Genomic DNA, 72,089 nt, shown 5'->3' with positions numbered 1-72,089 from the left:
GACACAAAGAAATCCGAACTAATACGTGATTAAACTTAAGAATTCAATTATCGAAATTAAAATAATATTTCATGGGCATGACCCGCCCTCCTCTGCCTCTGATTGGCTCATCAGTCCTCATGCCTAAAGTTAACCAATCTAATCAGTGAAGGTACCAAGTACTAGCCAATTAGAAGCAGAGTAGGGCGGGTCATGGCTTCACCATCCTAGGGGAAAAAATGGGCAATTTAGCTTAGATCCTACTGAATGGTGCGCATCAAGCAAGGCAAGTTTATTTATATAGTACATTTCAGCAACAAGGCAATTCAAGGTGCTTCACACAGGATATTGAAATACAACAACAAGGGAAAAAGACACACATTTAAAACATTATAAAAGAAACATCTAAATGGTGGTTAAAAACAGCAAGTAAGAAAACAACACATAAAACCCCAAAATATAAAAACACACATATATTAAAGTAAGAGTTGCAGTGCAGAGTTTCTAAGGAGAATATAAAATTTAAAAAGTAAAAAGCCTTTTTGTCAAAGGCAGCAGTGAAGGGGGGATTTAGAAGTGAGTATACGCAACGCTGACTGAAAAATAAGTCGGTATACTCCGTAAACCGCCGTATACCCTGGACTACACCACTGATTCACACTGCCAAACCACAAACGAACATATATTATAATTAGGGCTGTGTGTATCGGCAAGAATCTGGCGATACGATACAAATCACAATACTAGGATCACGATACGATATATCACAGTATATCACAATATATCATGATACTGTCAAAAAGGCAATTTTTTGTTTGTTTCTTTTTTTAAATGATTATTTCCGTGAAGAATTGAATTACAGCAGAAATACACACAAATACTAAACACATTTTTATTGGATCAGAACTGAATGTGATGTTATATTACAAAATGTTCCTGTGTTCAAACTTAAATTATGTTTTACAGACATTACAGTTTAAGATCCTATTAGTTCAGAACTAACATCATAACATTATTTTTGTACAATCCCAACAAAGGAACTAACATTATTGAATAAAAGACTGTTAAATAATAATAAATAAAATATAAATAAAAAAGAAAAATGAACCTCCGCAATATCTGCATTTGAATAAATACCTAAAAATATCGATACAGTACTTTTTAATATCGATACAGTATTGTGAAATGAAATATCGTGATATATTGCAGAACCGATATTTTCTTACACCCCTGTAGAAGCGAATAACGTAATAACGACCCATAACGTAATAAATTTGCCATTTTGAAAATGTAATAGGCCAATAACATAATAAAAGTCCTGAACTGATAACATAATAACTTTTGGCCGATAACGTAATAACTTACTAAGAATTTTTTTTTACCAAGCCAATAACGTAATAACCAACCGATTGGCCAAAAGATATTACGTTATCGGTTTAGGAGTTTCATTACGCTATTGGCCAGTTGTTACGTTATTGTTTATGCATTTGGCGGACGCTTTTTTCCAAAGCGACTTACAGGGGGAAAACCAATCAAATCACTCAATCAATCAAATTTTATTTATATAACGCCAGATCATAACAAAAAAGTTATCTCATGACACTTTATATATAGAGTTGGTCAAAACCAGACTCTAAGCCAATTTACAGAAACCCAACAGAATCGTTCGTTATTGGCCTATTACATTTTAACCTTTTCATGCATGAATTATTAGAACCTTAATCAAGATTTTTTTTTTTTTTCCTGAGTGTTTTTATTCCTCTTTAGGCATGAAAAAACCCCAATGTGATTTTTTTTTTTTTTTTTAAATCAACCTGTTTTTCATGGCGTTACAAAAATGTCCACTCAGCTACACCATGAATTTTATTCTTGAAGCAAAGAAACATGTATTTAAAACCCAATATCATAAAGTGATATGAAAACAGTGAAATGAAACCATGTTTAATGCAGCTAATCTGATGTTCTCTCACATTTTAACATTTTCTAATACTAGTTATTACTCACTTCATGGAGATAATATGCAAAAAAATAAATATTAACAATTGATTTCCACTCAAGAACCAATCAAGAACAGCAAAGTTACAATAATGGTATGAATTGCAGTTTATGAGATGATGCATAAGTGTCCACTGTGTTGGTTGATATGGAACTAAAACAACAAAACCCATGAATATACAAGATTAACCCTTCCATGCATGAATTATGAGAAACTTAGTTGAGATTTTTTTTTTCCTGAGTGTTTTTATTCCTCTTTAGGCATGAAAAAAACCCAATGTGATTGAATTTTATTTATGAACCTATTTTTCATGGAGTTACAAAAATGTCCACTCAGCTGGACACCATGTGTTTAATTTTTGAAGCAAAAAAAAAAAACAAAAAACGTGTATTTAAAACCCATCATCAGAAAGTGGAAAACTATGAAATAAAAACATTTTTCATGCAGCTAATCTGATATTTTCTAACATTTTAACACACTCTAATACTAGTTATTACTCACTTCATGGAGAAAATATGCAAAAAAACTTTTTTTTTTTGATTGAGAAAACTTTTAAATTACAGTCTAATAACAATCAGCAATTTATTTACACTAAAACATGTTACTGCAGATCAGGTTTATCCAGAAGAGCAAAGTTACAGTAATGGTCTGAATTGCAGTGTATGGGATGGTGCTGTGTTGGATGATATGAAGCTAAAACAACAAAACCTATGAATATACAAGAGAACAGCTGTAGAGTAACTGTCCACTGTAGTGACCACTATGCATGAAAGGGTTAAAAATGGCAAATTTATAACGTTATGGGTCGTTATTACGTTATTGCACAGGTGTCAAACATGCGGCCCAGGGGCCAAATCCAGCCCGACAAAGGATCCAATCTGGCCCGTAGGATGGATTTGTGGAATGCAAAAATTACACTGAAGATATTAACGATCAAGGATGTTCAAAATCATTTTAATTCAGATTCCACATACAGACCAATTAGATCTCAAGTGGGTCAGAACCAGTAAAATACTATCATTTTAAACCTATAAATAATGAAAACAGCAATTTTATCTTTGTTTTAGTGTAAAAAAAAAAAGTAAAATTACATGAAAATGTTTAGATTAAAAAACTGTTATTTTACAAAAAATGTGAAAAAATCTGAAATGTCTCAAGATAAGTAAATGCAATTTTAACAATATTCTGCCTGTTGTTAAATGTTTCCTACATTTGTAATTGTAATTTAAGTTGTAACGCACGTGTGTAAATGATAAACTGATAATCTGAGGCAGAATATTGTTAAAATTGCAGTTGTTTTTCTGAAGATGTTTCCAGTTGTTCATGTTATTTAGATTTTTGTAGATTTTAACATTATCAGATTTTTTTTTTACTATTATTATTATTATTATTTCAAATTATACATTTACATAAACATGAACTTATACATAAGGAACCACACAGACACAATATATATGTCACAGTAGAGATTGAAATCCAGTAGGAGTCGTAATCCTACTAGTAGGAGTCGTAATCCTACTAGTAGGAGTCGTAATCCTACTAGTAGGATTCGTAATCCTACTAGTAGGATTCGTAATCCTACTAGTAGGATTCGTAATCCTACTAGGACAGATAGGAATTTTAGTTTCTCCTAGGACAAACTAAAATTCCTATCTGTCCTAGTACGATTACAAATCCTACTAGGACAGATTGAAATTTTAGTTTGTCCTAGGACAAACTGAAATCCTACAAGAAATTAGGATCTGAAGATTAACCCTAACCCTAACCCCCCCCCCCCCCCCCCCCCCCTCCAACCCCCCCTAACCCTAACCCCAACCCCTAACCCTAGGACAGATAGGATTTCAGTTTGTCCTAGGACAAACTAAAATTTCAATCTGTCCTAGTAGGATTTGTAATCGTACTAGGACAGATAGGAATTTTAGTTTGTCCTAGGAGAAACTAAAATTCCTATCTGTCCTAGTAGGATTACGAATCCTACTGGATTTCAATCTCTACTGTGATATATACAAACAAATTACACAACAAACTTACAAACCTATTAAACCCCCCCAAAAAAACAAACAGAAAAAAAACAAGATAAATAATATTATCAACTCCTCTTTACAATACTCATTATCAGAATTTAATTTTATTTTTTTCACTGTTATTATTCTACTGGTCCGGCCCACTTGAGATCATATCGGGGTGAATGTGGCCCCTGAACTAAAATGAGTTTGACACCCCTGCGTTATTGGCTTCTACAACCCCTAATTATAATGCATTGTATTGAAAAATTAGAGTGAAAAGTGAAAATTATTTTTATGTTTTCAGGTAGGTGGTGTATATTATCATTTCAAAAAAAAAAACAAAAAAAAAACAATCCTTTTCTAAAGTTCCAAGAACATCTGCCAACATTCCACTAAAGCATGTGAATCATCGTTGAGGGAATAGTGCAGGCAGAGGAAAAACGGACCAGAATGTCTGATAAAAAAAAGCGGATAATTGGTGGTTTCTTTTATTCGACTGAAAATATAAATGTGCAAATCAATAAACTACCAAAAAAAGCTCAGATGGTTCACTGGCTGGTTTTAGGCTCCACATCCCTGGCAGAAAAGAAGCTTAGTAATAAATCTGTCCCAACTTTCAACATCTAACACACCACCCACCCATCTCCAGACCCTCCTCCACAGCCGCGCAGCTTCTTTCGCACCCACACACCCAGGCTCATACCCCAGCAACCTTCACAACCTCCTTACAAGCTGTTAGCAGCCTCGCCTTGCTTTTCGCTTGGTTCGTGCACAGCGAGGGGCCCTGTGGCACCCATTTGTTGTTGTTGCATTAGCATCCTCTGCAGTACAGTCATACACAAAAAGGGCCTTTGTTTTATGAGTCATTTCAACAGAAGGAGGAACATACATGCAAGCACATTTTAGTTGATGTGAGCTGGGTACCTTCCCAGACACTACTCAGATGGTTTTAAAAAAAATAAAAATAAAATAGTCGTGACAAGAGTCGGTAGCTCTTAGCCAAAAATGGTGCGACATTTCAGTTAACATCGCAAACTTAAGTCTTTTATGGTTCAGCTCCACAGCGGGTGGGATTTAATTACTGTATGCTAACGCTATGGAGTGGAATAATTGCATGTATAGTGGAGCTATAGAATTGAATAAATTAGCATTTAGCATTTAAAAATATCCACAATCCACTGATCATTAAGGGTGGAACGAAATAGAGACTCCTAAAAAAAAAAAAAAAAAAGCTTCCAAACACTTGGTTACATAACCCATCTGTTCTCTGCTCCAGGATGTTTTCTATTAATTGTTTGTAAATGATGCTTTTAAGAAGAACATACTGTTTTACTTTAAATCAGGGTCTGACATAAGGCCAAAACTCATTAGGGGTAAATTTGACATGCATCATACTGAGTGTTTCTTTTAATGTTGCTGTGGGCACAACACAGATGGAAACAGTTGTGGAAAAGTTCTGAATTTATTTGTGTTTAAGGACATTTTCGTCAGTTTCGACTCAAAAATTCAACTACATTGCACTTGACACTGTTCCTTTAAACCAGGGGTGTCAAACTCATCTTCTATCAGGTTCCACATTCAGCCTGATTTGATCTCCAGTGGGCCAGACCAGTAAAATAATAACATAATAACCAGTGACGTGCAGTGGGGTTCATGGCTGGGGAGGCACTGACTCTTTCAGAGCCAGATCTACAAATATATGGTGGCCCGAGAAACTGGAATAGAGAGAGTGAGCAAACGGAATGGCCTGAGTATATGGGCTCTGCATCAAGTCTGCATAGGTAGTGTGGTGGAAAAATTTACTTTTTATATTTTATACTCTTTTAATATGTTATACTGTTAAGTGCATGCTGAGTCATTGTTATGTGTGATGTTTACCACTCTGTAGCAACCCCGACTTGGGGATGAAGTTCTTACCTTGAGTTGAAACCCAAACACCTAAATGTCTGAATGTGTAGATAGAGGATGGCGCCTGTATTTCAGATAGGATTCAAGCAAGGTTAGAGTGAAGAGGTCCTCATGACCTCTTCACGGAGCAGAGAAGGAGTAGTATGGGGTGGTACGATGTACGTAAGGAATGACATCATAGTTTGAGGGGGTTGGATTTGGTTCTATATAATCTTTAGTTTTCTCTTGTTTAATCAGACTTCATTTACAGAGTTTTGTCTGTGATTGATTTCTCAATAAATGCATTTATTATTTTAACTCTAACTTTCTCCCTTTTTCTTTGTGTGAGTTATCAGTTGAATGGCAAATTTCCACGACAGTAGACAGGCAGGAACTCAACAGGAAACCTTCAAAAAGAGCCATTTCAAACTAAAAATAAAAAAGTTGATGGTATTACCTTTATTTGTACATGAAATCCATCCATTCCCAGCTCAGAAATGTAATCCTCCATTTTTGATGAGGTGAATTAAAGTGTATAAAAAAGAATGAAGACGATTATAAGCGCATGAATCTGTGGACTCACAGGTGCCATCTATCATGAGGCAGGAGTACTGTTTGCCTCCCCTAGTGACTTTTTCACTGCGGTTTTATGATTAATCTGCGAGCCTAAACACATTACAGAAATACATTCCATACGTTAGATTATGCAGATTATGGAAGGATAGAGCATATAATCAGAGTGTTTGAAAGCATTTTAACTGCAATATACAGAGGGACAGCGACACAATATTTTCTTCGGGTACCAGCAGAGTTCATGAGGGGAGGAGACAGTTCTCCTGGAGGCACAGCACAGCGCTGCCTCCTCCCTGTATTTGAACGGAGCATGCGGAAATTCTGCTCTTCTAATTGACAAAAAAATAATAATAACAATATTGGATTCGAACGGAAAATGAGTTTATATTTTATATATATATATTTTTTTTTATATTTTATAGTCAAGTTTTTTTTCTTTTCAAGATTGACAAGGGAGGCTCTGCCTCCCCTGCCTCCTCTGACCGCATGTCACTGATAATAACCTATAAAAAATGACAACTCCAAATTTTTGTCTGTGTTTTAGTGCAAAAAAAAACACCATTAAATTGTGAAAATACTTACTTTTCTAAACTATCCAAACAAAAAAGATGTGAATAACCTGAAAAAACTGAAATTTCTTAAGAAAAATAAGTGCAATTTCAACAATATTCAGCCTCAACTTATCATTTCTACATATGTATTATGGATCAGATTTACAAAGACACTAAACACTGAGTAACATGGAGAAATTTGTTATAAATTGTGCTTAATTTTCTTTAGATATTTCAGGTTGTTTATACAGGATGACACAAAAAAACGGGAACTTGAGTGATGGAAGAAAAATATTTTATTCATAGTAATTGAAACCTTAACCCATAAAGGCCCAGTGTTACTTTTGTGACAGTTCCCAAATGATTTTCCCCTATTTTGAACCTTTTTTCAATGGATTTATCACCATTTATTATAATATTATGTTCTGTATTTTGCATTTTTAAGTATTAATCAGGTTTTTCCCATGTTTAATGTACTGATCATGTAGTAATCCATAAAACCTTAGATTAAAATTGAGGTTTATTATGTCAAAAACAGAGAAAACAAAAACAAAAGTTACTTTTTTTTTTTTTTTTTTTTTTTTTAGCAAAATCTATCATTAACTGAACATAAACCAAGTGTGTCCATCCACTGTCATTAATCCAACTTCATGGATTTCACTGGTGAATCAATGTTGTAGAAGAAGACAGTGTTTCCATGGTAACTATGGAGCCTCTGAATGTCCAAATGGGTCATATCTGATGACCATGAAAAGATGAAAAACTGCATTTTACACCAATTATTCACAGGTATTGATAAGATTAATGGATCAACAGATGCTAAACATTTTAGATCAGTAGATGATTTTGGTCACTGGTGGATGTTTGGGTCTTTATGGGTTAAAACATGCCATTTAAGAAACAATGATGGAATTTTCATTTTTAAAAAATGACTTCCTGTAGATGGCGTCCTCCTGTACGAATGCATTCTTGAAATCTGCTGTTGAGATTCCTCATTGACCGCTGCAACATCTCAGCTGGGATACTGTGAATTTCATCCTGAATTCTCTGTTTTAACTCATCTAGAGTTCTTGGTCAAGTCGTGTACACTTTACTCTTGAGATAGCCCCGCAAGAAAAAATCACAAACGGACAAATCTGGTGATCTAGGGAGCCAGGAGTACGAGCACTTCTTGGTCGTCCTGTTGGTTTCTTCTTTGGGGCAGATCCAGGCTCTTCAAAGTTATTAATCCAACATTTTATCGCGTGTTTTGATGGAACAGCACCATGACGTCCTAAGTTGTAAAAACGTCGGAACTCCCTCTGCGCAGCTGTCAAACTATCACCGTTTTTATAAAACATTTTTATGGCTAACGCACGTTGTTGCCCGTTCCACTGATCCATGGTTACTAAAATGGGGGTGTGTTTACTTGCTCAAGGTCACTGTCTCGCAGTGCTGCCACTTGCTCATGTCTGCCAATACGCACTTCAAAAATTCCCGTTTTTTTGGGTCACCCTGTATTTGCTCAGGTTATTCACATTTTATTGTTAGAGGATAGTTTGTAAATGTAAATATTTTCATAATTTATTGTTATTTTTATGCACCGAAACAGACAAAAATTTAAAGTTTATCGGCATAATGTAATATTTTGTTCACATCAAACCAAGAAGAAAATATGGAGTCATTATTTTTTGTAGGTTTTTATGCTGTTATTATTTGACTGTAGATCATAGTGGTCTGTATGTGGAACCGGAACTAAAATGAGTTCCACAGCCTTGACTGTGGAATTTTTGCACTTTGCAAATTCATCCCACGGGCCGCATTTGGCCCCCGGGCCGCATGTTTGAAACCCCTGCTTTAAACGGAGCTGCAAGGGGTAGGGGTTGAAATATTCCCCTATGAAATGGGACAAGCCTTCGAGACCTGTGATGTCATCAGCAGTCATCGATGCCGCTATTAACAAATATGACAACTTGCTTCCGAAAGTATTCACCAGTAACAGTAACCAGTGGGGGGGTTATGTTTTTATGCTTTTATATTTTTATGTAGTAGATAGAAAACACATTTTGTCTTTTAATTCTACTTTCTTTTTAATCTAACTTATTCTTTGCTACTTAAACTCTGCATTTAATTATTTATTTATTGATTGTTGATGTGGTTTGACTGTTTTTATGGAGCGGTGACCGCATTTTGTATTTTGAATTTCCCCTTGGGGATCTATCTATCTATCTATCTATCTATCTATCTATCTATCTATCTATCTATCTATCTATCTATCTATCTATCTATCTATCTATCTATCTATCTATCTATCTATCTATAAACCACAGAAATGTGATGTATAACACATTGAAACGGCTTTAAACATTTGATCAAAGGATTAACCCTTTATCAGGCAAGTGACTATTTTTGGTAATTTCCACAAACATTAAATATGGGGCCAATCCCATTTTTATGTGATAGGTAGAAAACACATTTTGTCTTTTAATTCTTCTTTCTTTTTAATCTAACTTATTATTTGCTACTTAAACTCTGCATTTAATTATTTATTTATTGATTGTTGATGTGGTTTGACTGTTTTTGTGGAGTGGTGACCGTATTTTGTATTTTGAATTTCCCCTTGGGGATTAATAAAGTAAATCTATCTATCTATCTATCTATCTATCTATCTATCTATCTATCTATCTATCTATCTATCTATCTATCTATCTATCTGTCTGTCTGTCTGTCTGTCTGTCTGTCTGTCTGTCTGTCTGTCTGTCTGTCTGTCTGTCTGTCTGTCTATCTATAAACCACAGAAATGTGATATATAACACATTGAAACGGCTTTAAACGTTCGATCAAGTGATTAACCCTTTATCAGGCAAGTGACTATTTTTGGTAATTTCCACAAACATTAAATATAGGGCCAATCTCGTTCCTCAGTGAGGTCAAGAAGCATGTTGGTTTTGTTGTTTTTATGCTTCTTTGTTTTTATGTGATAGGTAGAAAACACATTTTGTCTTTTAATTCTACTTTCTTTTCAATCGAACTTATTCTTTGCTACTTATACTCAGCATTTATTTATTGATTTATTTATTGATTGTTGACGTGGTATGACTGTTTTTGTGGAGTGGTGACCGCATTTTGTATTTTGAATTTCCCCTTGGGGATTAATAAAGTAAATCTATCTATCTATCTATCTATCTATCTATCTATCTATCTATCTATCTATCTATCTATCTATCTATCTATCTATCTATCTATCTATCTATCTATCTATCTATCTATCTATTAGGCCTGTAACGGTACACAAAATTTTCAGTTCGGTACATTTTCGGTTTTCAAAGCCACGGTTCGTTTTTTTTTTTTTTTCGGTTTGGTACAGGAAGAAGGAAAACCCCTCAAAATGTCTTTAATGCGTTTATGTTCTTTGCAGTAACATGTTTCAGTGTAAATCAACTGTTATTTGTAAGGGAAAAAAAATTATTTTTATTTTTTTTTTTGCATATTATCTCCATGAAAAGAGTAATAATTAGCATTAGAATATGTTAAAATGTGAGATTAAAATGTGAGATGTCAGATTTTATTTCATTGTTTTAATATCAATTTCTGATACTGGGTTTTAAACACGTTTCTTTTACTTCAAAAATTAAATGCATGGACATTTTTGTAACTCCATGAAAAAAAAAAAAAAAAAACAACTTGATCACATTGTTTTTTTCATGCCTATGGAGAAATAAAAACACTCAAGAGAAAAATCTTAATTAAGGTTCTCATAATTAATGCATGAAAGGGTTAATAACTGATGCAAATATACTTGTCTTAGCCCTTCCCCTCCATCTAACTGAAAATCGGGACAACAACACCCCTTTATACAGGGTGGGGAAGCAAAATTTACAATATTTTGAGGCAGGGATTGAAAGACAGTGTATGACCAATTAGTTTATTGAAAGTCATGAGAATCTATTTGCCACAAGAAAATTTACATCGAAAATGTTTTTATTCTATGTGTCCTCCTTCTTTCTCAATAACTGCCTTCACACGCTTCCGGAAACTTGCGCAAGTGTTCCTCAAATATTCGGGTGACAACTTCTCCCATTCTTCTTTAATAGTATCTTTAAGAAAGTCCACATTGCTGTGTGATGTTCTATTGGTAGCATGTTCTAAAACGCCCCAAATAGCAGAATCCAGAGGGTTTAGATCTGGGCTAGAAGTCGGCCATAAACATGATTCCCAAAAATTGCTAAAGTTGGATTTGTTGCTGTTGTCAACAAGTGTTTTGGTGTTCTTGTGTAAGATTTTAACTTCAAATCATATTTTACTGCATTTCTAACGGTCTTGTTGTCTACCTCAAGTTCAATTGCCATTTTTCTCATGGATTTGGTTGGATCCTTTAGGATTTTGGATTTGAGAGCTTTAATAAAAGCTTTGGTACGTTTTTTGTTGCTTCCTCCACTTCCACACTTTCTCGTAATAGTTTTGCTCATAGTCATTCTCTTCTTTCCATTATAAACAGTCTTTATGGACACTCCAACTATTTTTGAAATCTCCTTTGGTGTGACGAGTGCGTTCAACAAATCACACACTCTTTGACGTTTGCTTTCCTGATTACTCATATGGGCAAAAGTTTGTGAAAAGGTATGGATAATAGTGTTAGGTATGATTATGACATCAATATATGTTTGGTTTCAAAACAATTGACGTAGTGCCTGCTGAGAAAAAACAACTAAATGTTCATTGTAAATTTGGCTTCCCCACCCTGTATGTACGTGCAAAAAAACCGACAGGGGAGGGGCCAAGGGGTGAGTTGGGATTCAGCCTTACACTTTCAACTCATGGAATTGTACAAACAAGAAGCTGCAAATTAGCAGATGAAGCATGCTAAGAAAGTCTGAGCAAATTAACACCTTAAAACTCTCTGCACATCTCTTCAGTCTGCAAGCCTCGGTGTTATCCAACTCTCCTGGTAGTATCGACCCACACTAACAACCACTAATGAAAATTGTTTTGTTAAATGCTTTGGCAGTACTTTTTATGACTATTTCACTCAGCAGACAGTTCGGTCATCTGCCGGCCATTCCCATCTTCAGTCAGTTTGCCTCTCTTACTAAAAGTACTAAAACTAAAACTTAAAAAAAAAAAAAAAAGCTTGTTTTTGCTTTTTCTTGAAGCTACAGCTGTTAGAAGTGTTTTCTTTCAGTAGGTCCACCATCTGCCATTTTCAGCAGGTTCACACAGTATTTCCACAATGAGGCAGTTTCCCTTCTTTTTATGCTGAGGCACGTCTTTAGTGAACAAAATCAATTCTCCGCAATCTGCATTTAATACATATTCCACGCTCTCAAGTTATAACAGAATGATGGGGCTTTTTGTTTTACTCAACACATATTTAACTTATAGAATTAATAATTAGTCACATTTTGAAGTGAAAGTCAAGAATGAATTTCAGCTTTACTATAGTACAGATCTTTTTAATCTCAGTTTTATACATAGAAATAGTTTGCTTTCACAATGGATTTGGGTCAAACATTAAAAGCTCACGTGCTTTTTATAGTTGGCAAAAATTCCATCATTAATTTTCTGCATGTTGTAATTAACCCTTTATCGGGCAAGTAACTATTTTTGGTCATTTCTACTCACATTACAAGACAGAAACAGTTCCAGTGAGGACAGTGAGTCAGCAACCTCAGGTCCAATGTGGTCTACAGGGTCTGTAAGGTCCACCTCTGCATGAACAGTGAGTGGACCTGCTTTGTTAGGTACCATGAAGTAATGGTACTAATGTAAGGAATGAACCAATAAAATGAAAAATAAAATAAAATAAATCTCTCTGAATCACTGTATAGTGTTAGAAAAGTCAACATGCTTCTTCACCTCACTGACACACGGGATTGGCCCCATTTTTTAATGTTTATGGAAATGACCAAAAATAGTCACTGGCTCGATTATAGTGTGTCTACAATTTCTGCATTTTCTCCCTACTTTTGTTTTTAAAATGTACATTTAATAATAATAATAATAATAATAATAATAATAATAATAATAATAATAATAATAATAATAACAATAATAAATTTTATTTGTATAGCACCTTTCATACAGACATTGTAGCCCAAAGTGCTTCACATCGATTGAAAAAATACAATATTAAAATACATTAAGATTTGATTATACATCAAGAAATAAAATGAAATTTGAGAGAAATACAATAAAATAAAAATAAATATAAAAACAGCGTACATTAAAATATTTGATTATGCATAGAATTTTTGAAGTGCAAGAAACAAGATGAAATTTGAAATACAATAAAATAAAAAATAAAAACAGAAATACAATAAAATAAAATAAAAATAAAAAACGCACATTCCTGGTTCCTGAATTGTGACCCCATTTTTATCTCCTTTCAAAGGCTAATGAGAATAAAAATGTTTTTAATTTGGTTTTAAATATATTCAGTGAACATTTGCACAGTATAGAAGGCAAAATTATATCCAATATAGTCCAAACATATCCTTAACCCTTTCATGCATGAATTATGATTAACTAAATCAAGATTTTTTTTCCCTGAATTCCTCTTTAGACATGAAAAAAACAACAAAACAAAACAAAAAAAAATAATAATGTGATGGAAATTTTTTTAGGAATCTATTTTTCATGGAGTTACAAAAATATTCACTCAGCTGGACACCATGTGTTTAATTTTTGAAGCAAAGAAACATGTATTTAAAGACATACTGTGTGAAAACTATGAAATAAAATCATTTTTATCGCTGTGAATCTGATGTTTCCTCACATTTTAACATACTTTAATAGTAGTATTATTATTTAATAATAATTATCACTCACTCAGATAATATGCCAAAAAAAAAAAAAAAAAACTTTTAGTTTTAAAATAAATTTAAATTACAGTCTAATAACAATTAGCAATTGATTTACACTCATTTATGTTACTGCAGATCAGGTTTAGCAAGAACAGGAACAGTAATGGTATGAATTATAATGTATGGGGTGATGCATATGCATCCGCTGTGTCGGTTGATATGAGAATAAAACAACAGAATCCATGAATATACAGGGTGACACAAAAAAACGGGAACTTTTTCACAATCCAATAAAACCAAGAGTGATGGAAGAAAAATATTTTATTCATAGTAATTGAAACCTTAAAACATGCCATTTAAGAAACAATGACGGAATTTTCATTTTTTAAAAATGACTTCCTGTAGATGGCGTCCTCCTGTACGAATGCATTCTTGAAATCTGCTGTTGAGATTCCTCACTGACCGCTGCAACATCTCAGCTGAGATACTGTGAATTTCATCCTGAATTCTCTGTTTTAACTCATCCAGAGTTCTTGGTCGAGTCATGTACACTTTACTCTTGAGATAGCCCCGCAAGAAAAAAATCACAAACGGACAAATCTGGCGATAATCTGGAGGTAATGTTTTCATCAGGGTTTGTCTGTCTGTCTGTCTGTCTGTCTGTCTGTTAGCAAGATAACGCAAAAAGTTATGGACGGATTTATGTAGTGTGACGTACGGAGTTCTGTATGGACCTACTCTACCTCCCAGTACTTTTAATTCAAATGTGCAATAACTTGTTTGTTACCTCTCAGGACTCTTATTATTATTACTATTACTCTTTTTCTATAATACTCTATTTTACAAATGTGTATCTGAGCTGTATGTGCAACAACTGTTTTTTGTTTGTATGTTTTAGCTGTGTTTATGTTTTGGTATCTGCCTGTTCTTGTCATATCCTTACTTAGCTCCTTTTCTGACTCAGGGAACACAAGAATTCCAATGTGCCTATACTACTATGTATCTGTGCAATTGGCAAATAAAATCTATTGTATTGTATTCTATTCTATTGTCATGAAATGTTGATACTGGCCTGTTGAGCCGCATCATGTAATAAATTCCCATTATTGTGAAAGGCTAAGTACAAAGGCTGAACCCAAAAGCAAGACCACAAGTAAATAAGGTTTAGTGTTTTTATTAAACACTTTCACAGAGAACAAGGTATAACACAGAGATAATATAATTTCTGTGGAGCCTCTGGTTCCGGGGATAAACGTCTGGGCTGCGGGTGGATACGGCAGACGACCAGCTTGGCCGAGCCGGGAAAACCCCAACGGAATCCCCACTAGGGACAGACAGAGGGTGGTCAAAAAACAAGCCAGGTCATACACGGAAAGGCAGTTTAACAAGCAACGGTACATGGGGGACAGGCTGACTCACGGTAGTAATACAGGCGAGGGTCGAAGCACAGGTGATCGTTGGAGGCTGAGGTATTAAAAGGAGCAGGCAGAGACAGAGTCGGGTAAACGAACCAGGTCGGGAACAGGCAGGCAGGATAGGAACAGGCTGAATCGATGGTCGAGGGACGAAAACAGGTCAAACACGGCAGACAAACGAACAGGATCCAAGAAACGCTGGTTAGTGAACACAAACGAGTTGTAGAGCACAAACTGGCAAAGGAACAGGGGAAGACACAGGGTTTAAATACACAAGAGGGCGGGAAGACAATGAGACACAGGTGGAGATAATCAGGGAGGAGCAAGGTAATCAGGTGAAAGGTGAACACAAAAGGAAGTAAAGACAACAGACAAGACACATGAGGGAAACTTAACAAATAAAACAGGAAATGACAAACAAAACAGAAAAGACAGACAAAGTCCAGAAGCCGACATGACAATTATGTAATAAAAGTTCAAAATGTAATAAGAATGTCACGTCACCTTGTAATAAAGCCGCATTATGTAATAAACTGACGCGTTTTGTAATAAACTACCTCATTGCATTATGTAGCAAATTTTTCGCATTATGTAGTAAGTTATTACAATTTGAGAAATTTCTTACAAAATGCACTTGACACATTTTATTTTCATCTTTAAACTGTGTGGTTAAAGTTCTGATTCCATTACCTGTAGCTCCTGTGACTAATTTCTTCTAAATTGCTCTGAAATTATATTAATTTGGATTGTTATTACATAATGAACCATGTTATTACATTTTTTTTTTTAAATGTGTCAAGTGCATTTTGTAATAAATTTCTCAAATTGTAATAACTTACTACATAATATGAAAAAATCGACTATATAATGCGTTGACGTAGTTTATTACAAAATGCGTCAGTTTATTACATAATGTGGCTTTATTACAAGATGACGTGACATTCTTATTACATTTTGAACTTTTATTACATAATGAGAATTTATTACATAATGCGGCTCAACATGGCCCAAGGAACAAATGATTACATTTTGGTGGTGATCAGGGGGGTTGTTCGTTTGTCTGTCTGTTAACAAGATAACTCAAAAAGTTAAGGACAGATTTGGATGAAATTTTCAGGAAATGTTGATACTGGCACAAGGAACAAATGATTGAATTTTGGTGGTGATAGGGGCGGGGGGTAAGTTAGTTAGCTAAATAGTTATCACTGTTTATTACTAGGGATGTCCGATTTTGGCTTTTTTGCCAAAAACCGATATGCCGATATTGTCCAACGCTTAATTTCCAATTCCGATATCTACTGATATTGCTGCCGATATATGTGGGATTTTAACCCATAGAGACCCAAACAGCCACCAGTGACACAAACCATCTACAGATCTAAACTGTTTAATACCTGTTGATCCACAAATCCTAACAATCCATGGAAATAATTGGTGTAAAATACAGTTATTCATCTTTTCATGGTCATCAGATATGACCACATTTGGATGTTCAGAGGCTCCGTAGTTACCATGGAAACACCGTCATCTTCTACAACACTGATTCACCAGTAAAACCCATGGAGTTGGATCAATGACAGTGGATGGACACACTTGTTTTTACATTCCATCAGCAAAATCTTTGCTGAAAAATTGACTTTTTTTCATTTTCTCTATTTTGATATAATTAACTTTGAATTTACTCAGAGTTTTTATGAACATCTACATGATCTTTGAATTAGATATAGGAAAATACATGATTTACACCAAAAAAAAAAAAGAAGCAAAATACAGAGGGTTATATTATAAAATAAATCAGCTAAGAAAGGTTGAAATACAGGAAAAATTCCTTTTGGGACTGCCACAAAAGTAGCACTGGGTCTTTATGGGTTAAACTAATTTTAGGTAACATCACATATCTCCTGTCATGGAATTAACACATCATGCCTAATTTTATTGTGACGCCCCATTGGATGCATTCTCAAATGCAACAAGGCTTTCAAAATGTAAACACTGTCTGTGCAAAGAATACATACTTCAACTTAAGTTGTGGAAAAAATGCCATATTTATTTATTTTCTCTCCCTCCCTCCATGAGTCTATTACAGTGTGGCAACTCTACTGTACAATTTTGAAAACTGCACATTTCTTTCAGCTACAAACAATGCTTCATTTACGTGTCGGTAAATGCCGGTGAAATCAAGGCATTATTTTATCTGTTTTAATGATAGGCAAAAAAAACCAATACCGATATTCACCGATATTACATTTTTATGCCAATATCAGGCTGATAATATCGGTGGGCCGATATTATCAGACATCCCTATTTATTACTACAGTCTACTCTCGTTATACCGCCAACTTCCGTTCACAGCCAAATTGGCGGTATAGCGAAAATGGCGTTACAACGGGTTGCGTCCATAATGTGCATGTCTTTACTATATGATGTCTATGCTGCCTCCGTTAACCCGTTCTAATTGCGTTTCTAAATAAATCTTGATTCTGTTATGTTGTAAGGGATCATTTAAAGTGGGGAAACATTTTAAGCATTATTATACCGTGTCGGGAAATGACACCCCATCATCTTGAGGCTTTGGCTTAATCCCACGTCCTCTTCCCGACATCCTGACCTACTGAGTGTTCTGCGATAAATGAACGGTGGCCGTTCCGTAGACCTACTCGTAGCTTGTCGCGATCAGCGTCTGGCGCGTTTGTTTCAGTGCATTGTTAAAATTTATGTGTACTCGATGGCAATCACGCTGGCGGTATAACGGTCGGGAAATCAATGGTATAAGTGTTGTTTGTGCATGGAACTGGGCTGGCGGATGGCGATAGGCGGAAATGGCGGTATAACGGCGGGCGGTTTAACGAGAGTAGACTGTATTACAATTTATGAGTCCGTATCTTGATAGTGCACCTAAATTTCATTGTACATTCTGTATAATGACATTTAAGTTTCTTATCTTATCTTATCTTATCTTATCTTCGTAAATAAGGATTTCTGCTTTGCTCAGTGATGCTCTTTTTTACACGAGCTACTGTTTGCATATGTAACTCCTGACTCTGCAGTCACTGTCCAGTCTCTATATCTGCTGACAAACCTCACTTTTTTTTTTTTTTTTCTCAGTATGGTGATGCTATCAGAACCTGCACAGTGACACTGATGCTGAGTGTAAAGAGAAGAGGAATTTCATTACACGCCTGTCATTCCTGGGCATATACCCGTACACACAGAGTGCTGGCTCTGTCTTCAGACTGTTGACTGTCATTCACCTCAGAGGTCTGATATTACCGACTGAGCGAGCCTCTGTCGGCACATTCACACTAACTATGAGCCATACAGAGGCCAGCTCAATAATAAGCTGTTTGGACTTTGTTTATCAGAGATTTACAAAGACTTGGCCTCTCACCTTTATCTATTGCTGCTGTACCAGTGAGTTTGGAAATCTTGGTAAAAATGTCATGTGTCAAATACACTCAAAAAAATAATTAAGCCAAAAATGTTGACTTTATGTATTTTAATTACATGTAAATTTCCATGTAATTTTATTACATAAGTTTAAAGTAAAGAGTTGCATTTAATACAATGTTTTTTCTATCATATTGAGTCAATATGAATAAATTAAATACCTTCAGTCAGATTTGCTTTAGTTAACCTTCCTCTTGTGCTAGTTTATTGTTACCATCTCTTATGTTAACGGGTCAGTTTTGACCCATGTCTTAAATCAGCTGTAAAATACACTAAAAACAATTATCTATCATCCAATTTGTTTCCCATCTCTTGGTTACTTTGTTAGGCTTCCTTGTTCATGAAAATATTGGTTTTAATATTTTTGGTGGGAGCCTCTGGACCTTTTTTTGTCATTATACCCCTCCATGTGCACTCTGCAAGTCACCAACTCTATACTGGACATCTTCTTTGCTTGTTTTGTTTTTGTGCAGGTATACTGGATAACAAGGCAAAATGAGATATCCCAAAAGCTCACATGATTGGGAGAGGAGCTGGCTGTCAGTGTGTTGGCTGACTGCACTTATGATTTCAGTTTTGGCTCTAATTATTGCTTTAAAATCTTGTTTTTTATAACTGGGTCAAAACTGACCCCAACAACACAAAGGTCATAATTTTAACCACAGCATTTCATAATTTAGTGGAAAAAAATGTTTTGTATTATTTTTGTTGAAACAGAGGTTCCTGACAAAGTCAAAAAGCCTCGATGCAATAAATACATTTTGTGTGTTTCATTTATGCATTTGAAACCTAAAAAGGGTCGGTGCTGACCCTAACACAAGAGGAAGGTTAATGCAAACTTTTACATAAACTGTGTTTGACTGTGACGCTCAGCCTTTTTATGTGATCTAGTAAATAAAGTTTACTTTACTTGTTTAGATTCACTTTATACTAAGCATATTCACATTATGTTTGACTTTTTCGGATAAATAAACTTTAAATTTCATATATTTCAGTTACATTTTACTTTAAAATATTACTTCATGTTTATTAGAGCCAAGAATCATTTTTTTGAGTGTATGATTGATATAATGCTCAGTGCCAACATTTTAAAATCTTATTGTTTATTTCAAGTTGACCTGTTTAACCCTGACCATATTTTCAGGGGAAAAACGCCTAAAAAGACATACCCAAAGTAAATGAAGAATTACTTCACAATAATGAGTTTCATATTTTATTTATTTATTTTTTTTTAATTTTACCTTTATTTAACCAGGAAAACCTCATTGAGATTAGGAATCTCTTTTTCAAGAGTGTCCTGGCCAAGACAGGCAGCAGTACATTAAATAGTTACAGACACAGACTTCCACACATAAAACAATGTTGGATATGGATGTTCTTGGTGTCTATGGACATTTAGAGACCTCACAGAATCTATTTCAATTGTCTAAAATATTGTATCTATTACTGTGCCTGAGTAAACTGTAACAAACTAAACGAGAAATTGGAATTTTTTTTTTATCTTCGTCTGTTTTTTTTTTGGCTGGATTGACGATGATATGCATGAATTAATTGTTCATGTCGGAGATTTTTAATAGTGTATATTTCACCCCACAAAGATTAAAAATCATGTTTGAACATTAAAATGTGCACTAAAATACACTTTTGATTTACTTTTATTAACATTAAGGTCTAAACTTTGAGCAAAAGTTGAAAAAAACATTCATTGTCCTGATTTATGATATTTTTATAGTAGATGAATATTAATATAATTGTTTTGGCCCGCCGGCAGGCTGATAGGACTAAAGGGGCACCTTAACATGCAATAACATTGTTGTATAATGTAGTGAGATGTTTATTTAACTCATAAAGACCCAAACAGCCACCGGTGACACAAACCATCTACTGATCTAAAATGTTTAATATCTATTGATCTACTAATTCTATCAATACATGTAAATAATTGGTGTAAAATGTTGTTTGTCATCTTTTCATGGTCATCACATATGACCCATTTGGACGTTCAAAGGCTCCGTAGTTACCATGGAAACACCGTCATGTTCTACAACATTGATCCATGGCGACTCATGGAGTTGGATCGATGACAGTAAACGAACACACTCGTTTTTACATTAATTAGCAATATCTTTGCTGAAAAAGTAATTTTTTCTTAAATTTTCTCTGTTTTGATATAATTATTTTGAATTTACTGTGAGTTTTCATAAACATCGGCATGATCTGTGAATTAAATATAGGAAAATACATGATTTACGCCAAAAAAAAGAAAAATACAGAGATAAATATTATTTTTTTAAAAATTAAAAATTGGCGATGAATCAGTTAAGAGAGGTAGAAATAGAGAAAAAATCAATTGGGAATGGCTACAAAAGTAGCACTGGGTTAAAATCACTCTGTACCTTATTTTTTTACAATTCTTATTTCACACATTTTCCTCTCTTCACTTCATTTCAACCTGTGAATGACTTAGTAGAAAAAAATAATGTAGTAATATGAGAACAAAAGTTTTTGTTCAGAGGCTCCATAGTTACCATGGAAACCGTCATCTTCTACAACATTGATCCAACAATAAAACCCATGGAGTTGGATCAATGACAGTAAACGAACACACTTGTTTTTACATTATTAGCAATATCTTTGCTGGAAAAGTCAGTTTTTCTTCATTTTTCTCTGTTTTGATAGAATTAATTTTGAATTTACCGTGGCTTTTCATGAACATCTGCATGATCTGTGAAATAAATGTAGGAAAATACATGATTTACACCAAAAAAAGCAAAATACAGAGATTAATATTATTTTTTTAAAAATTTAAAAATTGGTGATAAATCAGTTAAGAGAGGTAGAAATAGAAAAAAATTCATTTGGGAATGGCCACAAAAGTAGCACTGGGTTAAAATCACTCTATACCTTTTTTTTTTTTTTTTACAATTCTTTTTTCACACATTCTCCTCTCTTCACTTAATTTCGACCTGTGAATGACTTAGTAGAAAAAAAAAGTAGTAATATGAGAACAAAAGTTTTGACGGATAAGAGATACAGACTAAATCTTTGCAGTGAATACTTAGATATTTGTTCTCCCATGCCCTCTTTTCTTTTTTTATAGCTTTAATTTTCTAAAGTCTAAATAGCGGCAGGCTTTTGATAATATAACTGTCATTCTGAAATGAGTTCATTATGCGCTGTTATCATGTTAGCTGAATTAAATGTAGAACTAGATCAGTGCCCCCCCCCCCCCGCCCCCCCCCCCGATCACCACCAAAATCTTATCATTTGTTCCTTGTGCCAGTATCAACATTTTCTGAAATTTTCATCCAAATCCGTCCATAATTTTTTGAGTTATCTTGCACACGGACAGACAGACAGACAAACCAACGCCGGCAAAAACATAACCTCCTTGGCGGAAGTAAAAACACATGATTTACACCAAAAAAATGCAAAATACAGAGGATAATATTAGAAAAATAAAAATAAAAATTGGTGATAAATCAGTTAAGAAAGGTAGAAATAGAGACAAATTCATTTGGGAACAGCCACAAAAGTAGCACTGGGTCTTTATGGGTTAAAATCACTCTATACCAGGGGTGTCAAACATGCGGCCTGGGGGCCAAAACCGGCCTGCCAAAGGGTCCAATCCGGCCCGCGGGATGAATTAGTGAAATACAGAAATTACACAGAAGATATTAACAATCAAGGATGTCAAAATACATTTAGTTTAATTCCATCTAAAATGGGTCAGACCAGTAAAATACCATCATAATAAAAGATAAATAACAAAAACCACAAATTTTCTCTTTGTTTTAGGTTAAAAAAAGTAAAATTGCACAAAAATGTTAGTATTTACAGACTAGCCTTTTACAAAAAATGTGAAAAACCTGAACAAATATGAACAACCTGAAATGTCTTAAGAGATTTAAGAGTAATTTTACCAATATTCTGTCTGTTATTAAATGTTTTGTGAATTCGGAGAGCCACTGTGATCTGTACGTTGTAATGAACATGTAAAAATGAGAAGCTGAGGACAAATAATGGCATAAATTGTTAAAATTGCACTTTTTTTCTTAAAAAAATTTCATTTCGGTCATGGTTCATGTTTTTCCATATTTTTTTTTAAAGGTATTTTGTAGTTGTAGAAATTTTGATAATATAATCTGACTTTTTTCACTCTAAAACATAGAAATTAGACATACAAATTTTGGAATTGATATTATTTATGTATTATTATGTTATTATTTTAATGATCCGGCCCATTTCAGGTCATATTAGGCTGTATGTGGCCCCTGAACCAACATGAGTTTGACACCCCTGCTCTATACCTTATTTTTACTATTCTTTTTTCACACATTTTTCTCTCTTCACTACATTTCAACCTGTGAATGACTTAGTAGAAAAAAAAAAAAAAAAGTAGTAATATGACAACAACAGTTTTGACGGATAAGAGATACAGACTAAATCTTTGCAGTGAATACTTAGATATTTGTTCTCCCATGCCCTCTTTTCTTTTTTTATAGCTTTAATTTTCTAAAGTCTAAATAGCGGCAGGCTTTGGATAATATAACTGTCATTCTGAAATGAGTTCATTATGCGCTGTTATCATGTTAGCTGAATTAAATGTAGAACTAGATCAGCGCCCCCCCCCCCCATCACCACCAAAATGTTATCATTTGTTCCTTGTCCCAGTATCAACATTTTCTGAAATTTTCATCCAAATCCGTCCATAATTTTTTGAGTAATCTTGCACACGGACAGACAGACAGACAAACCAACGCCGGCAAAAACTTAACCTCCTTGGCGGAAGTAAAAACACATGATTTACACCAAAAAAATGCAAAATACAGAGGATAATATTAGAAAAATAAAAATAAAAATTGGGGATAAATCAGTTAAGAAAGGTAGAAATAAGAGACAAATTCATTTGGGAACGGCCACAAAAGTAGCACTGGGTCTTTATGGGTTAAAATCACTCTATACCAGGGGTGTCAAACATGCGGCCTGGGGGCCAAAACCAGCCTGCCAAAGGGTCCAATCCGGCCCGCGGGATGAATTAGTGAAATACAGAAATTACACTGAAGATATTAACAATCAAGGATGTCAAAATATATTTAGTTTAATTCCATCTAAAGTGGGTCACACCGGTAAAATACTATTATAATAAAGTATAAATAACGAAAACCACAAATTTTCTCTTTGTTTTAGGTTAAAAAAAGTAAAATTGCACAAAAATGTTAGTATTTACAGACTAGCCTTTTACAAAAAATGTGAAAAACCTGAACAAATATGAACAACCTGAAATGTCTTAAGAGATTTAAGAGTAATTTTACCAATATTCTGTCTGTTATTAAATGTTTTGTGAATTTGGAGAGCCACTGTGATCTGTACGTTGTAATGAACATGTAAAAATGAGAAGCTGAGGACAAATAATGGCATAAATTGTTAAAATTGCACTTTTTTTCTTAAAAAATTTCATTTCGGTCATGGTTCATGTTTTTCCATTTTTTTTTTTAAAGATATTTTGTAGTTGTAGAAATTTTGATAATATAATCTGACTTTTTTCACTCTAAAACATAGAAATTAGACATACAAATTTTGGAATTGATATTATTTATGTATTATTATGTTATTATTTTAATGATCCGGCCCATTTCAGGTCATATTGGGCTGTATGTGGCCCCTGAACCAACATGAGTTTGACACCCCTGCTCTATACCTTATTTTTACTATTCTTTTTTCACACATTTTTCTCTCTTCACTACATTTCAACCTGTGAATGACTTAGTAGAAAAAAAAAAAAAAAAAAGTAGTAATACGAGAACAAAATGTTTTGATGGATAAGAGACACAGACTAAATCTCTGCAGTGAATACTTAGATATTTGTTCTCCCATGCCCTCTTTTCTTTTTTTATAGCTTTAATTTTCTAAAGTCTAAATAGCGGCAGGCTTTTGATAATATAACTGTCATTCTGAAATGAGTTCATTATGCGCTGTTATCATGTTAGATGTGCTAGAAACGGCGATGCCTAAGACTTAACTTCTCACTTGGCGTGAGAAGCCCAAATTTATTTTGCCAGAATTCAATACCGTCATTTAGTGCTTTGCTCTCGCTCTTGGTTCGACTAATCCTTTTTACTCCCACACTCCCAGCTGAAAAGGGAGAGAGAGGAAGAGAGAGAGAGAATGAGATAGAAAAAGGAGGAGAGCGTGTGAGGGAGGTGAGAGTGAGAAATGGACTTGTGAGGGAGGATATAGAGGTAAGGATACAGGAGGGTGTAGCTAGGAGGGTGAAAAGAAAGGGAACGTCAGGACAGTGGATGAAAAAAGGGGGTGAGGACAAAAGAATACAGAGAGGACAGAAGGGTACAAAGGTTAGAAGAGCTCTGGACTTTCCCATTTTCAACACTAGCTTTGGCAGCGCCGCTCTCATCATCTGCTGAAATGCAACAGGAGTACTTCTCGAGTGGCGAGATTACCCAATGCCAAAACCATCAGCGAGGTCCTCACCAAGAAAACCTTTCCCCTAGAGGCTTCTGGCTTTTTGACGACAAATTTCAGTCAGAGCCAAACCCATACACAGTCTTATAAAACGTGTCATTTTTTTTTTTTTTTTTTTAGCCTGTTTAGTTATTCATCCATTCATTTTCTCCAACCACTTAATCCTCTGTGCAGGCGCTGAGGGGCTGGAGCCTATCACAGCTGACATTACTGACATCCAACAAATATAGAGAACATGCAAATTAACACAAGGAAGATTCAAGGCTAGCACCCTGGAGTTGTGAGGCGACAGCGCTAACTACTGCACCGCCACGCCGCCAAGGTTGAAGCACATGACAAATGAATATATAGCCGACAGTAGCATTGTGATTTCAATGACATTGTAGCAATAGGGTGGGGGTGTCGAATACAACACAGATTAAATAAATAAACTTCAATATAGGCAAAAAGGGAAAATGTTTTTGGACGTTCAGTAGAAATCCAGCAAAAAACACTAAAGCAAAAGTCACAAATTCCTACATACACTAGCATGTTAGCTAGTGTTAGAAGTAAATAAATGCCACGTTTCCACTGTGTGGTACTGGCTCGACTCGATTCAGCCTTTTTGCGTTTCCATTACGAAAAAGGACCTAGAATCTGGTACCCGGTACTAGTTTTTTGGTATCATCTCCGCCGAGGTTCCAAGCGATACTAAACCGTGACGCATAAACACTGCAGACCACTGATTGGTCAGACAGTTTTCTCTGTGACCCACCGTTTTACAAAAAGCAGATGCGGAAGTGGACAGTAAATATAGCGGTACGTTAATCCACATGATAACAGCCCAAAACTACACCATGGTCGGTCGAGGAGATTCAGTCTTTGGTGGCTGATGTAAAAATTCAGATGACACAACACGCAACGAGCACGTTTTCAGCAAGTCTCTGAGCAGACGACGTGGAAATAACGTGCCGCATCGCTATGACGTCCAGGTACTGTAAAGTCAGTAGTATTCTATAATGGAAAACGCTCTCCAGGAATACCGAGTCGAGCTGGTTCCACATAACGGAAACGCGGCAATAGTTAATGAGTGAGGCAACGGTGCTAACTACTGCACCGCCACGCCGCCAAGGTTGAAGCACATGACAAATGAATATATAGCCGACAGTAGCATTGTGATTTCAATGACATTGTAGCAATAGGGTGGGGGTGTCGAATACAACACAGATTAAATAAATAAACTTCAATGTAGGCAAAAAGGGAAAATGTTTTTGGACGTTCAGTAGAAATCCAGCAAAAAACACTAAAGCAAAAGTCACAAATTCCTACATACACTAGCATGTTAGCTAGTGTTAGAAGTAAATAAATGCCACGTTTCCACTGTGTGGTACTGGCTCGACTCGACTTGATTCAGCCTTTTTGCGTTTCCATTACGAAAAAGGACCTAGAATCTGGTACCCGGTACTAGTTTTTTGGTATCACCTCCGCCGACGTTCCAAGCGACACTAAACCGTGACGTATAAACACTACAGACCACTGATTGGTCAGACAGTTTTCTCTGTGACCCACCGTTTTACAAAAAGCAGATGCGGAAGTGGACAGTAAATATAGCGGTACGTTAATCCACATGATAACAGCCCAAAACTACACCATGGTCGGTCGAGGAGATTCAGTCTTTGGTGGCTGACGTAAAAATTCAGATGACACAACACGCAACGAGCACGTTTTCAGCAACTCTCTGAGCAGACGACGTGGAAATAACGTGCTGCATCACTATGATGTCCAGGTACTGTAAAGTCAGTAGTATCCTTTAATGGAAAACAGTCTCCAGGAATACCGAGTCAAGCTGGTTCCACATAACGGAAACTCGGCAATAGTTAATGAGTGAGACAACGGTGCTAACTACTGCAACGCCTCGCCGCCAAGGTTGAAGCACATGACAAATGAATATACAGCTGACAGTAGCATTGTGATTTCAATGACATTGTTGCAGTAGGGTGGGGGTGTCGAATACAACACAGGTTAAATACATAGACTTCAATATAGGCATAAAGGGAAAATGTTTTTGGACGTTCAGTAAAAATCCAGCAAAAAACACTGATGTAAAAGTCACAGAATCATACACTAGCATGTTAGCTAGCGTTGGCTGTAAATATAGTTAATGAGGTCATTAACCCAGTCTGCCCCAACTGTTAATAACCTACAATTAACCCCGGACCCACGAGAACCTTTTTTATGTATCACATCTCAAGAGGCTGTGAGTTTTATGCTATTAACCCATAAGGACCCAGTGTGACATTTGTGGCAATTTCCAAATGATTTTTTCTCTATATTTAACCATCCTTAAATGGTTTATCACCATTTACTGTAATGTAATCATTAGGGCTGGGTAAAAAAATTGATTTAATCAATCTTAGATCGATGTTTGTGTCCTGTTCATTATTTCAGAGCAGATTCAGCTACTTCCTGCTGAAATGTCAGATTTATTTCCTTTCTAATATCAATATTGATTCCAGTATTGATGTGTTGCATGACTTCGGTAGTCAAATAACCAGGTTACAACTCAAAATTGTACTTTGGTATCACTAAATTAATCTGAATCAATCAATTCATACTGAATCAAATTGATATTGAATCGAATCGAATCGTGATTAATCGATTCAGAACCTTATGAATCGAAACTGAATCGATTATGGAAATTGGCCATGATACCGAGCCCTAATAATCATCCCCATTTTGTGTTTTTTATCAGTGAAAATCAGGCATTTTCCAACATTTAATTTACTAATGTAGATGTTCATAAAAGCTCAGAGTAAAGATGAGAATTATATCAGAGATACAGAAGACAAAGTGACTTTTTCAGCAAAATCTCTCATTAACTGAACATAAACTAAGTGTGTCCACCCACTGTCATTGATCCAACTCTATGGGTTTTACTGGTGAATCAATGTTGCAGAAGATGATGGTGTTTAGAATATAGAAATATTGAATGTTATTACCATTTTAATGATCCGTTTTGTAGAGTACGTTTTTAATGTTAATAAAAACATACGTTTAGGTTTTTAAGGTTATCTATCTATCTATCTATCTATCTATCTATCTATCTATCTATCTATCTATCTATCTATCTATCTATCTATCTATCTATCTATCTATCTATATACTATGTGTGTGTGTGTGTGTATGTGTGTATATATATATATATATATATACACACACACAGGGTGGGGAGCAAAATTTACAATGAACATTTAGTTGTTTTTTCTCAGCAGACACTACGTCAATTGTTTTGAAACCAAACATATATTGATGTCATAATCATACCTAACATTATTATCCATACCTTTTCAGAAACTTTTGCCCATATGAGTAATCAGGAAAGCAAACGTCAAAGAGTGTGTGATTTACTGAATGCACTCGTCACACCAAAGGAGATTTCAAAAATAGTTGGAGTGTCCATAAAGACTGTTTATAATGTAGAGAAGAGAATGACTATGAGCAAAACTATTACGAGAAAGTCTGGAAGATACTATTAAAGAAGAATGGGAGAAGATGTCACCCGAATATTTGAGGAACACTTGCGCAAGTTTCAGGAAGCGTGTGAAGGCAGTTATTGAGAAAGAAGGAGGACACATAGAATAAAAACATTTTCTATTATGTCCATTTTCTTGTGGCAAATAAATTCTCATGACTTTCAATAAACTAATTGGTCATACACTGTCTTTCAACCCCTGCCTCAAAATATTGTAAATTTTGCTTCCCCACCCTGTATATACACTGAACAAAAATATAAACGCACCACTTTTGTTTTTGCTCCCATTTTTCACGAGCTGAACTCAAAGATCTAAAATTTTTTCTATGTACACAAAAGGCCTGTTTCTCTCAAATATTGTTCATAAATTTGTCTAAATCTGTGTTAGTGAGCACTTCTCCTTTGTCCTTTGCTGAGATAATCCATCCACCTCACAGGTGTGGCATATCAAGATGCTGATTAGACAGCAGGATTATTGCACAGGTGTGACTTAGGCTGGCCACAATAAAAAGCCACTCTAAAATGTGCGCTTTTACTGTATTGGGTGGTCCAGGGGGGGTCAGAAAACCAGTCAGTATTTGGTGTGACCACCATTTTCCTCGCACAGTCTTCTTCATGAATTCTCTGAAACAGCTTTGGAGATGGCTTATGGTAGAGAAATGAACATTCAATTCACAGGCAAAAGCTCTGGTGGACATTCCTGAAGTCAGCATGCCAACTGCATATTCCCTCAAAACTTGTGACATCTGTGGTATCGTGCTGTGTGATAAAACTGCACATTTTGGAGGGGCCTTTTATTGTGGCCAGCCTAAGGCACACCTGTGCAAAAATTATGCTGTCTAATCAGCATCTTGATATGCCACACCTGTGAGGTGGATGGATTATCTCAGCAAAGGAGAAGTGTTCACTAGCCCAAATTTAGACAGATTTGTGAAGAATATTTGAGAGAAATAAACCTTGTGTGTACACAGAAAAAGTTTTAGATCTTTGAGTTCAGCTCATGAAAAATGGGAGCAAAAACAAAAGTGGTGCGTTTATATTTTTGTTCAGTGTATATACACACATATAGGCCTATTTACTATAAAAAAGTATTGTGTACATAAATTCCATACAATACATTCTGTATGAAATTCATGTTGCAATCATATGTACTATACTGTAAAGTTGTTGTAAAATTGTTAAATACAATTATGTATCACAAATTTCTTTGAATTTCATTGAATTCCAATCCTACTTCCTGCAATTTGAATTTGAATTGCAACTCTGTGTCTTGTTTGCTATCTCAATTCAAATCCAAATTCAAGAACTGAATTGGAATTTAGGGGTCGTTCTCAATTCAGTTCTGAATTTTGTACAACCCCAGTGTGACGCATCCATAGATAACAACGTTTCTCTGGGTTACTGGGATATTTTTGCTCCACTTTCTCTTTTTGTGTGTGGAATTGTTTCACAACATACACTCTATTATCTTTTATATTATTACTGAATATATCTGCCAACTGTAAACACAGATTTATCATCAATAGCTGCATTGTACCCGTGGTGCCATTGTGTGTGAAAAGTGCCTATACATTATTGTAAATGCAGCCTTCACATTGTAGCATCATCTGCTAGCAGTAGAAATTGTATGAACGGCAGCATAACCACTTCCGAAAATGGAGTACGGTGGCAGGGATGAAGAATTCAAAGTGAAGAGAGGCTAAAATTGCCCAGCATACCTCACAACATTTGAATACGGACGTAAAATTGTGCCTAGTAGATAGTCAGGTGATGTTTCTATTCATTTGGCGAGTTTGCCGGTGAAACGCCCTCCTGTGCTGCAACATCGATAGGACACAGAACGTCTATTATATAGTAGGATTAGTGTGTGCACAGTTCACAGTTTTTTCTATTTATTCAGTGGATCTATTGTTAGTCTGATTCTATGATGTAAAAACCTGAAAACAGAGCCAAGAGGAGGGGCAGAGGTCTCATTTTCATTTCTGACTTCTTGAATTACAACATGCTGAAAGGTTATGAAGGGATTTCTGGACGGTGACGAATATAAAAGATTGCTTACTGAAGCTTTAACTGACTGAACGTTATTATAATGACAAGGTTATGTGAAACAGACTGATGAATTAACATCTTTTTTTCTTTTATGGTGTTTGGCTAATGCTGTTTAAAAGATTCTATGCAACTTATTCCAAGGTTACAAAAGTAGTAATTAGATACAAGGAATAAAAAACTTTAAGCATATAAAACTGTCAGTTGGTGTTTGATTTATTCATGTCCTTCACAAACACAGGCTCAGTGTGAGTATTGTGTTTGCTCTCAGCTGGTAAATAAGGAGCACTTCAAGGTTTGTGGTAGCTTTATTTCTTAATGGATTTCAAGAGATGTGATGACACGACAGGTTAATGTGAGTTCTGTGAGTTCAACCAGTGCAGAAGGATAAGAATACATATAAAAAGCATAAATCGATTATGTACTCACAGGCTGAATGTCTTTTAAAAGTCTGTAAAATCATGCCTGCCTCTGTTTGTACAAGATATTCATGTTAGAATATACCGCAGGTCAATTTGGAGTGTTTCAAATGTATTGGTTAAATTCAGTTAAACCTGGACTGAAGGACTTTAAAAGCTTAAAATGGTTGTGAAAACTGGAAACACAGTATAAAATTTAACAATGATGGCACACCACACACTACAGGATAGTCTTATACTGTGTCCAACAAAGCAGCCTCTGTCTCATATTAGGTGATTTAATGTGGACACAGATGGAAATGAACCTTACTGTTTTATAGCTTCATTTCCCAACCTTTTTTGAACAAACAGCATCATGAGCCTAAGGTCGGCTAAAATTTGCTTAGAGGTCTTATTTAAGTCTCTGTACATAAGAAACCAATCTAAGTGAATCCCCAAAGGAACTTTGTGTTGGTAAATGCAAATTATGCAAATTTGCAGGATTTCAGTTCTGTTGCAACATGTTGATGGTCATATGAACTATGTTTTCAGCTCAAAAATGTCCAATTTCATCACAATTAATGCTATATTTTCATGTCACAAATGGCCAAGTTATATTTGAACTGAATTTACCTGAAAAACAAATATTCTATTCTTTTAGATTCCCCAATTTTTCTTACAAGATTATATACTACATGTTAGGCCTGTAATGGTACACGTACTGAACCGAACCGTTTCAGTACACACCTGTTTGGTTCGGTACACAGCTGTACCGAAACGGCACAGTATGATGAGGAAACGAAAAAGGAACAAAAGACGTCGTTCAATGCGGAACTTTAAATCCACGCAAGTTTCACACGGACATACGGAAGGACGCACACATTGACCCGAAATATGAAATAGCAGCTGATATAAGGTTAAAAAAAAAACAACAAATATGATGTGAACCTGGAAGGAAGAGACTGAAGACCCTCCACCATCAGTCCAGTCCAGTTTGGATCAGTTCAGGTTCAGGTGAAAGACAACAACGAGAAAAGAGACGTTAATAAGACGGACGTTGTTTGGCTCCTAGGAACTATGGTAGTTCTAAAACTCTGACACTAGCTCTGTCTGTCTGTCTGTCACACACGCTGTATAATAGAGGAATAAATAGAGCGTTGAAAGTATGTAAAGTTTCACTTTCGTTTCATGACAGTGTTCGTTACGTTAGTTATGGACCGCACCCCCAGGTATATAACTGCACACCCCCCCCACCCCCCGGCTCCGACAAAAAAAATTTAAAAAATCCCCCGTGGACACAGGCACACACAAATACACACAGTGTCCTAAACAGTTTGTTCTCTGTCCTAAAATAAATAATTTGGTTCATTGTGTTGTTGAAGTTTCTCTTCAGTTTGTTTAAACAGAATACCAGTTTACCTTCTTGTTAATGTTGCACTTCATGTGGAATTTTTTTTGTTATTTTTATGCAGAATGTGAACTGACAGAACTGTGATTAGATTTTTCTTGTTTGTTCGAAACTACCTTTCAGGGAAAAGTGCAATACTAATGTTTAAAATACATTTAGTAATATTAATAATTTCCTATTTGATTTGTAGCAGCAGAATTATATTATTCCTGTTTTTCTATACTCTATTGTCTCCAAAAATTGGGGGGAAAATGTTAAAACATTCATAAATGCATTCATAGACATTTTGAGGGGTTTTCTGTCTTCCTGTACCGAACCGAAAAAAAAAAAACGAACCGTGGCTTTGAAAACCGAAAACGTACCGAACCGAAAATTTTGTGTACTGTTACAGGCCTACTACATATCACGTGTTTTATTTTTACAGGTTGCAATATGGAGTATGGTGCTGATCCATCCTGCTTATGTTACATCAATACATACATTAAAAATGTCACACGTCACTTTTTAAATCAACAGTTTTCTAATAATAAGCATTTTTATAAAGAAATAACAATTCTATATTGTTATTTCCTCTTTAGTATGATGATAAACTATACAATAAATAATTCTGATCCTAGTTTTTGCACAGGGATCATTTGTGGAAACGGTGACATGGCTGCCGAGCATCAGTATGATGGGATCTGTAACAACCATGTCACATCCGTCCACTGCCACATTTTGTGTTTTTGTGTCAGCTGTTATTGTTTTAGATCCACAATACTAACATTTATGAATAAGAGGAGAATTAGCAATAGTAAGTACCGCACTATAAGCCGCTACTTTTTTCTCGTTTTGAACCCAGACATAGTTTTATTTACAAATGGCAAAAATGACAAAAAAAAATGACCAAAAAGAAAAAAACAAATATCCTTAACTTTTTGTTTGTACATACAGGGTGGGGAACCAAAATTTACAATGAACATTTAGTTGTTTTTTCTCAGCAGGCACTACGTCAATTGTTTTGAAACCAAACATATATTGATGTCATAATCATACCTAACACTATTATCCATACCTTTTCAGAAACTTTTGCCCATATGAGTAATCAGGAAAGCAAATGTCAAAGAGTGTGTGATTTGCTGAATGCACTCGTCACACCAAAGGAGATTTCAAAAATAGTTGGAGTGTCCATAAAGACTGTTTATAATGGAAAGAAGAGAATGACTATGAGCAAAACTATTACGAGAAAGTCTGGAAGATACTATTAAAGAAGAATGGGAGAAGTTGTCAACCGAATATTTGAGGAACACTTGCGCAAGTTTCAGGAAGCGTGTGAAGGCAGTTATTGAGAAAGAAGGAGGACACATAGAATAAAAACATTTTCTATTATGTCCATTTTCTTGTGGCAAATAAATTCTGATGACTTTCAATTAACTAATTGGTCATACACTGTCTTTCAATCCCTGCCTCAAAATATTGTACATTTTGCTTCCCCACCCTGTATATGAGGAGGACATGGGGGGTTATATAGGTCTGTAGATAAAGCTGTGAGAAAGTGAGCCCCCCTCACCTTATCATTGGTGACCTCCTGCCCCCCCAAAAACATATTTGCAACCTGGAGTTTGGGGGGGTGGGGGGGTGCTGGATGATATGCCCACCCCCAGTATGTGCCGAGTGATTTATAATATACAACTGTAGTCGCTAATGCCCATGCACACACAATGATGTCACTAGCGACCCCCCCCCCCCGGTTGAGAACCACTGCTTTATCGGGAAAAAACAGATGGCTAAATAAGTCTGAAAGAGGAAATATTCAAGGAGACATGGTCTACATGTAGGACCCGGTGAGTTGTTTACTGTCAGTTGTAATTTCTGTACATGAGTACGTTAGACGACCATAGGCTCATTAGCCTGAGGGATTATAATATGTAGTGTTGTCTGGTAATGCTAGGGCCAAGTGGCTCATTTGTGGTTGTGGTTCTGTCAAAGGGCCTGACCAATGTCAGAAGGACACAGAATCAGTTTGGAATGGAAAAAAAAACTATTACAGTCAATAGTGAGAGACAAGTATTTCCTTCCCCTGCATTCTTTTACACACATGATGATTGTCGATTTTTTAAAGGACAATTTAACAAGTCAACACAGTCACAATATGTTGTAAAAGATTGGATTAGATTAGACATTAGATTAGATTAGATTACACATCAGATTAGATTAGACATTCAATTAGAGGTTAGATTAGACATTAGATTAGATTCAATTAGATTAGACATTAGATTAGATTAGACATTAGATTAGACATAAAATTAGATTAGATTAGACATTAGATTAGATTATAGATATTCGATTAGACATTAGATTAGATTACACATTAGATTAGATCTTAGATTAGACATTAGATTAGATTAAATTATATTAGACATTAGATAACATTAGACATTAGATTAGACATAAAATTAGATTAGATTGGATATTAGATTAAATTAGATTAGACATTAGATTAGATTAGACATTAGATTAGATTACACATCAGATTAGATTAGACATTCGATTAGAGGTTAGATTAGACATTAGATTAGATTCAATTAGATTAGACATTATATTAGATTAGACATAAAATTAGATTAGATTAGACATTAGATTATATTATAGATATTAGATTAGATATTAGATTAGATTACACATTAGATTAGATATTACATTAGACATTAGATTAGATTAAATTAGATTAGACATTAGATAACATTAGACATTAGATTAGACATAAAATTAGATTAGATTAGACATTAGATTAGATTAAATTAGATTAGACATTATATTAGATTAGACATAAAATTAGATTAGACATTAGATTAGATTATAGACATTAGATTACACTTTAGACATTAGATTAGATTATAGACATTAGATTAGATTACACATTAGATTAGATTTTATATTAGATTATATTAGACATTAGATTAGATTATAGACATTAGATTAGATTACTGACATTAGATTAGACATTAGATTAGATTTTAGATCAGACATTAGATTAGATTATAGATATTAGATTAGATTACACATTAGATTATCTTTTAGATTAGACATTAGATTAGATTAGAGATTAAATTAAACATTAGATTAGATTACAGACATTAGATTAGATATTAGATTAGACATTAGATTAGATTATAGAAATTAGATTAGACATTAGACTCGATTAGACATTAGATTGGATTAGATTAGACATTAGATTAGATCAGATTTTAGATTAGACATTAGATTAGATTATATTAGACATTAGATTAGACATTAGACTCGATTAGACATTATATTCGAATAGATTCGATTAGATTTTAGATTAATTTGATTTGATTCGATTAAACTTTATTGATCCTACAATGGGGAAATTCAATGGTCAACGCAGCAACAGAATAAAGTGCAAAAAAAAAGTGTGCATGCATAAAGATAGTGCAAAGAACAACATGAAATAATTATAATAACAGTAATAAAACTATACAGATTAAATATATATTTAAAACAGAGTGAAGTGGAATTGCAGAATGTCAGCCAGCACAGATGATACAAATACAGTCAAATGATCAGACTGTGAAAAGAAGTAAACAGAAAGTTGCATTTCTGTAAATTGCAAAGGTGACTAGAGATTTTAACTGTCAATGTTCACGCTTCAACATGACCAGACCTGAAGTGTTTTCCCACCTTTTTTAATACCTTTTCACCTTGCTGTCAAAGATTGAGGTAAAATGTGATAAAACAACAGCTGTTTTGGTGTTATGTATATATATCGCATGTGATGGGAGATGCAGTCCATTCAGCTGTTTAACACAAAACGAAATGTTTTCACAAACCACAACTTTTTTACCATTGACCTCTGTTCATATTTCTTCAGAAGCTGGGTCCGTTTAGATGCATAGGAAGGCCTGGGATTACCAAGGACTGAACTGCCGAGTATAATGTGACTGAAGACGGCATTCAGAGATACTGTGTGACGTAGGCTAGCTGTTTAGCGGTTGGAGGTAAATGAAAGAGGAAGGAGATGAGGTAGAGGCAGGAGATGGCATGGTCCACACTTTTTAAAATATTTTCAATAATCCTTTTTCCTAAACAAAGTGCAAATGCCAAAAAGTTAGTGATGTTTGGAGATGTGCAGAAGCTTCGAAGCGTGTGTCGAGTAATGGAGGGGGCGTTTCCACGAAGCGCGTGTCGAGGCTTGCTTCGTTTAGGGGAGGAGCTGAAAATGATGACGTCCGAAGCCTCGCTGCCCGGCTGTACCACGTGACTGCTTTACGAAGTGGTTCAGAGGTGGTTCTATGTGATTCAGGTTTGACCGCAATACAAACCCCTCAGGCTCTGTTCAAAATGTGGGTTTTGGATTGAGAGTTACGGTCAGTGCAGAGTTTGAACAGAGTTTGGATAGTAGAGTTTGGATAGCGTTTATATAGTTTGGAGATAGTTTGAAGAGTTTAGAGCAGGGGTGTCAAACATATGGTCCGGGGGCCAAAACCGGCCCGCCAAAGGGTCCAATCTGGCCCGCGGGAGGAATTTGTAAAAAACAAAAATTACACTGAAGATTTAACAATTAAGGATGTTAAAATCCTTTTAGTTCCACACATAGAATGATTCAATCTCAAATGGGTCATACCAGTAAAGTATTATCATAACAACCTATAAATAATGACAACCTATAAATAATGACTTGGTCTGGAACCGGACCAAGTTACATTGCAAACTCACTGATCGATTATGTACGAAGTAGAACACTGAGGTCATCAAACGCAGGGTTACTAGCGACTCCCAGAAATATTAAAAAGAAAATGGGGGACACAGCCTTTACTAATGTGGTGGAAAAATGTACTTTTTATATTTTATACTGTTAGTACATCTTCTTTTAATGCTGAGTCATTATTCATTATGCGTGATGTTTACCACTCTGTAACACCCCCGACCCAGGAATGGAGTTCTTTCTTGCCTTGAGTTAAAACCCAAACACCTAAATGTCTGAATGTGTAGATAGAGGATGGCGCCTGCACTCCAGATTGGATCCAAGCAAGGTTAGAGTGAAGAGGTCATCATGACCTCTTCAAGGAGCAGAGAAGGAGTAGTAGGGAGTGGTACGATGTACGTAAGGAATGACATCATAGTTTGAGGGGGTTGGATTTGGTTCTATATAATCTTTAGTTTTCTCTTGTTTAATCAGACTTCACTTACAGAGTTTCTCTGTGATTGACTTCTCAATAAATGCATTTATTTATGTTAACTCTAACTTTCTCTCCTCCTCTTTGTGTGTGGGTTATCAGTTGAACATTTCCACAACACTAACTATGCACCAAAGTTATGGAATACAATTCCAAAAGACATTAGAGAAGCCAGTTCACTGAATATATTTAAAACCAAATTAAAAACATTTTTATTCTCATCAGCCTTTGAAAGGAGATAAAAATGGGGTCACAATTCAGGAACCAGGAATGTGCGCTGTTTTTATTTCTATTTTTATTTATTTTATTGTATTTCAAATTTCATTTTATTTCTCGCACTCAAAAATTCTATGTATAATCAAATATTTTAATGTGCGCTGTTTTTATTTTTATTTTAATTTTATTGTATTTCTCTCAAATTTCATTTTATTTCTTGATGTATAATCAAATCTCAATGTATTTTAATATTGTATTTTTTCAATCAATGTGAAGCACTTTGGGCTACAATTTCTGTATGAAAGGTGCTATACAAATAAAGTTTATTATTATTATTATTATTATTATTATTATTATTATTATTATTATTATTATTATTATTATTATTATTAACTCCAAATTTGTCTTCTTTGTTTTAGTGTAAAAACATTCAATTCCATGAAAATGTCCTAAATATTCCTTTAGAAGAAATGTGAATAACCTTAACAAATATGAACAACATGAAATGTCTCAAGAGAAAAAAAGTTCAATTTTAACAACATTCTGCCTGTTACTAAATGTTTTGTGGAATAATATTGTAAAAATTGCACTTATTTTTCATGATGTAATTAAATCTTTTCCGCTGTTGTTATTTTACTGATCTGGCCCTTTTGAGAACATGTTGACCTGTATGTGGCCCCTGAACCCAAATGAGTTTGACACCCCTGGTTTAGAGAAAGAGATCATTTGAAGATTTAGGGATGGGAGAAGAGAAGGATGAGTAAGAGGATGGAGCCAGCTAAGAAGAAGAGGAGGATTTCCCTTGTGTGGGAACATTTTAGTTTGATAACTCCTAATAAGGTAAACTAAATCTAACATTATTTCAGACACATAAGGTTTTCTTATCTGGAGTACTGGGAGAGACAAAAAAAGTTACTGTACCCTAATTTATATAATCTTGTTCTTGTGTATTTGTGCATCTTCTGTACCATGTGAAAGGGTGTTTTCAAAGGCCGGAGAGGTTGTGTCAAAAAAAAAAAAAAAAAAATCACTTCAAACTAAAAACTGTTGAGAAACTGTTATTTCTGAATAAAAATAAATAAAATCTCCCCTGTTCTGTACATCATTGTCCAAGTTACACTAGCATGTTCAGTGCCCTCTTTCTCGTTCCACAAGCACTTTCACTGTCTTCTGCCTGTTTAAGTCATGACATTATCCTAAAGTGACAAAAAAAAAAAAAAAAACATTATGCAACTTCCCACATATGATACCACCACCATTCGGGGGAAATTTACACACACAGAATACATTAAAAATATTTTATTATACAAATATGTGATAATTTATGTAGAGAAATTATTTGGTCGTACATTTTTTGTTATTCCTAAGAGCCATAACAGAGCCAAAAATTCAATGCATCAAACGTTCTGTGGTTCAGATACAACTGCCTGTGATTCTACACATGGCCAGTAGGTGGTTTCGTGCGCACATGAAGCTTCGAGAAATGAACCCTTTCTCGAACCAATTGGCTCAAGTGGTTCGATGCCTCATGAGGCTTCATCCCACCATCACTACAAAAAGTGCAAGTGCATATGGAGGTTGGAGCAGCAGTGTCTTCTCCAGCAGCAGAACCCCAACTGATGGAAGCGGGCAACTTTTATAGTGTTCAGCCAACTGGATAAAACCATTACAACTCCACAGGAGATTTACAAATCTACATACAGGGTGGGGAAGAAAAATTTACAATATTTTGAGGTAGGGATTGAAAGACAGTGTATGACCAATTAGTTTATTGAAAGTCATGAGAATTTATTTGCCACAAGAAAATTGACATAATAGAAAATGTTTTTATTCTGTGTGTCCTCCTTCTTTCTCAATAACTGCCTTCACACGCTTCCTGAAACTTGCGCAAGTGTTCCTCAAATATTCGGGTGACAACTTCTCCCATTCTTCTTTAATAGTATCTTTAAGAAAGTCCACATTGCTGTGTGATGTTCTATTGGTAGCATGTTCTAAAACGCCCCAAATAGCAGAATCCAGAGGGTTTAGATCTGGGCTAGAAGGCGGCCATAAACATGATTTCCAAAAATTGCTAAAGTTGGATTTGTTGCTGTTGTCAACAAGTGTTTTGGTGTTCTTGCGTAAGATTTTAACTTCAAATCATATTTTACTGCATTTCTAACGGTCTTGTTGTCTACCTCAAGTTCAATTGCCATTTTTCTCATGGATTTGGTTGGATCCTTTAGGATTTTGGATTTGAGAGCTTTAATAAAAGCTTTGGTACGTTTTTTGTTGCTTCCTCCACTTCCAGACTTTCTCGTAATAGTTTTGCTCATAGTCATTCTCTTCTTTCCATTCTAAACAGTCTTTATGGACACTCCAACTATTTTTGAAATCTCCTTTGGTGTGACGAGTGCATTCAGCAAATCACACACTCTTTGTTGTTTGCTTTCCTGATTACTCATATGGGCAAAAGTTTCTGAAAAGGTATGGATAATAGTGTTAGGTATGATTATGACATCAATATATGTTTGGTTTCAAAACAATTGACGTAGTGCCTGCTGAGAAAAAACAACTAAATGTTCATTGTAAATTTTGCTTCCCCACCCTGTACATTGTTAAAACTAATCTAAAACCTCCATAAACCAAAACCCACAACCATAACCTATATAAAAAAAACAAGCTATATACCTAAAAACTCTAAACCCAAACACCAAAGATAAATAAAAACCCATAAACCAATAAAATACAACTCCTAGCTCCCCCACACATTTCCCTGCCTTGGTCCAGGCCGGAACCTTCTTAAGGGTTGTCGTTCACGCAGGGACTCTTTTCACTGACGGACCTGGACACAAGGACAGGCTAAGTACAAATACACTAAAACACCATTCACTAAACACTTTAAAATCCGCTAACACACAGACACGAAACAAAGTTAGACTTAAATATTGCACATTTACATCGCACTACATCTGTTTGCGAAATAATTTGTGTTTCACTTTTTCTCCGGGGCCAAGCAATCAATTAAAATACTAGTGCCACTGGATGTAAAAACTGGAAAGGAAAGACAATAAAATCAATAAACTACTTTTAAAACCAATCGTGCAATTATTTTGTATGAGCAAATATATTTGTTTAAAGTGCTGTGCTATCAAAAACTACATGTGCAAGTTAACCCTTTCATGCAGGAATTATGAGAACCTTAATCAAATTTTTTTCCTGAGTGTTTTTATTCCTCTTTAGGCATGAAAAAAACAATCCGATTGAATATTTTCTTCTGAAAAATAAATAAAAAATAAATAAATAAATAAAAATTATTTACATTAAAAAAAAAAAAAAAAAAAAAAACATACAAAAAATAATCATGAAAAAAAAAAAAAATTCTTATGAACCTATTTTTCATGAAGTTCCAAAAATGTCCACTCAGCTGGACACCACACGTTTAATTTTTGACGCACAGAAACATGTATTTACTGATAAATTGTGTGAAAACTATGGAGAGGGCCTGTGATTCTTGGGGTTTATGCTCGGGAGAGATCTACATAATGTTACCAATTCATGTCAGAAAAGATATGTAGTGTCTTAAAACTTTAACCCTTTCATGCACGAATTATTAGAACCTTAATCAATTTTTTTTTTTCTTGAGTGTTTTTATTCCTCTTTAGGCTTGAAAAAAAACAAAGCCATTGAAAATTTTCTTCTGAAAAATAAATTAAAAAATAAAATAAAAATAATTAAAAAAAATAAACTTAAAAAAATAATAATGGAAAAAAATTTCTTATGAGCATATTTTTCATGAAGTTGCAAAAATGTCCACTCAGCTGGACACCACACGTTTAATTTTTGATGCACAGAAACATGTATTTACTGATAAATTGTGTGAAAACTATGGGGAGGGCTTGTGATTCTGGGGGTTTATGCTCAGGAGAGATCTACATAATGTTACCAATTCATGTCAGAAAAGATATGTAGTGTCTTAAAACTTTAATAAAGATATGTGTAAAAAAAAAAAAAAAGAAAAAAAAAAAGAAAAGAACAACAAAATCCATGAATATACAAGGGAACAGATGTAGAATAGCTGTCCACTGGAGTGACCACTATGCATGAAAGGGTTAACTGAAGAAAATTATGGCCCATTCATTCAGATATTTGCTCTGTGCATTTACCCAGTGCTTGTATGGGGCTATGGTCACCATACTAAAACAACCATCACACCTTCAGCCCAAAATGTAAATGTAAGGAATGGAATTATACACATCAAAATCCCAAGGGTTTTAACAACGATTTCTATATCTCTGTGAATGTATGTATGTATGTCTGGGTATCCAAAATACATAATAAACCATTTCTGTGACAATGACGGAGAAAATTTTGTGCTCCCTCGCTGTTCTTGTGAAAAGTTTCCCAAGTAGGAACTGCATAGTGGGCATCTATTGGTATGCATTGTTAGATGGAAAGATTGAGAATTTGGGAACAATGCAATTTCTCTGCAAGAAGAACAGGATGAAAATCAACTGAATCATCGTATTGGCAGGATTATTGAAAACAGCTTTCTATTTTCCCATTTTTCTCTATCCAGAGGAAAGGAAGTCAAATGGCATTTATTGAGCCTATAAGGCTAGGCCAGGGATAATGGAAAATTGCTCATGAAAGCGAAGAAAATGCCTTGAATAGAAGAAAAAAAAAAATCAAGGCTGGATCCAGCTCTAAGCCATTACAATAGTCTAGAGGCAGAAAAAGGAGAAAGAATGTAGGGCGAGAAAATGAGTGGGCATGATTAAAGATTATCTGGGACCTGAAATGGTCGATTCTGGGTGGTGGTGGGTGGAAGTGGGGTAAAAGATGGGGCGCCATCTAGAAATTAACAACTCCATCTGATAGTCTATATTTGGCCTGTCACACACAGTAGGTGGAATTGAATCTCACGTCTCTCTCATCTTCCGCTCGTGCAGTTACTAGCAGCACATGCCCAGTACTCCAACCTGCATCCCTGGCAAACAAGGAAGCAACATCCCCTCCTGCCAACTTCACGGCTGACTGACCCTCTCTCGCAGCTTCATTTTGTAGCCTAATAAATAATGAAGGTTTGATTTCTCAGAGGGGTGTCCACACACTGTGCACCTGGACACACTGCGTGTCTGCTGGCAGGCATTAAAACCAGCTCGCCAAATAAGCTAAAAGAACACAAACCACTTCCTGCCACCCACTACAGCGTGTTTAGATGAGAAAGGGATTTAGACTAAACTGACACATTTTCCCATGAGGCTTTTTGCATACTGAATTTATGCACAGCTGAATTTACCGGCAATTGCAAATGTAACTTTTCGGAGATCAACGTATTTTACTCTAAACAGTCTCAAAGGTCGGAATCAATCGGTAGGTGTTGACTTTTAGTATGAAAGGATGAAACCCTTTAAACTAGATTTGCCTCAGTCACACTTAAATCCTGAGATTCAACTATTTTATCTACAACAGATTGGATAATGGCACTTAAAGGAGTGATATTTTACTTTTTAAAATGGAATTATGCATTTTAAAACATTTCTCTGTGGTCCACATAAAATAAATGCTATACTTGGGTCTGAATTCTTCATTAATTCAACTCCACAGGTCCATCTTCAACACTATTTCTGAGTAATAACACCAGAAAGGTCATTTTGAGCGCTGGCCCTTTAAATGCAAATGAGGCACTTCAGGCCCCGCCCCCTCCAGGTTGTTGACCATGCTGCTCTGTCCTGTTCAGCCATTTGTGTTCATTAATACAACCAACAAATGAACATTTTAGGTAATTTGCTTGAAGTTTGGGCATATTTTCAGTATGGACTACAACCGACAAACAATTATGTCGTACTCGGAGAAATGTTCATCGGAAGTCTTGACCTTATATGTGCAAATGTCGTGACGTAACTAATTATAAAAAGTAAGCAGGAAATAAAACAGGTTGTAGAAATCTACTTGATCTTTGCCAAAATGAATATAAAGACAGCTGTGCAGCACCTGGTGGGTTCAAACTCAAACTTTTTAAACTATTAGGGTCCAATTACACAAATAAAGGAACCAAAGATTAATAAAAGTGGGTTTAGCAAAATATGAGCCCTTTAATAGATAATTGTACACTGTAAAAAAAAAAAATTGGAATTTAACAGAATGTTTACCGTTTATTTTACAGATTTTTCCTGTATTTTTAAGGTACAGGAAAATATCAATGAAATAAAAAAAAAACAGACTGTGATTTTACACGTCAAATGTAAAATAACACAAAAAAACTGTAACTGTGAATAACTATAAAATTTCTATTTTTTTAAAAGATTTTTTTTCACAGAAAAATACCGTTAAAATACATTTGCAAATGTACTGTAATTTCACAAATATTTATTTTCTTTTTATGAGGCTAAACCGTTAATTTAAAGTTTAATATTGTAAAAAGAATAATAAAATTAGATAAAATTACAGACAATTAACCGTAAAAGAAGTATTTGTTCTGTAAGTTTAACAAGATTTGTTTGTTAATTGACAAATATCTTGTGTAATTACGGGAGGTTTCACAACTAAAATGTTGAATAAATGTATTTTTGTGAATGTATAACATGTATAAGCACTGATAAACTGTCCAAATACAATTTTTATCAGTGGATTGGATAACTTAGTCTCATTGAAAATTATTTATATATACATTTATAGGTAATTTGATCTTTTTAATACATGTAAATATTCTTTATTAAACATTAAAAAGTTAAAAAAAAAAAAAAAAAAAAAAAAAAAAAGCAAAATCTCATGTTAAGTTAGGGCAAAAAACTGTATTTTAATTATGGAAAATTACTGTATTTTTATGAGATGGTTATTTTCCGTTATTTTACAGTATTTTTTCGACTCCCCTCCTGCCAGAAAAATACTGTTTTTTTTTGTTTTTTTTTACGGTGTAGCTTGTGAACAGATCCCTGATAGGGCTCCAGGCCACTAGAGGGCCAAGATGTGGCCACAATGACAATAACTCTTTGTATGGACAGACTATATGTAGGAAACACATGAAAAAAAAAGAAAATGAACCAAAAAATTTGGACACATTGAATTCAGGGATTTCACTGCTATCAAAACAATAATGAGTGTGATCATATAATTTTTGTTTTATACTGTGATAAATATCATGACGTTAAATTTTTTTCAGTTCATCTTTAAGGTTTTTTTTTTTTTTTTTACATCGTCATCTACTTCAGAATTTTTTTTTACTTAATAACTATTACTCACTGTTCATGTTTTTCCCATCACTAACATTATTTTACATCCTCAGTGTCTAGAATTCTGAAATGTTTTTCATGTTCTGACCCTAAATGTTTTTATTGTTTCATCTGAAATTATTTATAATGGTTTATTTATAACTTATAATGGTTCAATACAGTATATTTTGCCCACTTCTAAATTCCACTAAATCTAAATTCTACTGTTGTGAACCCTATTTTCAGTGGAGAGAGCACAATTTTCTTACAGGTTTTTTTTTTTTTTTTTTTTTAACATGACATCATTATGTAATTAATGCCTGTATTTGTTTGTTTTTAGTATTTATATTTTGAAAATTCAATCAATATGGCCACATGAAAAATAAATACAATGAATAAAAGATTTAACCCATAAAGGCCCAAACAGCCGCTGCCGACCAAAACCATCGACTGATCTAAAATGTTTAATATCTGTTGATTCACTACTTATATCAATGCATGTCAGTGATTTAAAATGCATTTTATCATCTTTTCATGGTCATCATATATGACCCATTTAGATGTTCAGAGGCTCCATAGTTACCGTGGAAACACCGTCATCTTCTACAACATTAATTCACCAGTAAAACTCATGGAGTTTGACAAATGACTTTTGGTGTAGATGCTTGTTTTATGTTTAGTTAATGATATATTTTGCTGAAAAAGTCACTTCTTTTTCAGTTTTTTATGTTTTTGATGTAATTATCCTCAACTTTAATTTGAACTTTGTACGATTATCTATATAATCACTAAATTAAATATAGTAAAATACCTGATTTTTACTGAAAAAAAGCAAAATGTAGTGCAGGGGTGTTAAACTCATTTTCGTTCGGGGGCCACATTAAGCCAAATTTGATCTGAAGTGGGTCAGACCAGTGAAATAATAACATAATAATATACAAATAATGTCACCTCCAAACTTTCCTCTATGTTTTAGAGCAAAAAAAGTAAAATTACGCGATGAAAATATTTACATTTACCAACTATCCTTTAAAACACTGTGAATAACATGAACAAATGAAAATTTCTAATGGAAAACTAAGTGCAATTTTAACAATATTATGTCTCAGTTTATTATTTACACATGTAAATTACAACATACAAATCACAGTGGATCAACAAATACACAAAACATTTAATAAGAAGCCGAATATTATTAAAATTACACTTCAGACATTTCAAAATGTTCATATTTGTTGAGGTTGTTTGTGTTTTCGTGAAAATTTTGTTTGTGTCACTACAGTAAAATGACATGAAAATATTTACATTTACAAAGGGATAAATTTGGAGTTGTGAGTATTTATAGGTTATTATGATAGTATTTTACTGATCTGACCCACTGGAGATTAAATTGGTTCTGTATGTGGAACCTGAACTAAAACGATAAATAGCCTCAGTGTAATTCTTGCATTTCACAAATTCATCCCAGGGGCCGGACTGGACCCTTTGGCGGGCCGGACTTGGCCCACGGGCCGCATGTTTGACACCTGTGATGTAGAGGGTAATATTAAAATAAATGGTGTTAAACTGCTTAAGAAAGGTCAAAATAAAATACCTGATTTCTACTGAAAAAAAGCAAAATGTAGTGCAGGGGTGTCAAACTCATTTTCGTTCGGGGGCCACATTAAGCCAAAATGGATCTGAAGTGGGTCGGACCAGTGAAATAATAACATAATAATATCCAAATAATGTCAACTCCAAACTTTCCTCTATGTTTTAGAGCAAAAAAAGTAAAATTATGCGATGAAAATGTTTACATTTACCAACTATCCTTTAAAACACAGTGAATAACATGAACAAATAAACATTTCTAATGGAAAACTAAATGTAATTCTAACAATATTATGTCTCAGTTTATTATTTACACATGTAAATTACAACATACAAATCACAGTGGATCAACAAATACACAAAATATTTAATAACAGGCCAAATATTGTTAAAATTACACTTCAGACATTTCAAAATGTTCATATTTGTTGAGGTTGTTTGTGTTTTCGTGAACATTTACTTTGTTTTAGTGTAAATACAGTAAAATGACATGAAAATGTTTACATTTACAAAGGGAAAAATTTGGAGTTGTGATTATTTATGGGTTATTATGATAGTATTTCACTGATCCGACCCACTGGAGATTAACCCTTTCATGCATGAATTATGAGAACCTTAGTCAATGTTTTTTTTCCTGAGTGTTTTTATTCCTCTTTAGGCATGAAAAAGCAATATGATTGAATTTTTTTAATGAACCTTTTTTTTTTTTTTTTATATAGAGTTTCAAAAATGTCCACTCAGCTGGATACCATGTGTTTAATTTTTGAAGCAAAGAAACATGTATTTAAAACACAATATCTGAAAGTGTTATACTGTGTGAAAACTATGAAATAAAAACATTTTTAATGCAGCTAATCTGATGTTTTTATTATATTTGCAATTTTTAGTAGCAATTGATTTACACTCAAACATGTTACAACAGATCAGACGTATCTAGAACAGCAAAGTTACTTGGGTTGATATGGGGTCATCATTGGTTCTGGGGGTGGGGGACTTTGTGTGTCACAAAATCTTGTATCATAAAATTTGAATTTCTTTCTTCTTTGTATGTTGTACTTTTGGAGATGTACAATGAAAATAAAATAAAATTTAAAAAAATCGATCCAAAAAAACCAAAAAAAAAACAAAATTACAATAATGGTATGAACTGCAGTGTATGGGAGGGTGCGTAAACGTCCTCTGTATTGGCTGATCTGCAACTAAACTTATTACATACACTTTGGGTGCTTTTCTCAGCTACCTTAGCAGGTAGCTGTAGCCTTTGACCAGGAGCGGGTGTCATCAGGTGGTACACAACCTTCTTAGAGTGTTTCGGCCCTCAACCACAACACTCTCCAGTTGGTGGGCCAGCAGTGTGTGGCCAGCTCACTGCCCACCTGCTCCTGGCCTCCAGCTTTCCTCCTCCCGCTTACTCCAAATCCAACACGAGGCGCGTTCTGCCTCCTCCCCCATCCTGCGGACCGCTTGCTTCTTGTTCCGCTCGTCCAACCCCAGAGCTGACAGCAACCGCCATGCCGACTGGGCTGGGAAGCCCCGACACCCGATCTCCACCGGGAACAACCATGCCTGCCAGCCCTTGTCTCTGCAGTCCTGGATAAGAGACTGGTACTTTGAGCCCTTCCTTTCGTGGGCCTCTGTGAAGCCGGTTACCGGACGTTAGTCTGGGGTTGTCTGTCTTCTATGTTTGTCTGTCATTTCCTGTTTTATTTTGTTAAGTTTTCCTCATGTATCTTGTCTGCTGTCTTTACTTCCCTTCCTGTTTGGTGTTCACCCTTACCCTGATTTCCTGACTCCGCCCTAATTTGTTCCACCTGTGTCTCGTTGTCTTCCCTCCCTTTTGTGTATTTATACCCTGCCTTTTCCCCTGATCAGACGCCAGTTTGTTCTCTCTTGTAGATAACTTACCAGCGTTCTGATCCTGTTTGTTCGTTTGCCTTACCGTGTTCGACCTGTTTTTTGTCATCCGTTTTACCTGTCTTTTGCCTGCTCCCTGTCGGTTGTTGTCAGCCTCTATCTGCCTTCCTGGTTTTTTGACGCCTTCGCCTGATTATTCGGTACGTGAGTTTTGCCTTTTCCCTATGTCCTGTCGCCTGTCTGATTGCCTTCCTGTGCATGACCTGTTTCCGTCCCTGACCTCCCTCTGCTTTCCCCTAGTCGGCGTTCCGGCAGTAAACCCGGTGCCGAACCGTGGGTTCGTGTTCGAAACCCGGTGGACGGTTCAGACGAGGACTTCCTTGCCCGCTGTCCTCAAGATCCTGTTCTTTATCATTATCGTACTAATTGTATTCAATAAACCCTGTAAACTTTTACATCCGTCTCTGCGTTCTGCATTTGGGTTCTGGGTCTGTGCTGAAAGCATTACAGCCTCCTCACAACCTTCCTCCCATGGCACTGTTAGTTCGACCAGAATTATCTTCTGGTCTTTCGGGGACCACAGCACAATGTCTGGCCGGAGGGTTGTTTGGACCACCTCCGGGAATTGCAGCCGCCTTCCTACATCGACCCTCATCTCCCAGGAGCTTGCAGTTTGGAGAATGTTGGGCTTTGTTTTTATGGTGTGGATGGGCCTAGCTCCTTCCTTAATGAAGGTGATCGCACTCCTTGTGGGCAACCCCGGCTGGTCTCTTTTTGCCCCTCTCTCGCTCTATGGTATCAGCAAGAGAGAGGAGAACTTTATCGTGGCGCCATCTATACCGTCCTTGGGTTAAAGCTGTTTTACACCCAGACAGTATGTGTGCCAAAGTTCCCCTCTGACTGCAGAGCTTACAGAGTGGATCCTCTCTCAGCCCCCATGTATGCAGATGCGATGGTGAAGGAAGGGTATCATACACGGACCTCAAGAGGAAGGAGATGCGGTAAGGCTCCAATCGCCAAAGCTCTGCCCACGTGACCTTACGGCTGGGCAGGTCCCATTTTGTCCACGCCCCCTGGGAGCTTTGTTCCACTGCCCTGGCTATCCGCCTCTCTTCCTCCCTGCTCCGGACCTCCGCCTGCACCATATCTCTTCTCGATCTTACATTTGCATCTCTCCAGGTCTGGAAATGAGCAGTGCCGAGGCCTTGCCGATGGACGCACTGGTTGCCAATGATGTCACGGAGCTTCAGAGCGCTCACTGCCTGCTCCACAGCTGTGTTGGCGGCCCACTTGCACCTGGACCTGGTTGTGACACCTGCTTGTTTAACCAGCTCATCGTTGGAGTTCCTCAGGCTCAGCACAACTCTGCACTTTGCCACCTTGTACTCCTCCAACAAAACAACAAAACTCATGAATATACAAGAGAACAGCTGTAGAATAGGTGTCCACTGTAGTGACCACTATGCATGAAAGGGTTAAATTGGTTCTGAATGTGGAACCTGAACGAAAATAATTAATATCTTCAGTGTAATTTTTGCTTTTCACAGATTCATCCCAGGGGCCAGACTGGACCGGATTTGGCCCCCGGGCCACATGTTTGACACCTGTGATGTAGAGGATGATGTTAAAATAAATGGTGGTAAACTGCTTAAGAAAGGTCAAAATAAAATACCTGATTTCTACTGAAAAAAAGCAAAATGTAGTGCAGGGGTGTTAACTCATTTTAGTTCAGGGGCCACATTAAACCAAATTTGATCTGTAGTGGGCCGAACCAGTAAAATAATAATATAATAACATATAAATTATGTCACCTCCAAACTTTCCTCTATGTTTTAGAGCAAAAAAAGTAAAATTATGCGATGAAAATGTTTACATTTACCAACTATCCTTTAAAACACTGTGAATAAAATGAACAAATGAAAATTTCTAAGTGCAATTTTAACAATATTATGTCTCAGTTTATCATTTAAACATGTAAATTACAACTTACACATCACAGTGGATCAACAAATACACAAAACATTTAATAACAGGCCGAATATTGTTAAAATTACACTTCAGACATTTCAAAATGTTCATATTTTTTGAGGTTGTTTGTGTTTTTTTGAAAATTTAGTTTGTTTGAGTGTAAATACAGTAAAATGACATGAAAATATTTAAATTTACAAAGGGATAAATTTGGAGTTGTGAGTATTTATAGGTTATTATGATAGTATTTTACTGATCTGACCCACTGGAGATTAAATTGGTTCTGTATGTGGAACCTGAACTAAAACGATAAATAGCTTCAGTGTAATTTTTGCATTTCACAAATTCATCCCAGGGGCCGGACTGGACACTTTGGCGGGCCGGATTTGGCCCACGGGCCGCATGTTTGACACCTGTGATGTAGAGGGTAATATTAAAATAAATGGTGGTAAACTGCTTAAGAAAGGTCAAAATAAAATACCTGATTTCTACTGAAAAAAAAGCAAAATGTAGTGCAGGGGTGTCAAACTCATTTTAGTTCGGGGGCCACATTAAGCCAAATTTGATCTGTAGTGGGTCGGACCAGTGAAATAATAACATAATAATATCCAAATAATGTCAACTCCAAACTTTCCTCTATGTTTTAGAGCAAAAAAAGTAAAATTATGCGATGAAAATGTTTACATTTACCAACTATCCTTTAAAACACAGTGAATAACATGAACAAATAAACATTTCTAATGGAAAACTAAGTGCAATTTTAACAATATTATATCTCAGTTTATCATTTAAACATGTAAATTACAACATACAAATCACAGTGGATCAACAAATACACAAAACATTTAATAACAGGCTGAATATTGTTAAAATTACACTTCAGACATTTCAAAATGTTCATATTTTTTGAGGTTGTTTGTGTTTTTGTGAAAATTTAGTTTGTTTTAGTGTAACTACAGTAAAATGACATGAAAATATTTACATTTACAAGGGGAAAAATAAGGAGTTGTGAGTATTTATAGGTTATTATGATAGTATTTTACTGATCTGACCCACTGGAGATTAAACAGGTTCTGAATGTGGAACTTGAACGAAAATAATTAATATCTTCAGTGTAATTTTTGCTTTTCACAGATTCATCCCAGGGGCCAGACTGGACCGGATTTGGACCGCGGGCCACATGTTTGACCCCTGTGATGTAGAGGATCATGTTAAAATAAATGGTGGTAAACTGCTTAAGAAAGGTCAAAATAAAATACCTGATTTCTACTGAAAAAAAGCAAAATGTAGTGCAGGGGTGTCAAACTCATTTTAGTTCGGGGGCCACATTAAGCCAAATTTGATCTGTAGTGGGTCGGACCAGTGAAATAATAATATAATAACATATAAATTATGTCACCTCCAAACTTTCCTCTATGCTTTCGAGCAAAAAAAGTAAAATTATGCGATGAAAATGTTTACATTTACCAACTATCCTTTAAAACACAGTGAATAACATGAACAAATGAAAATTTCTAAGTGCAATTTTAACAATATTATATCTCAGTTTATCATTTAAATATGTAAATTACAACTTACACATCACAGTGGATCAACAAATACACAAAATATTTAATAACAGGCCGAATATTGTTAAAATTACACTTCAGACATTTCAAAATGTTCATATTTTTTGAGGTTGTTTGTGTTTTTTTGAAAATTTAGTTTGTTTGAGTGTAAATACAGTAAAATGACATGAAAATATTTAAATTTACAAAGGGATAAATTTGGAGTTGTGAGTATTTATAGGTTATTATGATAGTATTTTACTGATCTGACCCACTGGAGATTAAATTGGTTCTGTATGTGGAACCTGAACTAAAACGATAAATAGCTTCAGTGTAATTTTTGCATTTCACAAATTCATCCCAGGGGCCGGACTGGACACTTTGGCGGGCCGGATTTGGCCCACGGGCCGCATGTTTGACACCTGTGATGTAGAGGGTAATATTAAAATAAATGGTGGTAAACTGCTTAAGAAAGGTCAAAATAAAATACCTGATTTCTACTGAAAAAAAGCAAAATGTAGTGCAGGGGTGTCAAACTCATTTTAGTTCGGGGGCCACATTAAGCCAAATTTGATCTGTAGTGGGTCGGACCAGTGAAATAATAACATAATAATATCCAAATAATGTCAACTCCAAACTTTCCTCTATGTTTTAGAGCAAAAAAAGTAAAATTATGCGATGAAAATGTTTACATTTACCAACTATCCTTTAAAACACAGTGAATAACATGAACAAATGAAAATTTCTAATGGAAAACTAAGTGCAATTTTAACAATATTATATCTCAGTTTATCATTTAAACATGTAAATTACAACATACAAATCACAGTGGATCAACAAATACACAAAACATTTAATAACAGGCCGAATATTGTTAAAATTACACTTCAGACATTTCAAAATGTTCATATTTTTTGAGGTTGTTTGTGTTTTTGTGAAAATTTAGTTTGTTTTAGTGTAACTATAGTAAAATGACATGAAAATATTTACATTTACAAAGGGAAATATAAGGAGTTGTGAGTATTTATAGGTTATTAGGATAGTATTTTACTGATCTGACCCACTGGAGATTAAATTGGTTCTGAATGTGGAACTTGAACGAAAATAATTAATATCTTCAGTGTAATTTTTGCTTTTCACAGATTCATCCCAGGGGCCAGACTGGACCGGATTTGGCCCCCGGGCCACATGTTTGACCCCTGTGATGTAGAGGATAATATTAAAATAAATGGTGGTAAACTGCTTAAGAAAGGTCAAACTAAAGAGAAAAATACATCTGGGAACTGCCACAAAAGTAGATCTGGATCTTTATTGGTAAATACTAATAATTTTAGTTTGGTGTTAGAATATAATGTCATTGAATTCTGTCTGGGATAATTATCCTGGAAACCCAACATATTCTCCAATCTCTCCTGGTTTAATAAGTGTAATGTTATTACAGTAAGACTAGTCTCTTTAAATGTACAGACTAATTGCACATAAAGCGATAAAGATTTCCCTCAAAACACAGAAAGCTTCCTCTGGGCAAAACATGTAAGAGAAAAGCCCCCCCCTACCTCTGGTAATCCTTTTACACATTGCAGACTGCAGTGCATTCCAGGTGTTATTTCCTCCAGAAATGGTGTCATTCACTTTTGTGTTGCATGCATTTTCCCTTAACCTCCTTCGTCCACTTCTACTTCAGTAAGCGATTTCCCACATTGCCCAGAGCGGCTTGAAAATCCCCAGAGAACAGGCGGGGACATATTGCATTCTCCTGTAGGTTATGCATGTAGGTGGAGAGAGCAGGACTGATAGCAACAGCATTAAAGAGGTAAGAGAGCATGGGTTTGTGAAAGGCACACACCTCACACACAGCGGAACATGTCTGGAGCAGCATTTGGTCTGCTGAGCATCCTGTCAGGGTAGGAAGGTGGACCGTCTGTTATATAGTGAACAAGGGGCTGCTTTCCTCTGACACTGAGGTAATGTTTTTTTTTTGTTTGTTTGTTTTTTTCTCTTGTAGGTCTAGAAATCTAGCAAATAAAAAAGATGGATCTGTCTCCCAGTTTGTCCTACACTGTAAAAAAAAAAAATCTGTAAATTAACAGAATTTTCACTGTTTATTTTACAGATTTTTCCTGTATTTTCAAGATACACGAAAATATTAATGAAATGAAAAAAAAAAAAAACAGACTGTGATTTTACACGTCAAATGTAAAATAACACAAAAAACACCTATAACTGTGAATAACCAAAAAAATTCTATTTTTTTTAATATAAGATTTTTTTTTCTTTTTTCACAGAAAAATACAGTTAAAATACATTTGCAAATGTATCATAATTTCACAAATATTTCTTTTCTATTTATGAGATTAAACTGTTAATTTAAAGTTTAATATTGTAAAAAAAAAATAATAAAACGAGATAAAATTACTGACAATTAACCTTAAAAGAAGCATTTGTTCTGTAAGTTTAACAAGACTTGTTTGTTAATTGACAAATATCTTGTGTAATTACGGGAGGTTTTACAACATTCATTCATTTTCTGAACCCGCTTTATCCTCACTAGGGTCATGGGGGTCGCTTGGAGCCTATCCCAGCTACATAGGGGCGAAGGCGGGGTACACCCTGGACAAGTCGCCAGTTCATCGCAGGGCGGTTTCACAACAAAAATGTTGAATAAATGTATTTTTGTGAATGTGTAACATGTATAAGCACTGATAAACTGTCCAAATACAGTTTTTATCAGTGGATTGTACAAGTGAGTCTCATTGAAAATTATTTATATACATATATATATATATATATATATATATATATATATATATATATATATATATACATATACAGGGTGGGGAAGCAAAATTTATAATGAACATTTAGTTGTTTTTGCTCAGCAGGCACTACGTCAATTGTTTTGAAACCAAACATTTATTGATGTCATAATCATACCTAACACTATTATCCATACCTTTTCACAAACTTTTGCCCATATGAGTAATCAGGAAAGCAAACGTCAAAGAGTGTGTGATTTTCTGAATGCACTCGTCACACCAAAGGAGATTTCAAAAATAGTTGGAGTGTCCATAAAGACTGTTTATAATGGAAAGAAGAGAATGACTATGAGCAAAACTATTACGAGAAAGTCTGGAAGATACTATTAAAGAACAATGGGAGAAGTTGTCACCCGAATATTTGAGGAACACTTGCGCAAGTTTCAGGAAGAGTGTGAAGGCAGTTATTGAGAAAGAAGGAGGACACATAGAATAAAAACATTTTCTATTATGTACATTTTCTTGTGGCAAATAAATTCTCATGACTTTCAATAAACTAATTGGTCATACACTTTCAATCTCTGCCTCAAAATATTGTCAATTTTTCTTCCCCACCCTGTATATATATATATATATATATATATATTATAGGTAATTTGATTGTTTTAATACATGTAAATATTCTTTATTAAACATTAAAAAGTCAAAAATGTGCAAAATCTCATGTAAAGTTAGAGCAAAAATTGTATTTTAATCATGGAAAATTATTTTTATTTTTATGAGATTGTTATTTTCTGTTATTTAACAGTATTTTTTCGGCACCCCTGCCGCCACAATAATACTGTTTTTTTTTTTTTAAGTGTATTAGTCATCATCAACATTATCCAGGGTTCAAGTATGGAAAAGCGTGGAATTTGAGTTTATAAATTTCCAGGTTTGGAAAAGTATTAACTAGAAAAGCACCCCCCCCCCCCCCCGATCACCACCAAAATTTAATAACTTGTTCCTTGTGCCAGTATCAAAATTTCCTGAAATTTTCATCCAAATCTGTCTATAACTTTTTGAGTTATCTTGCACACAAACAGATAGACAAAGCAACCAATGCTGGCAAAAACATAACTTCCTTGGCGGACGTAACAACACGTGAATTTGGTGATTTTTGAGTAGTAATTTATCATTTGTACATAAAAAAAAAACAAAAACAAACGACAACTTAAACAAGAACAAACAAACTGTTAATTACAGACTTATAACAATAACAAGCACTTGATTTACACTTAAACATGTTACTCTAGATCAGGTTTTATCAAGAACAGCGTAGTTCCAGTAATGGTATGAATGACAGTGTATGAGATGATGCATAAGCGTCCACTGTGTCGACTGATACGGAACTAAAACAATTAAATCCATGCATATATGAGAATGCTGTAGAATAACTGTCCACTGTTGTGACCACTATGCATGAAAGGGTTAAAAACAAAAACAAAATGGAAAAACACGTTCATTCTTTCAGCTGTTAGGAAAATTCCCCATTTTAAACCAAATTGTTTGTCCTTGAACTTGAATGAAGCGATCTCCAATCAGCGCAGCCTTTTCTGATAACCAGGTGAAACACAAACAGGAGCCAGACGCCGTCCAGAGGCTTGTGCTCAGTGCGGTCCAGTCTGGCTTTCTTCATTTTACTGCTGACCAGGCATCAGTACTCTTTAATAAGATTCATTCATCTTCCCTTCATGCTCTCTCTGCTTACTTCTTTATTGGATCAGACTGCTGACGGCTATTATTCTCCATGGAATCTATTTACTCACCATTTAGGTAATATTACGCTCGCTTTGTATCAGTGTGATGCAGTAGGATAGTATATTAAAGCTGGCAACATGTTTTAATAGCTGGATAACAGATAAGCGTGTTACTGGACTGGATAGACTGGCTTGTATATTCCTGGAGGCCAGATGAGGAATTATGCAAAACAGTCTGAGTGATTAAAAAAATAGAATTGTTTCGGTTCCACTAATGCAGCAGTAATTTGTAACGTCTGAACTTCTGGGTTCAAATCAGTTCATTACTGTCATTCAGGTGGGTGAGTTCAAGATGTTGGATAGTTGTAGTGGTATTTAAAAGCAAGGGAGTGGGTTTGAATTTGACATTTGTGGGGACACAAAAGTGCTCCGAGGCAGCACTCCTGAAAGTTGATTTTTTTTTTTTTTTTTTGCAATTATAATTTCACGTCATGTAGAGCTGATCAAATGAGCAAACAATCATAGTCAGAAAAAACAAGTCAGTAAGTGACATATTTATAATGTATATCTGAATTTCTAAAGAGAATACGAGAATTTAATGTATTCTGCAGTGTTCTTCTCATGACCAACATATCCATTGTTATTTTTAAAATTTTTTTATTTTTATATATATTTTTTTAATTTTTTAATTTTAAATTTTCATGTATTTATTTATTTGCGTGTTTGTTTGTTTGTTTTGTTTTGTTTCATTTTTTTTTTACATTTTATTTTATTTTTTTTAGATTATTTATTTATTTATTTATTTATTTATTTATTTATTTATTTAGGTATAATGTGTTATTTATTTATGTATTTCTTTCTTTCTTTCTTTCTTCTTCTTCTTCTTCTTCTTCTTCTTCTTCTTCTTATTGTTATTATTATATTTTATTTATTTATTTATTCTTCTTATATTTATGTATTTATGTATTTATTTCTTCTTCTTCTTCTTCTTCTTCTTCTTCTTCTTCTTCTTCTTATTATTATTATTATTATTATTATTATTATTATTTTATTATTAATAATAATAATAAATTTATTTATTCATTTATTTTTTCTTCTTCTTATATTTTATTTATTTCTTCTTCTTCTTCTTCTTCTTCTTCTTCTTCTTCTTCTTCTTATTATTATTATTATTATTATTATTATTATTATTATTATATTTTATTTATTTATTTATTTATTTATTCTTCTTATATTTATGTATTTATTTTCTTCTTCTTCTTCTTCTTCTTCTTATTATTATTATTATTATTATTATTATTATTATTATTAATAATAATAATAATAATAATAATAATAATAATAATAATAATAATAATAATAATAATAATTTTATTTATTTATTTCTTCTTCTTATTATTATTATTATTATTATTATTTTTTTTTTCTTAAATTATTATTGGTGATAGTAGTAGTAGTAGTAGTAGTAGTACTATATTTTATGTATTTATTTATAATTCTTTTTTTTCTTTATTTATTTCTTCTTCTTCTTCTTCTTCTTCTTATTATTATTATTATTATTATTATTTTTTTTTTTTATTTTTTTTATTTACTTATTTATTTTTTATCCATTATTATTTAACCTCACCTGTGAATTTCCAGCCTCTCCTCCTCTACATCTTCCTTCCTCTCTACTTTCTGTCACCTGACATAAATAAGTGAATAAATGACATATGAACAGATTAGGGATGTAACGACATGAAAATTTCATTTCACGGTTATTGTGACCAAAATTATCATGGTTATCATTATTATCGCGGTATTGTTGAAATGTGGTCAAAATGTTCAAAAAGTATTAATACACACACTGAAATAATTGGAAAAAAAACTAAAACTAACATAGTAGGCACAATGTACTTTCTGTTGCAGAAACATTCAAATATTAATATGTAAACATCAAACATACAAATGTGCATTGAAGATACGTATTTATGTGTATTTTTGCACATCTTTTGTCTACTTTTGTATGTTTTTAGTGCATTTTTTGCATGTTTTTTGTATACTTTAGTATATTTTTAGTGTATTTTTGCATATTTTTACTGCAGTTTAGTATATTTTTAGTGTATTTTTGCATATTTTTTGTATACTTTAGTGTATTTTTGCTTATTTTTAGTATACTTTAGTATGTTTTTAGTGCATTTTTACATATTTTTGTATACTTTAGTGTATTTTTGCATATTTTTAGTACACTTTAGTATGTTTTTAGTGTATTTTTGCATATTTTTACTGTAGTTCAGTATATTTTTAGTGTATTTTTGCATATTTTTTGTATACTTTAGTGTATTTTTGCATATTTTTACTGCAGTTTAGTATATTTTTAGTGTATTTTTGCATATTTTTGTATACTTTAGTGTATTTTTAGTATAATGGTGTGAGAAATGTTTATATTTGTCATTATTTCTAGTTTATTCCGTTCTTATTTGACGGATTCTGATCCACTTTAGCTCATACTGGTCTAAATGTGGACCCTGAATGAACATGAGTCTAAAACAGTGAATGCCAAACATACAAATGTGCATTAAAGATGGCACCTTATAGCCATTGTTGGACCATTTTCCTTATCAAGTTTGTGCTGAAAGTGCGGTAATCAAACACGGTTATCATGATAATTAGAATTTAAACAGTAATACTAACCTTTGGGAATTTTACCACAGTTTACCGTTATACTGGTAATCGTTACATCCCTATTAGGGATACAGTGATCATAGAGGTTGATGGTACAGTTTTTTCTTGAGCAAAAAAGGCTTTTGCTTTCAATTATTACATGTAATTTATTCCCCAAAAATATGTATAAAATCACATCTAGAATCACATTTGTAATCTGAGGTTTTATTGTATTTTCCTCACAAATTTTCTTTATGTGTGTTTTGCTCTCTTCCATAGAAAGACAAGAAAACAATAAATAAAAATAAATTTTAAAAAAGTGTATCTGTTTGGCATTAAACAGTGTCTTTTATTGTATGGATAGTGCACTGTAAAAAATGACTGTAGAATTAACACTAAAAAGTTGTAAAATTCCAACATAAAAAAAATGTAAGTGACAATACAATGCAAAGTTCTTTATTTGAGAAGATTTTTCTGTTAACGATTAAATGAAATATAGCTGTAGTTTTTAGAGGAAGAGTGTGTGAACAAAACCAGATTTGTATGTAGAAATGATGTATTTCTATTGTTTTTAGAAAATAAACTGTAAATTGATAAACAATACGGTGCGGTTTAAATTGAAAGACCATAATGTTGAAATAACGGCCTATTTTTTTTTTTTCTTTCTTTTTTAAAATAAAAATGTTATAAAAAAGTAAACATTTAACAATTTAACATTTTGAACTTGTAAATTAATGGGTTGGTGGAGTTGGTAGAGCAGCTTGTCCAATATCCAAAGGGTTGATGGTTCAAATCCTGGCTCCGACTGTCCATTTACCATTTAAATTCAGTCTTAAATATGCATGTTTAAAATGTTAAACCTACATTTTACTCTGTAAATATGTTTACAGTTGGATGTGTTTTTTACAGTATTGTTCTGGAAACCACAGCTGCACTCAAAAAAACAGAACATTGGATTTAAATAATAAGATAACGTCAACCGGTCCCACAAAACTTTTTTATTTAAATTTTAAAAATACTAGATGACTAAATTTCAGCAAACCGTCTTAGTTAAGTGCTACATCACACAGTTAAGTTGAATTTATTAAACATGTTGAATTTACTCAATATTGTTACGTTTAATTTAGTGTACATCATTACATTGAATCAATTAAACACATTGAATTTACTATAAATCATTTCTTTGAATTTAATAAATATGTTGAATTTACTAAATGTAGTTATGTTAATTTACTAAACATCATTATGTTCAATTTATTAAATACACTGAATTTACTAAATATTGTTATGTTTAATTTACTAAATACCATTATGTTGAATTTATTAAGCACGCTGAATTTACTACATGCTGTCACGTTTAATTGCCTGAACATCATTATTATAGCGTAGGTGAAGTTTGACACAAAGTTAGCTCAGAGTCAGTTGTGAACACAACTTGTGCTTTTAATTTGACAGGCAGGGGTATCCACACAGGGATGATCACAACAGGATAGGCATTACTCTGCCAATGGCTCTCACTCAGGGTGCAACTTTACAAATTACAAAAAATACAGAAAAAATAAACAAAAAGTCCAATAAGCATGGCCATACACATATTAAGTCAAAACTAGTACTAACACAACAACCCCGCTGAATTCTTGAGCATAAAAATAACACATTTACAACATAGTACCCACTACCCATAATGCACTGCAGCAAACATGCCAAACTTCATTTTTTAAGTGACTGCGTTGACTAAATTGTATTAAACAGTATTGAATATTCCCAAGACTTGTATTATTATTTAAATGTAATGTAACTCTCTTGTTTTTTTCACTAAAAAGGAATTTTTTAAAATATTTTCAACATAAATACATTGCATAAGGATTACTACATGGGTTTTCCATTTCTTTGAGTGTGCCAATTTTTTTCCATAAAAACAACAGGATTTTTTTTTTTTTACAGTGTGACTACACAGCAATGGCTGGATATTGGTAGGGACGTGTCCCTAGCGTCCCTACCCAATTCTACGCCCCTGTTTAAACGTGAGAATAAAAGAAAAGAGAATTTCCTAAAGCATAAAAAAACATGAAAATCTTTCACAAATACAGTACACCAAGGAGCACTTTGAGAAAACAAGGTTGAACGGCGCCCCGGTGGCATTAGTATGCAACAATATGAGCCAATACTTCCTCTTTATTAGATTTCTGCACGGTAAGTCTTTTTCATATTTAGCGACCATTTCTCCTGGCTGAAAGTTCAAATATCCGAACGTACCTCTTAGGTTTTTTTAATAATAGCTCAAAGGAACCAGGGCTTTAAAGTGTTTCCCATACTGACTTTTCTTTTTTCTCATCTTTCACATTTCAGACAAAGGACTCAGTGTTTCTCAACATCCTGCTTTAAACCAGACTTTATTTGATTGATCTGATCTTGAAAAATGCTGTTGTATCTTACCATTGTAGGCTATAGAACGCCGTCTGGTTTCTATCCTATCGGTGTCAGCTGTAGCTAAAGGCAATGTGATGCATCAAAAAAAAAAAAAAAAAAAAAAAGTTCAGGGACTCATTACCAATTCTCCGTTCCAAAGGAGGATTAAATATTATTTATAGGGGAGGGTGTAGACTTAAGTTCACTTCAATTGCTTCTGCCCCTGTTGTCAATCTAAATGATACGCTTGCAGGAGTGAGGCCTTTATTGGAGAGCTGGGTGTATTGGAGAGTTTAAAATCTCTATTTCGCTGCAGGAAACCTGTGTGATGAGCTGCAACACAAATTAAACTGAATGCACTAGAACAAGAAATTGATATTGAGCGACAAACTGCAAAGCCATTAGATCCCAGATATGTTCTGATGTCGAGTAATCCTCTAAATACAGATGAAAAACAATTACAATACAAGAAAAGCACTCGGAGAGCACAGACCTCCGCCAAAAGAGATCTGCCCCCCCCCCCCCCCCCCCCCCCCCCCTTCATTTTGGTCATTATTTTCTTCATTTTGTTTTATATTCATTTTTGTTCACTTTGTTCAATATTTTCTTCATTTTTGTTCGTTTTGTTTTTATATTTCCTTCATTTTTCTTCATTTTCTTCATTATTTTCTTCATTTTTCTTCATTGTGTTTTTATATGCATTTTTCTTCATTTTGTTCAATATTTATATTTTCTTCATTTTTGTGCATTTTGTTCATTATTTTCTTCATTTGTGTTCATTTAATTCTTATATTTTCATAATTTTTGTGCATTTTGTTCATTTTTTCCCACATTTGTGTTCATTTAATTTTTGTATTTTCTTCATTTTTGTGCATTTTGTTCATTATTTTCTTTAGTTCTGTTAATTAAATTTTTATATTTTCATCATTTTTGTGCATTTTGTTAATTTTTTTCCTTCATTTGTGTTCATTTAATTTCTATATTTTCGTCATTTTTGTGCATTTTGTTCAGTATTTCCTTCATTTGTGTTCATTTAATTTTTATATTTTCTTCATTTTTGTGCATTTTGTTCATTATTTCCTTAATTTGCGTTCATTTAATTTTTAGTATTTTCTGCATTTTTCTGCATTTTGGTCATTATTTTCTTCATTTTTCTTCATTTTGTTTTATATACATTTTTGTTCACTTTGTTCAATATTTTCTTCATTTTTGTTCATTTAGTTTTTATATTTTCTTCATTTTTCTTCATTTTCTTCATTATTTTCTTCATTTTTCTTCATTGTGTTTTTATATGCATTTTTCTTAATTTTGTTCAATATTTATATTTTCTTCATTTTGTGGATTTTGTTCATTATTTTCTTCATTTGTGTTCATTTAATTCTTATATTTTCATAATTTTTGTGCATTTTTTCCCTCATTTGTGTTCATTTAATTTTTGTATTTTCTTCATTTTTGTGCATTTTGTTCATTATTTTCTTTAGTTCTGTTAATTAAATTTTTATATTTTCATCATTTTTGTGCATTTTGTTAATTTTTTTCCTTCATTTGTGTTCATTTAATTTTTATATTTTCGTCATTTTTGTGCATTTTGTTAAATTTTTCCTTCATTTGTGTTCATTTAATTTTTGGATTTTCTTCATTTTTGTGCATTTTGTTCAGTATTTCCTTCATTTGTGTTCATTTAATTTTCATTCATTCATTATGGAATTTTACTTTTTTCACTCAAAAACATAGAGAAACCTTTGGAGTTAGCATTATTTATCAGTTCTTATCCTATTATTTATATTATTTTACTAGTCCGGCCCACTTTAGATCATATTAGGCTGAATGTGGCCCCTGAACTAAAACGAGTTTGACACCCCTGATGTAGATGATCATAAAAAGTTCAAATTAAAGTTGAGGGTTTTTATATCAAAAACAGAAAACTGAAGAAAAAGTGACTTTTTCAGCAAAATATATCATTAACTAAACATAAAACAAACATCTACATTGAACATCATTTATCTAACTCTAAGTTTTACTGGTGAATCAATGTTGTAGAAGATGATGGTGTTTCCACGGTAACTATGGAGCCTCTGAACGTCCAAATGGGTCATATCTGCTGACCATGAAAAGATGAAAAACTGTATTTTACACCAATTATTTACATGTATTAATAGGATTAGTGGATCAACAGATATTAAACAGTTTAGATCAGTAGATGGTTTTGGTCTTCGGCAGCTGTTTGGGTCTTTATGGGTTAAAGTCTGTTATTTTTATTGTATTTTATTTTTTATGTGGCCATATTGATTGAATTTTCAAAATATAAACACTAAAAACAAACAAAAACTGGAATTAATTACTTAATGATGTCATGTTAAAAAAAACTGTAAGAAAAATGTGCTCTCTCCACTGAAAATAGGGTTCAGCAAAATATATCATTAACTAAACATAAAACAAACATCTATATTCAACATCATTTGTGCAACTTCATCAGTTTTACTGGTGAATCAATGTTGTAGAAGATGACGGTGTTTCCATAGCAACTACAGAGCCTCTGAACATCCAAATGGGTCATATCTGATGACCATGAAAAGATAAAAAACTGTATTTTACACCCATTATTTACATGTTGTCCCTATAAAATTAGGAAAAGTGATGAATTATGAAGCAAAATAAAAAGTCAGCTGTTGTTTTTTGAATGAAAAACATTGAATAGGGTCAAATAGTGTCAAGCTATGAAACGAATTGAAGGATAAAGTGAAATTGTGTCGTTCACTGTTGAGTTTCAAAAAGACTTTAATTTGTCAAATTCTGAAGGGCTATGAAAGTAATGTGATTTTAAAGTGACTTATAACACTGAATGTAGTATAATTTGTGTTTAAGTATTAATCTGCTGCAACTTCAGGTGTGGACTTAGAGTAAGGATGGGAATAGGAGAAGCAGAAATAAGCATCTGGCTTCAGTTTATTCCTTTTTCAGTAACAAATTGTGTTAATTTTAGGTTTTTTTTTTTGTTTTTTTTTTTAATATGTATGTGTTTTGTATTTAACTGAAATAAACATTCATTCATTCATTCATTCAAAAATTGGACCTGAGGATAATACAAGGGTTAGGGACCATGAAAAGATGACAAACTGTATTTTACACCCATTATTTACATGTATTGATAGGATTAGTGGATCAACAAACAGTTTAGATCAGTAGATGGTTTTGGTCTTCGGCAGCTGTTTGGGTCTTTATGGGTTAAAGTCTGTTATTTTTATTGTATTTTATTTTTCATGTGGCCATATTGGTTGAATTTTCAAAATATAAATACTAAAAACAAACAAAAACTGGAATTAATTACATAATGATGTCATGTTAAAAAAAAAAAAAACTGTAAGAAAAATGTGCTCTCTCCACTGAAAATAGGGTTCAGCAAAATATATCATTAACGAAACATAAAACAAACATCTATATTCAACATCATTTGTGCAACTCCATCAGTTTTACTGGTGAATCAATGTTGTAGAAGATGACGGTGTTTCCATAGCAACTACAGAGCCTCTTAACATCCAAATGAGTCATATCTGATGACCATGAAAAGATGACAAACTGTATTTTACACCCATTATTTATATGTTGTCCCTATAAAATTAGGAAAAGTGATGAATTATGAAGCAAAATAAAAAGTCAGCTGTTGTTTTTTGAATGAAAAACATTGAATAGGGTCAAATAGTGTCAAGCTATGAAACGAATTGAAGGATAAAGTGAAATTGTGTCGTTCACTGTTGAGTTTCAAAAAGACTTTAATTTGTCAAATTCTGAAGGGCTATGAAAGTAATGTGATTTTAAAGTGACTTATAACACTGAATGTAGTATAATTTGTGTTTAAGTATTAATCTGCTGCAACTTCAGGTGTGGACTTAGAGTAAGGATGGGAATAGGAGAAGCAGAAATAAGCATCTGGCTTCAGTTTATTCCTTTTTCAGTAACAAATTGTGTTAATTTTAGGTTTTTTTTTTGTTTTTTTTTTTAATATGTATGTGTTTTGTATTTAACTGAAATAAACATTCATTCATTCATTCATTCAAAAATTGGACCCAAGGATAATACAAGGGTTAGGGACCATGAAAAGATGACAAACTGTATTTTACACCCATTATTTACATGTATTGATAGGATTAGTGGATCAACAAACAGTTTAGATCAGTAGATGGTTTTGGTCTTCGGCAGCTGTTTGGGTCTTTATGGGTTAAAGTCTGTTATTTTTATTGTATTTTATTTTTCATGTGGCCATATTGGTTGAATTTTCAAAATATAAATACTAAAAACAAACAAAAACTGGAATTAATTACATAATGATGTCATGTTAAAAAAAAAAAAAAACTGTAAGAAAAATGTGCTCTCTCCACTGAAAATAGGGTTCAGCAAAATATATCATTAACGAAACATAAAACAAACATCTATATTCAACATCATTTGTGCAACTCCATCAGTTTTACTGGTGAATCAATGTTGTAGAAGATGACGGTGTTTCCATAGCAACTACAGAGTCTCTGAACATCCAAATGGGTCATATCTGATGACCATGAAAAGATAAAAAACTATATTTTACACCCATTATTTATATGTTGTCCCGATAAAATTAGGAAAAGTGATGAATTATGAAGCAAAATAAAAAGTCAGCTGTTGTTTTTTGAATGATAAACACTGAATAGGGTTAAATTGACTCCCAGGATAATATGAGGGTTAAAAAAAAACTAGCCTTACCTTCATGACAATACACCATTTATTCTTGTATTATCTTCTGTATTTTGCTTTTTCAGATAAACTCAGGTATTTTACTATATTTAATTTGCTAATTATGTAGATGATCAAAAAAAGTTCAAATTAAAGTTGAGAGTTGTAGAAGCCAATAATGGAATAACGGCCGATAACATAATAAATTTGCCGTTTTTAAAATGTAATAGGCCAATAACATAATATCTGGCCAATAATGTAATAAAAGTCCTGAACCAATAACGTATTAGCTTTTGGCCAATAATGTTATAACTTATTGGCTGGTTATTACGTTATTGGCCTGGTAAAAAAAAATTCTTTGCAAATGTAATAAGTGAGCCAATAACGTAATAAATTATAACATCAGTGGCCAAAAGCTATTATGTTATCGGTTCAGGACTTTTATTATGTTATTGGCCAGATATTACATTATCAGCCTATTACATTTTAAAAATGGCAAATTTATTATGTTATTGGCCGTTATTACGATATTACATTATTGGCTTCTACAAGGGTTATTATATCAAAAACAGAAAACTGAAGAAAAAGTGACTTTTTCAGCAAGATATATCATTAACTAAACATAAAACAAACATCTACATTGAACGTCATTTGTGTAACTCCATCAGTTTTACTGGTGAATCAATGCTGAAGAAGATGACGGTGTTTCCACGGTAACTACATAGTCTCTGAACATCCAAATGGGTCATATCTGATCACCATGAAAAGATGACAAACTGTATTTTACACTCATTATTTACATGTATTGATAGGATTGGTGGATCTACAGTTTATGTTTTATGGCTTTTTATGGGTTAAATACTCATCATCAATGGAAAGTCACGTAGAGCACCGTGGATTTTTTTTTTCTTCTCCTTTTTTTTGTAGCACTACTCCACCTTGCCCATTCATCTGAGGTTATGGTGCACTAAAACACACTCCACTGCCTCCACTGACCCTGTCCAGCATCATAGATCTACATTACAGACTTTGTCCTGCTGTCTGTATGACTGATTCCGCTATGTGCCCCTCCTCCTCCTCTTCCTTCTCTCTTCACAAGGGCAGAACTCTGAGTTCTTGTAAAGTTTTTGGAGGGTGTCGGTGTAGCGATGTGCTACTGTGAAACCATAACTCACAACTTCCCAATTGTTTATTAACTCGTAAAGACCCAAACACCCGCCGACGACCAAAAGCATCTACTGAGCTAGAATATTTAAAACCTGCTGAGCCACTAATGGGGGGGGCGTGCAGTGAAAGTGAAACTAAAGACATTTTACTAATTCCTCTGTTGTCGCATTTCCATTACGTTGGACCGGTTCAACTCGGCTCGTCTCCCGTTGTTGTGTACCTCATTTCCTTTCCCTTCTTACCTTCGGAAACTTGTATTTGAGGAGTTACAACATTTGTTGCCCACACCGGAACCGGCCCGATGTTCACTCTGCCGCTACATTCACAAGCGCCACTAAGTAGAGTATCAAATACGTGACATTCCTGTAAATCACAGGTGTCAAACATGTGGCCCGGGGGCCAAAACCGGCCCGCCAAAGGTTCCAATCCGGCCCGCAGGATCAATTTAGGGCATCAAACTCAAAAATAATATTATAATAACCTATAAATAAAGACAACACCAATTTTTTCCGTTTGATTTAGTGCAAAAAACATTAAATCATGAAAATGTTTACATGAAGAAAACTATCCTTTAACAATAAAATGTGAATAACCTGAAATGTCTAAAGAAATGACGTGCACTTTTAACAATATTCTGCCTGTCTACTAAATGTTTTGTGCCTTTGTAGATCTGATCTGTAATGCATATGTAGAAATGATAAGTCAAGGCATAATATTGATAAAATAGTCTTATATTTCTGAACAAATGTCTTTTTTTTTTTCAAGTTATTCACATCCTTTTTGTTTTGATAGTTTGTAAATGTGAATATTGGCATAATTGAATGTTATTTTTTTACACTAAAACAATTTGGAATTGTCATTATTTATTGGCTATCATGCTATTATTTTACTGGTCCGGCCCACTTCAGATTAAATTGGGCTGAATGTGGCCCCCGGAAGAAAATGGGTGTGACACCCCTGCTGTAAATGATTCACATGCTGTGGACAAATGTTTGAGGATATTGGAGGAACTCCACCCTTTTGAAGACATGGAAGCTTTGACAGTGTTCCAAGTAAGTGGACCTGGTGTCGTCTTTTTAGACCGTTTCTGCCTCTATGCCAGTGTTTCTCAAACTGTGGGGCGGGCCCCCCTGGGGGGGCATGAAGGCTTTCCGGGGGGGCATGGGATCATTCCTAGGTGTTTTGTTTTTTTTCTTCAGGTTAGAACATGTATCAGGTGGAACTAATGTTTTAGCGTTTGAACACCCTGGACTCATTTTAGGGACGTACAACAAACAAATCTACTGCCATAGTGATCTGTCACTAGACTAGACCAAGAGTTTAGGTTTGGACAATGGACAAGGATTGGACTGAAAAAGAAAAATGTGCAATGTTTCTGGTTTTGCACAGTTTGTACAGATTGCACTTTAATGTTCTGAGATGTGCAACGGAGACAGGCTCATTGCAGCCACTGATATTGTTAAAATGTTCATCTTTTTTACCAAAATTTGTTTGTTGTTCTACAAAAAAAGTTTACCTTATTGTCATAGTTGTAAGATAATTACACATTTCCTATTTTTAATTGGAAAAATAATGTCTCAGGGAGCAGTTTTGTTGAGGTCATTTATATTGTTCAATCAAAAATCGAAGTTATTTTTAATTTGCACAACAAATTATTCAAGGAAAAGCAAAAAATATTCTAACGATATTGATGTTTCTTTCAATAAAAGTTATAATTGCACCACAGGTACAATGTTGTTGGGGTTGAGGGGGGCTTGGAGATATTTCGTGCTCCAAAGGGGAGCCCGACAGAAAAAGATTGAGAACCACTGCTCTACGCCATGTTGGCTACGTTCGGACCAAAACAATGCAGCGTGCGTGTGACGTCATCGCGCATGCACAACGAAGGCAGAATCGATAAGTAGAATCATTAAGCAGGCAGGCAAACGACTCCAAGGAATCAAGCTACTGGGAACCGGTTCTCAAAAAGAACCAGTTCTTGATTCCCATCCCTATTGAAGATAGATTCTGTCCATTTATATGTTATTTGGGTTTTGTCTTAATTTGCTTCGTTTTATTTTGTTTCTTTGCATGTTCTACATAAATAAATAAATAAATAAATAAAATTGTTAACCCTTTCATGCATACTGGTCACTCCAGTGGACAGTTATTCTCCAGCTGTTCTCTTGTATATTCATGGGTTTTGTTGTTTTACTTCCATATCAGCCAACACAGTGGACACTTATGCATCATCCCATACACTGACATTCAGACCATTACTGTAAGTTTGCTGTTCTAGATAAACCTGATCTGCAGTAACATGTTTGAGTGTAACTTAATTGCTTGTTATTGTTATTAAACCTTTCATGCATACTGGTCACTACAGTGGACAGCTATTCTACAGCTGTTCTCTTGTGTATACATGTGTTTTGTTGTTTTAGTTTGGTATCATCCAACACAACACCACCACATACACTGCAATTCATACCATTACTGTAACTTTGCTGTTCTTTATAAACCTGATCTACAGAAATATGTTTTAGTGGAAATCAAAAGCTAATTGTTATTAGACTGTAATTTAAAAGTTTTCGTAATCAAAAATTTGTTGTTTTTTTTGTATATTATCTCCATGAAGTGAGTAATAACCAGTATTAGAGTATGTTAAAATGTTAGAAAACATCAGATTAGCTGCATGAAAAATGGTTTTATTTCATACTTTTCACTTTCTGATGATGGGTTTTAAATATATGTGTGTTTTCGCCTCAAAAATTAAACGCATGGTGTCCAGCTGAGTGGACATTTTTGTAAGTCCATGAAAAATAGGTTCATTAAAAAAAAAAAAAATCAATTGCATTGTTTTTTTCATGCCACAAGAGGAATAAAAGCCCTCAGGAAAAAACAATCTCGACTGAGGTTCTCATAATTCATGCATGAATGGGTTAAACTGCAATTAAAAGGTTTATTTATTCATTTATTTATTCATTCATTCATTCATGTATTTATTTATTTATTTAGCATATTATCTCCATGAAGTGAGTATTGACTAGTATTACAGTATGTTGAAATGTGACAAAACAGCAGATTGGCAACATTAAAAATGTTTTTATTTCATACTTTTCACACAATATATCAATAAATACATGTCTCTTTACTTCAAAAATAAAATGCATGGTGTCTGTCAAGCTGAGTGGACATTTTTGGAACTCCATGAAAAATAGGTTCATAAAAGTATTTTCAATTGCATTCTTTTTTTTTCATGTCTAAAGAAGAATAAAAACACTCAGGACAGAAAAAAAAAAAAAAAAATCTTGATTAAAGTTCTCATAATTCAAGCATGAAAGGGTTAAATACAGGAAAATACCTAATTTACACTGAAAAATGGAAAATACAGAGGATAATATTGTGATAATAAATAGTGATGAATCACTTGAGAAATGTTAAATAGAGAGAAAAATGCATTTGGGAAGTGCCACAAAAGTAGCACTGGGTCTTTACGGGTTTAAACTCTTTTATTAGTCAGCGAAACTTCATCAGTATTGGAGTTAAATCTTAAAGATGACATCTTATCAGTGATAAGTCCCTTGAAACATAAATGAAATGCTATGTATATGCTAAGTAGCTGTATCTAAACATTAAAAGTAGCTCTTTTTCTGTGTCTTAACTGTTGAATCTGCTGCAGGGATTGAACGATAAGGGCATCAGTGTCCTTCAGCTCAGCGGTCTTTTAGATGTTTACGCTCTAATCTTTTAATCAGCCCAGCTTTCATTTTCAGCCTGATCACAATCAAGGGTAGCAGAAAGGGTGCATATATAGATAAAAAATAATAATGCTCTATCAAAAAATCAGACAGGCCATTTATTTGTCTGATATTTCTCTTTTAAAGTCCAAAATATTTTTGTACTACTAAAAATTTGGCAGGCTTGTACCCCTGTCAAATCAGAAATTATTCAGTGTACAGACACTACAGCCTAATAGCCTCCATATTTAATACCTAAAAAGATATACAAATGTTTCAGCACTCAGGATAATCATGCATTGTTTATTGCATAGATGTCGTGTCCAAAGCATGCGTGCTGAAAAATTCCATATACAGACCTGATCAAAATCTTTTTTTTTTTTTTTTTGTGATCAAATATTTATTGACTTTTATAATATAAAAACTAAATTAACAACCTAAAACAAACAAACAAACAAGGTCCAGGACATTAATTACAAAAATTTGCATCCACACATGACAAAATAATATAACATACAATCATACAACAAAACACAAGAATACGACAAACACACGCACGCCTCATACCAAAAGGGCTTTAAGATCAGACACAGTTCGGTTCCAGAGCTCGATAGTTTCTTCCTTGGCATTATGCATCCGCGCTGTGGATAATTCCAAGTAGGCCACATCGATAAACCCACTGACGGTGAGACAAAGAGTGTGGAGGTTTCCATCTTGTGGCTAGCATCTTCTTAGCCGCAGTCAAGCCAGCCAAAAAGACTCTTTCTTGCATTTTACGACATTTCAGCTGAGACATATCATTGAGGATCAAAACCAAAGGCGAAAGGGGGATATCACACGACAACAAATTAGACAGGCTATTCCTCACCACCTCCCAGAAATATGCCAAACCTGGGCACTCCCACACTATGTGAAAATAGGTACCTAA

Source organism: Sphaeramia orbicularis, chromosome 6 (genome assembly GCF_902148855.1).
Source record: "Sphaeramia orbicularis chromosome 6, fSphaOr1.1, whole genome shotgun sequence".
Taxonomy (NCBI): Eukaryota; Metazoa; Chordata; class Actinopteri; order Kurtiformes; family Apogonidae; genus Sphaeramia; species Sphaeramia orbicularis.
This window is presented reverse-complemented; position numbering follows the sequence as displayed.